The following is a 72,089-nucleotide window of genomic DNA, read 5'->3' as shown; positions in this document are numbered from 1 at the left end:
GTGAAGACACTCTTAAGGGTGTAGAGATACCCTTTCAAAAAGGTTATGACTATTGGGTTTAAACCCAATTAGTGTGACCCTTAGGTTTCAAAAGACATAACTTTTCAAAATAAAATTTGAAAGGATGCAACCTTTTAGACTTAAGTGAAAAGACACATTCGTAGGGGTCCATCTCAACAGATATTTTGAAACACTAAATTATTTTAAAACAATTTAAAATACAATAATTCCTCACATCTTTCAAAATTTTAGATATTTCGGGTTAAGATGGAAGAGTTGTACCATGGTGCTGGTGTCACTATAGACTTGAACCGACATTAGAATAAGCATGACAGGTCTACAGGAATCAGGTGACACCATAGTCTTGAACCTGATTCCTTTTGATGTAGATTGCAAATACATGCCACTCACACAACTTTTCCACTACAAGTGATTACGCAGTTCGGTATGCTTTGGCTATGCACCATTACTTGGATTTCATGAGTGCTCTAGAGAGTTCGCCTAGATTCTCATATGAAGCGGCCTCCACCTCCACACCCATATAGTGAATTCCATCAAGTGTACGAAACAATTGGGTACACCACCAAATATATGGTTATAGATTCATTAAGAGTTCAAAAACTCATTCTTCTTTATTACTACTCGCACTGTACATCATAGAAGAGGCTCATTTATATCAGTGCAATCGTGTACCTCGTGTCCTGTTGTTTATCCATTGAACCTATCTAATAGGATATCTACTCGTATAGGTTGGGTTACCAACATTGGTAGCTCATATTATTAGGCTCAGCCCCATTCCCTTCAATATATCATTGACTAATCTTTTAAATAGTCATTTGGTCAGAAGATTTATGACCCGTAGGCCTTTTACCCTACCGTCATTAATCCGTTAGGCTTTCGCTTATTATAGAAAATTAATCATTGTTACCTCCAATAAGAGTTTGGTCATGTCTTAGTCCCAATGTGGCTAATCATCCTTTAAGATCAGCTAAGGATCATCATATTAGCAAGCTATTGCCTCACCAACTAGCTACTCAGAAATGAGTCTTTGTTCATGTGGATTCTTCCTTTTGCTCTTTAGTCAAGCCTTTGGCAGTTAGTTGCAACCTCTTTTATCATTCATATCTTAAACCAAAGCATGTCAAACTCACTTCTAACCTCATAGAGTCAATAATTACGACTCCATGTAACTGATAATGAGCATCACTTTTATTATGATAGTTGTCTAAATACAACTAACTTTCTTAGCCTTAAATGTACTCTTATCATTCAAGTAACTTCATTAGCTCACCATTCAACTAACTGGTGGTAAAATTAATCAAACTTATTGTATCTGTAGTATAAAGAGGTTGGAGTAATCTGTTATGCATAGACATATGACAAATAAAATAAAGTATAACCTTCATATAATCATATTGCAACATTATTATGTTATCACATGTTAAAGGTTGACCAAATTATCAATTAGTGATTAAAATTTAATATAATCAATGAATATTTGGCAACTGAATACGGAGGAGAAATGTCCAAGTTCATCATCAAGTATCTTAATTGACGGATTGAATAATAGGTTTTATAGGTGTATAAATTTGGACATTAGATACATTTGTTGATGGTAAAACAATATATGAACTTATAGTCGCATATGAATACCAATCTCAAATGTCCAAATCTAGCATCCAATGAAAATAAAATATAACCTGAAAATCCCATTAATCTAACAATCATCTTTTGAATTCAAACCACTGATAATTTTCTTTCTAGTCATTTATTCAATGACTACCAATTAGATCATTAAAACATGTAATTAGTTTGATTCCAAATATCTTGTCTCCAAGACCTACATGATACCAATGTAACACGTGCATATTAATCCATAACATTCATCATATGCCTTTCTTGGTATAAAACTTTCATATCAACCTATTTATCAAATATCTATTGACTAAACTTATACTCCATGGGTTAAGTGGTTTATCTAAATACATTCAAATGTACCCCCACAATTTTAGATTTAGCCTAGATAGATATATCTATGGCTTATCTGATAAACTTATTACCCAAATTTTGAGTCGAGAATTTTATAGAAACTATTATATGAATTGACTAAATCTAACATGTGTCCTAAATTGGCATATGATCAGATGAAAATAATATTTCCTTAAAAAGTATTGGATCCTACCATAAAATGATGTTGATAATAGATGTGATTACAAGTAGATTTATTCGTACAAAAAAAATGTGAGCATTTATTTAAGAATAGTTATAACTGACCCATAATTTAATTGACTTAATTATTGATCTGATCAGATCCATTGAAGTCATTTCAATCTAGGCATGTGTATTCTAAAAAATAATCAATGATGAGCCACATCTAAAATGAATTGTAACTACAATCCAATTATCATCTAGCGGTGAATCCAGACCATGCATTTAGTGAGTTTTTCCAACCAATTCCCCTATCTTCAGTGTCATCATAGTATTAAACATATACTATTTTAGTCATATATACGTCTTTGAAAATCTCAACTCTCGTGATGCAACACGCTTCTTTAGGGAAGAAGTGTTTGGATCCTTATCGCCCCTTTATGATGTTCTAGCTGGTGTGATAAGTTGAGTGTAAACACTAACAACCGAGCTTTACCCTTGCCTCAATGATTAGGCGTAAACACTAACAACCAAACCTTATCCTTGCGTGCGTAATTACATCATTTGAATGAAAACATTGCCGCATTGAGTAGTTTATATTTTTCCGTCCCTTCTCTCAGCCACCATTTTGTCCGTCCATTTGCAGACCATGGCTGCCTATCCAAATAGTCATTGCGTGGCATGCACATTGAGCCATCTACGTTGGGCAGCTGAAGTGGGCCCATAACTATAGGGTCATCTGACATTGGCGACAAAGGTAAGATCATAGCCATCCGAGCATGTGGGGCCATGGGCCATGGCTCTTTGATACAGGCATTGATCTCATTGGGCCCCACTACGATGTACTCGGACACAAAATTAGAAGTCCGCTGCTTATTTTGCAGGGTACACTAGGACTGCCGGGGCCATGTGCAGTGCTCCATGCTGTCTATCCATCCGGTGGGCCCACCATCGGTAGGTTAATGCTTCGAAATCTCATAGTGTGGAAGATCCGTACCATTTAATACGTGGCTTCTGAATCGATGGTTAAGAATAAAATTAGACCGACGGTCCACAATGATAAAAAATACGCCAAAAATTGAAGGGTCTAAACTACTCAGATCCACATCGTCTTTGGCTCATATCCCATCCACGATGGGGAAAATCAGATCTACGGCCTGGATCATCGGTCCATGGGATCCACACGTACGATATCCTCCGCGGCAGCAAACTGCACGTGACACTCAGCAGGATATTACAATTCTGCCCCCCGTCTCTCCCCCTCTCTTTGCGCCTCGTCTCTCTCTTAATTCGTGTAGAGATTGAAAGAGCTCGAAAAGCAACAGCAGCGAAATAGAGAAAACCCTAGAAAGAAAGGGCGGCCATTTCCCTTCTTCTTCTTCTCTCCAAGAAGGAAGAGAAAAAAAACCCATTCCTCTCCCTCCCTCCCTCCCTCTCTCCATCCTTCTGCTTCTTTTGTTTTGTTTTGTTTTTTCTTTTTCTTTTTCAGGGAAGGAACGAAGACGAGCGCGAGATTTTTGGAGATCTCTATTGTTTGATTCGCTACAACGGGTGTTTTTCTTGGGCTTTCTTTGTTTTTTTTCTCATCTCTTTTCTTTTGATGGGTGTTTTTCTGTTCTGGAATTAGGGTTTTCTTTTTCCACCTCAATCTCGGAAGCAAATAATAGCAAGGTCAGCTCCCTCTCTCTTAAATCTGTGGGCTGTAGAGCATTTCTTATCATTTTTTCATTTTTCGGTTTCCTGATATATATTTTTTTTCTGTGTTAGTTGTGGTTTTTAGGATTCTCCCCCTCGTTTTGCGGATTTCTTTTTATCGAACCTTCGGCATTGATTGAACTTGTCTGTTGATTCCTTGCGAATTTTGGATATATATATATATTATAATAAATTTGATGCTATATTCATCATCTGTTTCAGCGTTTCTTCTTGCATTGTGCTGGGTTTCTTGCTTCCCCACCTTTTCTTGGTCTGGTGTTTTTGGTAGCCTTGCACTTGTTTGGATGAAACGACACAGAAATCTTGTTGAGTTCGCTACAACTCACAATGAGGATTTGGTCGTTGTATTGCACTGACACCCCTTTTCAAATCTAACTTCTAACTAACGTTATTGCAATTGGGAGTACGGACTCTCCATTTGGGTGTTGAGGAAGAAAACTGCTAGTTTGTTATTTTCACTTTATTAGAATAATAGTTGCAATTCAGTTTGTCAGCGGTTTTGGGTGCTGCCTAACATGCATTTGGAATTCAGGTTTCTTCTGTTTAGTTCCCAAGCTCTTTATTTCTGCATGTGTTATGAATTTTTCTTTCTTCTTTTTCTTACCCATCGATGTTATTTTGACTCATTTTCCCGCCTTTGGTCTCCATCTACTATTGGGGTTCAGAAGTCTTTTGATGTTTACCAGAATTTGGTTGTCGCCCATTTCATCGATTGTCTGGACTTCATTTGTTCTGTTTGTATGGCCTGTTTCTTATTTTATTTTAATTTTTTTTTAATGTTATATTTGATATATTGGGTTTCTCTGACATTCTTAATAGATTCCTGAATTCAGGCTGTTTTGATTTCCGAGCACTGCACTTGTGTATAATCTTGTGGGCTTTGTTTTTCTTTTGAATAGGGATGCAAATTTTACAAAAGAAAATTATTTGTGCTTTTTCTTATTGTTATGTTGGGTTCGGTGAATTTTGATCCCTTCTTTTTTTTTTTAAAAAACTTTAGCTTGTCTCTTTGTTTGGGCTCAGTTTGTAACAGCAGTTTCTTCACAAGGATTGGCTTATTATTTCATCCCAAGATAAATCTTTTTCATGTGATTTTTTATATTGTTCAGTTTTACATTTGGTTTGATTATAGATAATTTTGGTGCCTGGATTTTTTGTTCCATTTGGTTCCATTGTTTCCCATACTGAATTTTCTGTTGTGGTGCAATGAAGCTGCTTCTTTGGTTCAGGGAGAGTGATATTGTTTTGATTTTGTTATATTTTTCTTACTCTCTGTTTGGATATACTACTTCCAGCTGCTTGATTTATGTGGATTTTATTTGATCCTTAGGGCTGTGAAGACCATTCCGTTTTGGGTTTTAGGCAATTAGGAACATGTCATCGCAGTATTCTGTGCTTGACAACCGACCAATTGATCAATGGAAAGTTATGGAGTTGAGGGAGGAGCTTCGGAAGCGGAAACTTGCAACGAAGGGTTTGAAGGAGGAGTTGGTGAAACGATTGGATGAAGCAGTACGCTATGAGAGGGAATCTGCTAATGAATTGGGTAATGGTTTTGGTTCTGACTCTGATCCCCCTGTCGAGCAAGAAGATGTAGAGATGAAGCCGATTGACAGTCAAACGGCAGAAGATGCTACAGAAACCACTGTGAATGAAAGTGAGAAGGTGGATGATGATGCTGCCATGGTTGACATTGATGGTAGCACCGCTGGGACTGGTCAAACTATCAAGGCACAAGATGGGGAGTCTGATCAGGGGATCATGGCACAAGATGGGGAGTCTGATCAGGGGATCATGGCACAAGATGGGGAGTCTGATCGAGGGGGCAACACCCAAGATGAGGAATCCAATCAAGGAATCGATGCTCAAGATGGGGAGTCTGGTCAAGGAATCAAAGCTCAGGATGGGGAGTCTGATCAAGGGATCAAGGCGAATGATGTGGAGTCCAATCAAGGGGCTGAAGTTCATGTTAGCGAGTCCGATCAGGGGATCAGAGCTCAAGATGGAGAGTTAATGGGCAGTGTTGAAACTGACGAGGTGGTCGTGGAAACAGCCGTTCCCACAGTTACCACAGAAAACAGTGTCACTGACAGCCAGAGTGTGCCAACTCAGTTAGAATCCAGTGGGCAAGAGTCAAGGTGCGACGCAACTCAGGTAAAGAATGAGGATTCCAAGCCTCGTATCGAAGGTGCCGAGTCCAACGTATCCAATCCGAATAACCAGGTATCTGAGGTCAGCCACGTTTTAGGGTTTCAAGTAAAGTCTGAATCTATTTCTACTGATTCTGTGTCAATTAATGAAAAGAATGAACTAAAGGATAATTTGAATGCTGATAATTTCCATTTAGAAATAGAAGTTGTTAAGCCGGAGATGGTGGAACCATCATCCAGTGATGTTCCTACTATTGGCGGCGATATACGTTCATTGGATGATCAGGAGCCAGGTGAGAACCATGGCTCTGTAGAAGAGGTCGATGACACCATTGCTGCAAATGTGGACCTTAGCAAGAAAAATGATAGTGCAGATGTGGGGTCCTCAGAAAAATTAAATTTAGACCGAAGTTCGGGCGATGATTCTCTGGAGGAGGATGTGTTGGATAGTAAGCAAATTGATTCCAACCACAATTTCGACGAAGCCGTTGATAGGAGTGAGACCACTGAATTGCATGCTGCAAAAGAGGAAAGTTGCATTGATGCTATGGTGATTGGGTCCTCTCCTGACAAGAGGGATGGTCTTGCTGAAAAGAACAATATTGTGGAGATGTCGTCTGAGAAAAGAAAGCTCGAAGGTATGCAGTGCACTCTCTTCTTTCTCCCCTTTTAATGATCAAATGGTTAGTCCTTTCTTTTAATGATTCAGGTCAAGTGCTTGTTTCGTTTCTTTTCTTGTCTTTCTTTCTTTCTTTCTTTCTATATATATATATTGGATTGAGGATTTCCTTCCCAAGAGGATGAGAATGTATACTGACTTTGGAAGGATTGATAGTTGTTTTTACTTTTAAGACACTTTGGTTTCATTGGTTAATGGTTATACCAGTGAACACAGATTGTGATAAGAGTTTTCAATTCTGTGTCATGAAATATAATGATGATTCCATGAAACTTGCTCATCGTGCAATTCACTACTTCTGTCTTCATCAGTTCTTCCTTTCCGTCTTTTGGTGCCAAATGGTATTCTTTCCATCAACCATTTGTATTAATCTAGTGCTAGTTCCTAGAACTGCAGTTGCTGGCACTGGTTCCTCTGTATACTTGTACTTTTCAGCGGAAAAAAAGTCAGAACTGCTATTCCTGTTCATGTACCAAATTGTCATATATAATACAAGTAAGCAGATGGGATTCCATTTTGACAAATGAAAATCAAATATTTTTGCTATGATTATCTAAAGTCCACTCCTGTTTATATGCATGCATGAGTTTTGAAGCTGTGTTGGGCTTGTGAATGTCCTTGTGGTGCTAGTGTGTGAATAAAATAATAGACATGCATGCTTTGAATTTTAACCATCATGAATTGAGCTATAGATAGTTATCTTGCTATATGCACACTATTGTTGTTGTGAACAAATTTCAGTAGTTAGATTCCTGAATTTGTTCCCATGTGGTTGAGTGCTTTGAAAGTTTCAGTCAGAACTCAGAACACCTCTCCAGAAATAGTTTTTTGTTGTGTTTTGGATGAGTCAGATGTCTCTAAGTTTCTTGAACCTCACTCATTGGTGGAATTACACATCCCAAGGCCTACATCCTTAGACTTATTTGATTAGGTAATTGTTCAGAAACTATTTAATGCCTTCCATTTATTTAAGGATGCTTGATGTTAAGCAGCTCAAGATGTGTTATGTTGGTCAACATGGAAAAGTTAGCGGGATCTAGAGATTTGCCTTCGGCATGGTTTTGAGAAAAAAGAAAACATTTGCGACTATTACCATCACAGTTTTCTTTTACAAACTTGCTTTGTATTATACAAGAGGTGCTTACCATACTGTGATCTTTTGCTGCTGCTCTCGACATGTTTGGAATTCTTGGGATATCAGCTTCTCATGGGGCAACGGTGTTTGTGTGCTTTTTGCCCCCCCCCCCCCCCCCCAAAAAAAAAACCCCCCAGTTTGTATCGAATGTGAAGTTAAAAAACTACTGTCTTCGAGTGTTGGACTTTCTATATTTAGCTAAAATAAGGGTACTGAATGGAAATGAGGGACACGATTAACTGCCACTGGCCATGTCTACAGACTCTATGCAATGTAAATGTACACAAGCAGAAACGGCCTAAACACATGCAGCTGATTTCCTCAGCCAGGAGTAAAGAGGAAATGTGCATGGAGGTGTCTCTATCAGGAGATTTTGAACCATCCACTTGCCTGTAATTGTTGACAACAAGTTGAGAAACCTAGAGAGTAACCACTAGACCTATTTTCTCCATCAGATGCCCCTCAGTGGGTTTTCCATGTGAAGGCAACTTGGTAGTTTATTATTTGGCGCTTTCTGCAGTAATCTTTACTACTGTAAATGCATGGAATATAGGAATGAAGTACTTGGTTTTTTTCATTAAAAAAAGAAATTTCCCTGTTTTCTTTTTGGGGGGCACCTGAAGTGTATGTATAAGGAAAACACATCATGTCATTGACAATTAATGACTTATTACAATTATAGGTAGGAGATGATAATGCGTTAAAAATGTTTGACTAATGGATTGTTCTTAGCTACCTGATTGATTTCGCTAGCTAACTACCTAAATAGGAGGTTTGGGCCTCCTTGTTGATGGGCCAATAGTTGGGCTTGGGCTTAATGGGCCTGGCCCATGGATTGTGGGCCCGGATCAGCCTGCATCAACCAGGTTTGCTGCCATGACACATGTCCATATGATGTAAAATGCCACTAGTTTAAACAACCTAAAAGATTTCCTTAACCAAGAGTAAAGAGGGAAGGTGTGTGAGGGGGCCAGTGTCTATTAGGAGATCTCAAACCATCCTACTTGTCTGTAATGGTTGAGAACAGATAAAGAAACCTAAACATTCAACAGTAGATATTATTTTCTTCGCCAGAGGACTCTCAAAGCTGTTTTTCTCTATGAAAGAATTGAGTTAGACAGTTGATGGAGAAATACAGGGAGAGGAGGATCTCCACGCGGTCTCTATTGACTTACTGAAAGCATAGGGCCCCTAGTGAGTTGATCTGGTGGGTGTTGGGAAAGAATAGAGTTTTAAGAGGATATATCGACATGATTGAAGATATGTTTGAGGGAGCGGTTATAAATGTGACAACCACTAGTGAAGAGACAAATGAGTTCCCAATGACTATAGGCTTGCACTAGGGGTAAGCTTTGAGCCTGTACCCTTTGCCATTGGTTATGGATGAGGTAATGAGGGATTTGCTGGAAGAGATCCCGTGGTGTGAGTTGTTTATAGATGACATAGTTTTGATTGACAGGATGAAGGAGGCCATAAAGAAAGCTAGATTTATGGAATGCTTTAGATTCTAAATGATTTAAAATTGGTTGGATTAAAACAAAGTATATGGAGTGCACTTTTAGTAACAATAAGAGTGGAAACGAGGAATTAGATAAGATTGGTTGGACTAAAACAGGGTATATGGAGTGTAAACAAAGCTAGATTTATCGGATGCTTTAGACTCTAAATGATTTAAAACTGGTTGGACTAAAGCAGAGCATATGGTGTGCAATTTTAGTAACAATAGGAGTGGAAACGAGGAATTAGATAAGATTGCTGACCAAGAAATTTACCAAAATTCTTAAAAAAAAGAAGTTTCCCAAAATGACCACTTTCAATATCTTGGGTTGATAATTTATGAGAATGGGGAGATTGAGAGGGATGTTGCTCATGGAATTCAAGATAGCTAGGAGAAATGGAGAAGTGTTTCTCGAGTTTCATATGATTGTTCTATCATTCAAACTGAAAGGGAAATTTTATTTGATAGCTATAAGACCATCCCTCCTTTATGGGATAAAATGTTGGGCAATGAAGGAAAAACATGTTCATAGGATGAGTGTAGCTGAAATGAGGATGTTGAGATGGGTGAGTGCAAAAGACAAGGAAGGATGGTATTAGATATAAATACATTCAAGAGAACTTAGGAGTAACACCAATAGGTAATAAGAAAAGGGAAAATGGTCTTAGATGGTTTGGTCACGTGGAATGTATGCCAAGAATTGCTCTGGTTAGGAGTGAGTTGGTGCAAGTCAAAGACTCTAAAAGGGCAAGGGGAAGGCCCGAAGGGATGTGGATGGAGGTAGTAAGAAAAGACTCGAAGAGCTATGGTCCAATTGAAGTTATGGCCCTTGATAGAGTGCAAATGGTGGAAAAGGATACATGTAACCGATTCCAATTTGTTGAGATAAAGCTTAGATTATGATGGTGGTGACGACGATGAAGCTCAATAGTTGATTATTTGGGTCTTTCTGTAGTAGTCTTTACTACCGTAAATACATGGTATTGGACAAGTGAATTGTACTTTTGTTATCATCTGTAACCTACTTTCTTTTCCATAATAAAATTTGAATTTTCCTTGTTAAAAAAAAAAAGAAAAGAAGAAGAAAAGAAACAACTGGGGCCTGACTAACTTGTGATATTTAATTTGTTTAATTTGATTTGTCTGCAGCCTCTTCTCTTGCTTTTTTTTTTTTTTTTTTTCATTAAAAAAGTGGATCACCTCTCTCTCTCTCTCTGTTTGAAATAGCAGCGGGCTCTTGCTTTCTATTTTCATTGAATCCCCGTGTGGGCATGTATGCACGAGTGCTTAAATGAAACTAGTTGGTCTGCTTAGCTATGGTTCAACTAGCACCTTAGACCCTAAGTGGTCTGCTGATCTACAGTTCAGCTAGAACATTAATGCCATGGTGCGATGTCAATACAGCATCCAGCTTGTTCAAGCGGTTCACCCTGGCTTGAATCTCAATTGGCAAAGATCAGGTTCATCCACTCATCATGACTGCACACGTGAACACTCATACTTTATATCATGATGAATGGAATGGCTGGCTTTCTTCATGGCGGGGGCAATCTTTTTGCAGTTTGGATGTCATGCATTGCCACAAATGTCCTAGTTGGCCTGAATGTGTGTATGCATGCATGGAATACCATAGCCTTGTCCCAGCTAATTGGGGTACTCTGAGGCTCCGAGACACGCATAGATATATGCACACACATTTTCCACTTTGTCATGTATCATTTGACTTTTTTGTACCTTATAATAATTATTGCCACATGAGTTGCAATGAATGAGATTCATAAAGTTTTTGGAATCTTGTTCTCAAAAGACTTTTGTATCTAAGCTGTCTTCACAGATCATGAAGCAGTCCAGATCAATGAGCCTGCTAAGCGGCAGCATCGATGGAATCCGGAAACTGTGAAAGTTCCTGAGCCTCAAGCCACTAATCTTACACCTTTGACCACACCTAGGGATGCATCTCAATCTATTCAAAAACGTGCATTCACCAGGTCTGACTCGACCCTCAGTGGAGATGCCCCAAAGGAACGTGTCGGTAAGTGTTTGTTGGTTTTGGCATTCTGATTCCTGAATGCTCACTAAGCTTGTTTTAACTGATTTTTTTGCAAAATGTTTCTTTCTTCTTTCTTTCTTATTTTTATTTTTGCGTTGGAAGTTCCGCCATCACCAAAAACCCCAACGACTTCCCTGAGGATTGATCGTTTTCTGCGTCCATTTACTCTGAAGGCGGTGCAAGAGCTTCTGGCAAAAACAGGAAATGTCTGCAGTTTCTGGATGGACCACATCAAGACCCACTGTTATGTCACGGTATGTCTATATTTTCTTTGCACCCTTCTTGGATTAGCATAAGGTTCCTTTAGCTTATAGATGCAGTCAGGATTTTAACTCTGTTATGTCACTGGAATTTGGAAAACCCTCTCAAGCAAGGTTTAAAGATTAGTTTTGGTGTATCATATTGGGTGCTGCTGATACCCATACGTATGGGCCGATATCGGTTGGTTATCAATTCTGTAAAATGGGGCCTATAGCTGGATGATCCAGACCATCCAAATTGTTTGTCCTGTCGTGGATGGAGCATATTTCCAAAATTACACTGATCAAGCAATCCTAAACATCTAATTAATTCCTATCAAAGGGATAGTTAAAGGTAAATAGTGAGTGATTAAAATTCAAGAGTTACCATCATTCGTAATATGGTGTTAAACTAACATAATAGTACCAGAAATTTGATGGAATGATTCCAAATTTCCAATACAGGAGGAATTTGATACTCTGGCTCTCGATGATGCTCGATACATTACTCGCTTAGACATTGTACGTGCAGCATATATTAACACAATTAAATTGATTAAATTGTGAAGCCCACAGTCACTGAGTCACAGACTCAGTTCCAAAATCAGATTGGTTGAACAATCCTAACCTCTGATTTGAGGACACTCGTTTGTTGAAATAGGACCATTGGTTTTTCTTTTTTCATTTCAAACTCTCCAATAAACTTGTTGATTGCAAATATTTTTTGTTGATTGTAATTAGCCTATGTAATAGACTATTAAATATAGCTTGATTGTAATCAACCTATGTAATAGTCTATTACATTGCCTTTGTGGGAGTCTTGTGTGCTCGTTGCCGGTCCCCAGCCTGGATGAAGGAGGGCTGCGTCAAGTTGGCAGCTGGTGTCAAACTTATGTTGTAATTCCTACTCAGACAATTAATGGAGAAATATAGTGAGAGGAGGATCTCCACATGGTCTTTATTGAGTTAGGGAAAGCTTAGGATAGGGTCCATAGAGAGTTATTGGAAAAGAACGGAATTTTAAGAGCAGTGATTTAAATATCAGCATCGATGCATGCATTGCACTCTTGGGATACAAAAACATATTGGCGTCGCATGGGAAATATCACATGTATTGGCAAATATATCGTTATTTGAGGGAAACATTGAAAAATGATGAAATTTTCCGATAAAACTTATAGATATGTTGAAAGAGATATGATTACACTCTCAAAACTCAAAAGATCACAAAAAACAAGTATGCACAAGTTTCCTCAATGTAGAGTCCCGAACTATTCGGTACTTGACGGAAATGATGCAATTATATTAAAATGTGTTCATATAATTCATAATCATACAAGTATGAAAGTAAATTTCCCAAATAAATTTGGAAGTGGATTTTGGTGATTTTTTTCTTCCAAATTTCCAGTGGGGGAATGTATCACGATGTGATGCTGAAGCATATAGCAATGTATTGACGATATGGGGGATTTTATGAAGAGTTTTTGGAAAAATATCACAATGTATTGATATATCGCAATATATTGGTGATACATTGCAATAGCTTGTACATCATATTGACCATATGCAATATCGATAATATCAGCTGATATAGATTGGCTGATACTATCAATATATATATATATATATATATATATATATATACATTATTGAGAGAATGATACTATTGACATTTAAATTATTATTCAAGAGGATATGTTGACATGATTAAGGATATGCATGTGGGAGCGGTACTAAATGTGAGGACCACTAGTGGAGACTGGAGAGACAAGTGAGTTCCCAATTACTGTAGGCTTGCAATAGGGGTCAGTATTTAGCACGTACCTTTTTGCATGGTTTATAGGACGAGTTATCGAGGCATTTGCAAGAAGAGATCGTATGGTATATATTGTTTGCAGATGACATAGTTGTGATTGACAAGACAAGAGGGAGGGCGTAAACATGCAGCTAGGTTTATGGATGCTTTGGAATCTAAAGGATTTAAAATTAGTCAGAGTAAAACTGAGTATATGGAGTGCAGTTTTAGTAGCAATAGGGTGGGAATGAGGAATTAATTAAGATTGCTGACCAAGAAGTCTCTTATAATGACCACTTTCAATATTTTGTGTCGATAATTCATGAAAGTGGAGAGATTGGGAAGGATGCGCCCATAGAATTCAAGTGGTGAGGAAGAAATGGAGATGTGCTTTGGAGTTTCATGTGGTCTTTGTTTACCACTCAAACTGAGAAGGAATTTTTAGAGGATAGCTCTAAGACCATCTGTGCTTTATGAGATAGAACGTTGTGCAGTTAAGGAACAACATGTTCATAGGATGATTGTAACTGAAATGAGAATCTTGAGAAAGATTAGTGGCAAGACAAGGATAGAATTAGAAATGAATGTGTTTGAAGGAACTTAGGAGGAGCGTCAATAGTGTAATAAAATGAGGGAAAGTAGACTTTGATGGTTTGGTCATGTGCAATGGAGACCAAGAATTGCGCCAATTAGAATGAGTGAGTTGGTACGAGTTGGAGGTTCTAAAAGGGCAAGGGAAAGGCCCAAAAGGACGTGGACGGAGGTAGTAAGAAAAGATCTGAAGACTTAGGGTCTAACTGAAGTTTTGGCCCTTGATAGCGTGGGATGGTGGAGAAGGATTCATGTAGCTGAACCCAATTAGTTAGGCTAAGTCTTAGATGATGATGATGATTTCCAACTGTCCAATAAACGTCCTCCAAAAGGGCAAGGGAAAGGCCCAAAAGGATGTGGGTGGGGATAATAAGAAAAAGACCTGAAGGCCTATTGTCTAATTGAACTTATGGCCCTTGATAGAGTGGACTGGCGGAAAAGGATTCATGTAACTGACCCAATTAGTTGGGTTAAGGCTTAGATGATGATGATGATGATGATGATTTCTAATTGTCCAATGGACACCCATCAATCTGATTATCAGATAATCAAGCAATCGTAATTGTTAGTTCATGACACAACTAAACAGGGACCGATAATTTGGATGCTCAAACTTGAATTACCTGTATGCCCCATATGCAGTTTCCAAAAGTTTCTAATTACTTGCATATCATCCACCACACTGCCAGAGTATCAAAGTTTCTCTTCAAAGTACAGAAGAAACTCGATCTTAAGCTAACCTACGATGCTCTTGAGCTTATTGTGGGCCCAGCATGATTTGGATGTGGCATCCAAAATGTGTATAATATTTACACCAAAAATCAGGCTGGTTGAAAACTCAGGTTGGCCACACTGTAAGAAGCAATGTGTAAACACGCCTAAGATCTCCAATATCAAGTGGTGTGGCCCACCTAAATTTTGGATCAGCCTGCTTTTCAGTGAATCCCTTCATCCTGATAGGCCACAACTTATGGATGGTTTGGATTGGTAGATTGACATGACATTAGGCCACAAACATAATCGGATCTTTTTTGGTAGGTGTCCTCCCACATTGTTCCCTATGTTGTGACCCATCCATGTTTTGTTTTTGCCTGATTTTTTTTGGTGTAATGGCCAAGCATTGAGTGGTGCACATGATGGATGGCACAGATTTCGTACATGGCTCATGAGTGGACCCCACACAGCCATCACATAAGAAGTCCCCCGAGTCTTATGCGGGTGACTCGGAGCGACCTTTCCTGATTTGTCTGAGTCATCTTGATAAGGACCAGTCACGGATGATTCTACCAAGTCACCCCCTATAACTGTGGACAGGTGGGGTGTATGAGATTGCCTTGGGGCAACTGGTTTGTATTGGGCAATACATACCTACCGGTTTTGGCCGGCACTTTAAACCTTTCTCTCAATTGCTTGCTGTTAATCAATGAAAATAACAAGCTGTTTTTTTTATTTTTATTTTTATTATTTTTTAATATTTTAATTTATTAAGTCCTATTTTTTGTGCTGTGCTATTGCAAGTTGAGGAAAAAGGTTATTTCATAGATTGATGAAACTGTTGAACATCCAAGAAGGGAAAAAAAAATGCTATTGGTGGCCAATCACAAAAGACCAGACGAAAATAGTTTTCAGATCTTTCTTTTTTTCAGCATGTGCTCCATAAAGCTCATGCGACGTATACCCCACCTCATGATACTTTGTATTGTCATATCCATGCCGATATGTTATAATGAAGGAAACATGTTATATAAAAACCACCACCACCATGTCTTAGTGTTTTGTATATGTTCTTATTATATTTGAAATTGCCAATTCCAAGTAATGGTATACCAAGGTTATTACCGATATTTAAATGCTTATTACACATTATTAGTAACTATAATAGCCTGTTTGAATAGTGAGAAGAAAAGAAAAGAAAATGAAGCACTTTACCTTGTTTAGGGCATTTCACTATATTTGGATAGCAAAGGAAATAGTGGATTCCGTGAAGAAATCATTTATACAAACACCACAATCAATTTCTCAGGCACAAGATACGAGGTTTTTTGTGAGAGGAAATTTTTTTTTTTTCACTTGCTGCCAAACAAGACACATGAAAATGGAATCCATGGGAATCCATCATTGGATAATCATTGCACTTTTCTTTCCCTCCCACTATCCAAAGAGGCCCCAAGTGTTCATGGTGCATCACTACTTTCAAAGAAGTGACAAGAAATATGTCATGTTTGGCATATTGCATTCTTGGCAACTATGCTACTTTAATCTATTCTTATTACAATCTCATGAAGTGGGGACCTGCTGACCCCACAAATCCCACCTCCACTCGTGGTGCATGCCAACCTTAAAACCATGTAGGACATCTATCTAAACAATGTATAGTTTTACATGGAAAATCAGGCTGGTAAGTCATGACTTGGGTCTGCCTCTGTATGAAAAGAATGGGCAGTTTAAAAAGACCTGTCAGCAGTCCGCATTCAGCATTAGATGTGCATCCCTCCTGATTATTAGACTGGCCTGATTTAGAGTTTGGTTATCTTTGTAGTTAGGGCCACCTTAAGCTCCCGCATACTCCCCATGCACTTGCTGAGTCAGCATGTCACATGTGCTGACCTGCATCAACCATGCACCAAAATGCCCGAAGATTCGAATAATCTATCCAACCATCCTCTAGCCCCAAGATTTTTTGTGGTGTACATGCAGCTGCTGTTTTTTTTTCCTTCCTGAAAATTGATCCTGAATAATAATCAACTCTAAAAACATGTCTTTTCTGTTTTTTAAATATGGTAAGTGCTCCAGTGCTCTCAGAGCAGTAGAAGTTATAGTGCTCCTAGTTGCATCAGTTCACTTGGGGAATAAATTGAAGCCTAGAACACTTTTCATGGGCTATGATGCCAAAATTGCTTTGATTAGATAATCAAATCTATCCTTGATTTGGCCTTATTTTTATTGCCATCCATTTTCCAAGCCATGGATGGGATGGTGCAATTGCCTAACAAAAGTTCTTTAGAATAATGAGGACTCCATGATGAGTTCTATCGAATAGATGGATTGAATTGGTTAGTTGATTTTTTATTTTTATTTTTTGTGATTGATCTTGACTGTCCATATTAAAGGCTACGGATCAAATGGTTATATTTGTCGGATCAGTGTGGTATTTGCATGGCAAACCATGAAATGTGCGCTGAACCTAATGAACAGTCTGGATCAATGAATTTAAATAAGTGATTAGAAAAAAAATAAAATGTTTTCAGGTACCCAACCTGACCTGATGCGTAATCAGCTCCACATCTGTGGACCTGAAGGCGACACTATTATTTAATTGGCATGAAATATGGATCCAGATTTAACATGGATCCAGATTTAACGTGTTTGATACTTAGGGCATTAATGCATCTGGTTATCCATTGGCAGCCTTGTGTATATAGGCTGCCTTGCGCACAACACTTTCCTAATATAAAAAAGGATACTGCCTGATGAACTGGAAACAAAAGGAAAGTAATTGCAGTGACCATGCGTGAACATTGCATGCACGTATAGTCCATGGATTAACTTTACACTTGCGAACAGTGGTAAAGCATGAACTGTGAACACGTGTGGGGTCCGTAATCTAACTGGAGAACTTGTGAGGACAATCTACGTGGTCTGATTGCCCGTGGGTTCACCAATTTGATCTGGTTGTGTCTGAGGCCCACCCCTTTTTATCAGAGATGATGGTGGAGCTGATTACATAAATGGCCGGTCCACAACAGGAGTCACATGGTCAATGGCCTTGATCACCGAATGACCAGTGCCACACTGCCACTTGTGCAGTCTCAGTGCCTGAGGACTGTGCATCCTTGGGGCAAGGATCATGGGATACTTTTAAATCATCTGACCAGGAAGAAAAATCAGTCAAGCTTCTCTTCAATCTCCTCTCAGCTGTAAATAGAATCTCCATCAATGTCTTGCAGGGAGTTGGGAAGGTCTTGTAACAAAGTAGAATGTAGGCATTGAAGTGGTTTTTATGTTGACAACTTATATCTGATGTATAATCTTGATTTGTGTAGTATTCATCAGTGGATGAAGCGGTAGAGACTCGAAATGCTTTGTACAATCTGCAGTGGCCTCCAAATGGAGGACGCCTTCTAACAGCTGAGTTTGTCGACCCCCAAGAGGTGAAGACGCGTGCCGAAGCTCCTCCGCAGTCTCCAGCGCCCATCAGCCCCAGTCCAACTGCTGCACCTTCAGCCCCTCCTGTTCAACCTTCGCCCCGCCAACATGCCCTCAGGCAGCAGCTACCGCCACCACCTCCCCTTCCACCACCCCCGCCGCTATCTGATCCACCCCCAGCAAGGGAACGCCTTCCCCTTCCGCCGCCGCCCCCGAAGAAGCCCGACCCGCCTATTGTCACGCTCGATGATCTCTTCCGTAAAACGAAGGCCACCCCAAGGATTTATTACTTACCGTTGTCTGAAGAGCAGGTTGCGGCTAAACTTGCAAGCCAGGGCAAAAGCAGCAAGGAATAGTAATGGAACTGTTATAGTTTGTCGTAGTGGGTTCTCGGATTAATCTGTTAAGGTTGCAAGCTATTTATAGTGGCAACGCTACTTCTATTCATCGCATCATTGCAGGTTCAGGGTTGGTGTATCTTGAAGTGACCCGGGCGAGTTTGTGCGGAACGGATCTGGATCGTTGGTTGGTTTGGTTTGTCTGTACAGCCTTTTAGGGCAGTTGAGATTGTGTAGCATGTCCGGGGCACTGTTGACCTTTTGGCAGTAAAAGAAGTTGGGACGTTTTCTTTTTTCACTGCTTGAGAATCCCGCTTATAAACTATCAAAATCTTCACAGATGATCTGATCCTTCTTGATGAATTTGGGTGCATTAGCTGTTTCGGGATGGCCTCATCCTTGATTTCTTGCTGACGGCAGCAGCGAAACGGGTATTGCTACATTTCTGAGGCCAGAGTGTTAGGTCCACTTGCCACCTTTGGGCACAGCGATTGGTCCGCTGAGTGTGAATTTGGTATGACCAGAGTACTCCCAGCTGCACCACTTAGTCAGCCTGCGATTTGTTGTGCCAATAGGTGCAGTCACCTTTGCCTTCCTCTTTTGAAGGCCGATGCTTGTTTGTGCAATAAAGAAGACATTGTAGGGTTTGAGCACCTGTTTCGTTGAAATCCCACTGGTGTGCGCGCGCGCGTGCAGTGTTAAAAAAGAAAAAAAGAAAAATGCATAGGATGCTTGCTGAAGCTGAAAATCTATTTTAGATGACATAACGTGGATCCACTGAGAGTTCTTTGCGCTCAAGGTCAATGCAATTTTTTATGTGCAGCTGGCTTGGGCCCACCTATAGCTCAGTTAACAATTGGACTGAGGCTGCCACTGGACTGCATATGGTCTGATGGCATCATGGTCATTCAAATGGTGTGAGAAGGGAGGTTAGGACAATTTTTGTTATCAATTTTGAAAGAGAAGTTGTTTGGGTACCATCATGTCCTAATTTCTAGTGGCTTCTCATCCAAAATAGGTAAGTTGGATTCGGACCTGCAACTCAAAACTGTTGCACTTGTCCAAATTTGATTAACCTAAACTGTTGGTTCTTTCAGATTCCACGCCATTTGTTACTGCCTGCTCTGGCTGCCTCTGGGAGGATCCCATAACATTTCTGCTGGGACTGTGCCATACCAATGACACTGAGATTCATTCCATCAAATCATTAGCGGGCATACCGTAATAACAGACGTTTGTTTGAATGTTTCCAAACTGGCGCTGGTAACCACATCAAATGCTCGTTTGAATGTTTCCAAATTGGCAGTGGTCAAGAATCCCGGTTGAGACAGATAGGTGGAACCACCGGCTTTCTTTTTCCACACTTGTATGTGAAATCAATACTTAAGGTGATGCAACTCCTACCTGAGAGGGAATTAAAGTCGGGAAGTCAGGTTAGGATGTAAAGCATTCGGCTTGCCCACCCCCTTATGTGGCATCCTAACATGCCCTTTTAAGGTGGTGACACCCGAAGATCATTCCAATGCATTACTCGTCAACAAGCTCGATTTGGTGTCCAAGACCATTGGAATTTCCACCAACGGCTTGGCTTGTGCCCATTAATGGCCTACTTATCCTATGGGCTTAATATTTTCAGTAGAGACCCCTTTCAATGGTGCTTTGAGCAGACAGTTTTGCTTGTGCACAGGGTGCGCATGGGACGCCTCAGGATTTCTGGCATTATTGTGCAGGTAAAATGGAGCAAGCCCATTCTTTGGACATTCCTTACTTTTGGAGCATTCCACCATGGACACACCATATGAACAATGCAATCACCAAAAAGTGGGTCCCACAAGCATGATTGCTGGGTTGAGGTGATGATCAATCAAACCCTACATCAGCTACAGGATCACCACCATTTAGATTTTAAAATACACATTTCGCAGAGACCTAACCAAGAATCCAGATTGTTTTTTCTCGATCATAGACTGATGGAATTCAAATAAACACGAGAAGAGAAAATCTCAACGGGTCCACATCCAAATCCACCAATCAAAAACCAGGGTCATCCATTCGGCCTATGCTTTCTGAAATCTGGATCAACATTTCAGATCGCTTGACCAACTCTACATGTGGACCCCATCTGGTGATGACCTCACCATCTCAGGAATAAAAATTTGGGCTAAGGCAGAGCTGCTAGATCAGAATGATGAATAAATCTCTCTTACGCAATACAGATAACAAATACCGAGGGCACAGATTTCTTTTTGATCTTCAATCTGAATCAGAATCTTGTGTTTCTGAGGATCTAACCGTCCTGCATTTGCTATTATCTCCATCATCGTCGTTGTCATCTTCTTCACTGTCTTTCTGTTCTTTGATTATACCTGAAATATGGGGGTTTTGGGACTCACTAAAAAGCCTTGTCACCCTAAAATCGAAGGAAAGAAGCAAACCACAAACATACCTTTCTTGATGAGTATATTCTCTAGAGCCGCTGTAGTGAAATCGTCTTTGCCTCCCAGATCTTGAAACCCAACCAGCCTGTCTATGGCAACTCCATTTCTGGAAGAGAAAATTGTGATTGAATTTACTGTTTCTTTTTTCTTTTTTAATGCATGTAAGCCTGATTCCACCATCTAGAACATGGAAAGAGCATGTCTAGTCCAACATCCAAAATATGGCAGTTACAGATATCTGATTGATCAATGAAACAAAGAGGAATTATATATGATTCATGGTCTGATGAATGCGGTCCATTCTTCATTAATCAAGGCTGTTGATCTCATTGGCCCACTGTCTATGAACTATGGAGCTTGTACCAAATCTCGAGATTGGATATCCCAAGTTCCCAATCCTTAAATTGGTGGCATCCACGTCTGTAGCAGGGGCCACCAAATCAACAGTTTGGATCATTGAAACATGGCCCTAGTCAAGCTGATGATCTTATGCATATCTTCAAGCTGTGGATCATATGATTCCTATAAGAAGTGCCTTGAATGAAAACCAAACTTCAAAAAAGATGAAGAAGAAGGACAATGGGCTGGAATGCTGGCCATACCTGAACAATATAACACAAGGCAACGTCTTGATTGCTAGTTTGGAAACAAAGAAGGGTGCATTCTGCATTTCACACATAAGATGATTTTTATGTCATTTATTTATTGTTCAAACTAAAAAAGAAGAACTTCTCACTTTAAGTGAAACAGGAACAGGAATATTTGAACAAACCTCAGCATCCATCTTGATGAACTTGGTCTCCAAATGCCTTGGTGCCAATGCCTTCAAATGCTTATCGACGATCCTACAGAGGCCATCAATACAAACCCATTACATTCAGAAACAAAGCCTCTCGTCTTTAAGGCTGGTGATAGGAGAGGTTGGTCTGTCGGGTTTAGGGTTCCCAGCATGATATGGGATGGGCTCTGGCCTGTAATAGAAGCCTGTGGGTTGAGGCTGGATTTGAGGCCTAACTGATGAATGGATTGGGCCTAGGCACAAGTTTTGCAGAAATTTTATATTAAGGCCCAGCCCGATCAATGAAACAGGCCCATTTTTTACTTTAATGGGCAGGCTTGGGCGTTCAATTGAAGGCTTTACTACTAAATGGGCTAGCTGTGGGCTGATTTCAGGCCCATTGTCACCCCTAACATTCTTCTGTGCATTGTAATAAAAGGTCATGATTTTTACTTGCACCGGTAGAATTCACGGTGGTAGAAATGGCATACTACTTGCTCGCTTCCAGTAACTTCACCCAAGAACTCCCCTTCGGATATCTCGCGGTATTCACCATGACCCTGTCTTTTCAAGGCTTGTCGCTTCTCCGCTTCTTTCTGTTAGAAGAAGACAATTCTGTAAAATCTTCTTTATGCATTTGCTAACACGATTAATTGAGGTTTTCTAATCCTCCACGTGTGCATATAGTCCAGCCCACACGAACACCTCCACATATCAACATGATACACATCTGAGAGATCCAAACCATCCATCTGGTGGGCCACAATGTGATTCCCTGAATCAAGAATCTGGCCAGGCAGCCACTTTTTTTTTTTTTTTTTTCAGCTGTATATTGTTTCATACATTCCAGCCCAGCTGATGAGGGGACTGACCTGATTCTTGGGCAAAGTATCTAGACTGGTTCCCACCTAATGGACACCTTGGATTTCACACGCATGTGACACGTTTACGAGTGCAGGGGTGTGCATGGGATCTGACAATTCAAACATGCAGGACTAGCAAACCTCAGTGATGGATGGACATAAAACTGCCAAGGAGAAGTTCAATATAGAAACTTTACCTTGAGAGCTGCGATCCTGTCTGCATGTAATTTTTCCAGCTCTGGATCCTGAAATTTAAACAATAGGCAAAATCCATGTGGGCGAATAATTAGACTGGAACATCGCCTATTAGATGTAAAGTAGATGACAATGTTCACTTACATCCATCAATTCATCAAGATCCACTTCCTGATTGGTTGCTGAGGATGCCGGGGCATTTTCTTGAGCTAGCATTTCCTGTAAGATCAGTGGGCGGGTATATTATATGCTATTTTTATTTGCAGTAACTGCAGATAGATAGTGCTTGTGAAAAGATCCACATGACATTAACCCTTCCTTTGGTAGGGAATAAGCAAAATCCCTGGCCTCCCTCCCTCTTAACAGCTGAAGTCGTCCAATAATATCGCCAATGCCCAGAAATAGGGACCTCAATGAGAAGAGGAAATTCTCAAACCTTCTCGAAGTGCCCAAGCTTCTACCTAGTTTGAATCTTCCCACCCTGCCTGCCCCCAATTCACCAATTTAATCTCCTTCATTATCTCAGATTACACCTCCAGTTTTAGACAGCCTCAGGTTTCAGTTAGAGTTTCAAACCAAAGTTTAGCTTTTGATATCAAATTGCAAGTTTTATCCATGTGACCGGTTCAATGTTACCTAATTGTCAAACCTTCCAAATCACATGAACTGAATTATGGGTCATTTGTGATCTGGATCACTGTTTTTATTGACTTGAAAATATGGTTTTATACTCCTAGTGTTGGCGAAGTAATATAAATTTTTATTGACATGAAAATAACTTTGATTTATGTATATCATGCATAATATCACTATTTCTTTTTGCCAGACCCCAAATAACCTCATACCTTTCCACTTATTCCCAAACAACACTCTTCCCAGGACTTCCTCGCTTGTTTCGGAGTGGTCGGTTGCGTGCCTGCGTCCGCCTCATCTTTTCTTGCCTATTGGCACGGCTTTAAGCTGGGTAAAATCACTTCCAAGGTTTGGAAAATGGCTAGTATGGCTATCTGGTGGGGAGTTTGGATGGAGAGGAATGATAGGTGCTTTAACAACGTGCAAGCTTCAACGGACGAAGTGGGTTCGAGAGCTAAACGTCTCCTCATCGAATGGGGCTCTAATGTTCCTCTCCTTAATCATTTTAATTTTCTTTCCCTAGGCTTGTAATCTCCTTTTCTCCGGTGCTTTGGCTCTGCTATCTCAGCAGGCCCTTTGTATCCCTTCCGCTTTTTTAATATCACTATTTCTTTTTGCCAGACCCCAAATAACCTCATACCTTTCCACTTATTCCCAAACAACACTCTTCCTTTTTTGCCGTTAGTTGAAAAACACCCAACTATTACTTTTCGGATGGAAAAAGTAATCACGGTTAGGTTAGTTTAACATTTTTTTAAGATGCTCATTTTACCCCTTCTTTTACCTTTACCTCCATCTACCCCCTCTCCCTCCCTTTCTATGACTGCTGGCTACACCTCTCGTGGCAATGACGAGCAACAACCAAACCAACCCCCCCCCTCTCTCTGTATCGCTTCCCCGCCTCTCACTTTCTCAATCCTATACCTATTTTGAGTGCGATTTTTGAGGTACTCTGCAGTGGGTATACGAATAGCTTGCAGATGGGCACCATGGATAACCATGTATGCCACACAAGGTTTGACATATCATCTGATGATGATAGATATCGCCTAATATTGTCCTTGAATGATATGACTTTATCAGCACAACAAATCCTGATAAAAGAGTGATACGATCTTGTATTGGTGATGAAAGATTCAATATACAAAAACTGATTTTTGGACCACAATGCCACCTCTGACATATATATGGGCTGTGTGGCTGCATGTAGATGGGCATAACTCATCCATGCATATTAATTAGCCTTATTAACAATTGATTTCACAGCTGTGTGTGTGTGTGTGCGCGCGCGCGCGCGCGTGCGTGTTTCACAGCTTTCTTTCCCTGGATAACGCATGCCAAAAATTCCCTATTGTGTAGTGTGATAGAGGTATGGCCACATCTACAGCAGGTCACACTATACGAACAACTTGTAGATGTGCACTATGGACAATCGGGTTTCTACATGTACATGGGCTATGTGGCTGTATGTAAATTAACATCATTTACAATTTTGATTATGAGCCATCACTTCCAGAATATGAGCCTCATATATATATATATATATATATATATATAATGTCTTTATTTATGATGGATTATGAGCCGCTGCTTCCATATCATGCCACATGTGACATCTATATGTGCTGTGTAGCTGCATGTAGAGTCGGGTATAACTCATTCATGTATATTAGCTTCTTCTTCGTTTATTTTATTTTACAGTTGATTATGGGACATTTTTTCTTATATACGGGCATAACTCATCCATGTATATTAGCATTTTCATAGAATTATTTGTTTGCTTTCTAAAGTCTGGTTAACTGTTATTTTCCGTTTGATATACACGGATGGATTGGCATGGATGTACAAGGGATGGATATAAATTGGTGTGTACGTACATGGACTGATACAAATTGGTGTGGATGGATGTAACAATGGATGATTTGCTATATATGATATCCTGATTTAGTAAACATGATTTTCTGCTTAAATGGAAGCCACTATTGTATGTCACTCACCAATTATTTGTTGAATGGAAACTCAGTCTAACCTGTTAATTTTGCTTGTTTATTTTGAAAGAATGATGGCTTATTGATTCACTGCTTAACTCAAATGTGATTTACCTATTCATTGCTGGCATACCTTGTTTAACTCTCTTAAACTTGTTCATTTAACCCTTTTTATGTATATGCTCATATGATGTACACAAAGAAGACTCTAAAGGATCCAATGGATTCTATGATCTTTAACCTTGCCCTACTTGCTGGCTTTAGGGTCTTTCAGCCAATGGACACGATCACCTTACTTGGTAATACCATTTTCTTTTATAAATCAAATAATGATGCATGCATGTCATGAAAGCAAGAAAATCCACAAAATATATAAATCCGCAACAAAAAACCTAATTTAAATATAAATAAAATGAATTCATGATTTAAAAAATAATATTACAAAATTTATAGTGTTGTAAGAATTTAGTTCATAGAATTTCTATAAATTCGAACTGTTTTTAGTAATAGTTTATAAAATATGATTTCCTATAAGTTCGGGCTGTATTTTGTAACAGTCTGGAAATTAATACAAAACCCTATGACTATGCTAGAAATTCTCTTCGACTCTCGAAATTTTGATTTTTAATTAATTTAATTATATATTGTAATAAACTAATTAACTTATAATAGATTTCAATTCTCTTCGATCAGTTATAAGTATATATCCATATGGATTTAATAATTAAATTAATTAAAATTAAAATTTATTTTGAACTAAATTTTTTTATTTGAAATAAGAATAATGTATTTTATTAAAATTCTAAACTAATAAATTTAAATAATACCTAAGTAATTGCTAAATTTCAAAATCTAGAAAATTAATTCATTTAGTTTTAGTTTAAAAAAATATATCAGAAAGTCCTAGACTTGAATACTTAATTTAACTAAGTACCTACCTAGAATTAACTTTAGATCTTAACCTAATTTAAAATAAATCTAACTCCATAATTACTAAAATTTAAAATTTATTTATATTATCATATACACTTTATCTTTTTCTTAACTAAAAATAAATCTAAATATAACTAGATAATATAATCTCAACAAGACTTGATTTCATCTTAAGTTTAACGAATTTGATTCTAAATCTAATAAAATTTGAAGTCTAGATTTTGAATTAGGTTCCACTCCAAATTTAACAAAATTACTTAAAATTAGATATCCAAATTTAACAAAATTACTTAAAATTAGATACTTCCAAAATTTAGGAATAATCTCATATTAAAATTAAATCTTAACAAAATTAATTCTATAACTTACAAGTTAAAATATGAACTTACCGTAATAAATTCAATTCAACTGATTAAAAAACAAATAATTATTAGAATTTTAGGAATATTCCGAATTGAAACTAATCCTAAATTTGAACTTAGTAACTTTTGTTTAAACTAACAATATTTAAAGTTCATATATAAATTTGTATTAATTAAATGATGCATGAATTTTATATATATATATATAATTTCTTTTTAATAAGTGCGTTATGAGCCCACCGTATATTAGTTATGTTTAGATTTATGTTTAGATAAGAAAAATGTAAAGTATATACGATAATATAAATAAATTTTATATTTTAGTAATTATGGAGTTAGATTTATTTTAAATTAGGTTAACATCTGAACTTAATTCTCGGTAATTAATTAAATTAAGTATTCGAGTCTAGGACAATTTTTGATATATATATATATATATTAAAACTAAAAGTAAATAAATTAATTTGCTAGATTTTAGAATTTAGCAATTACCTTAGGTTCTAATTTAAACGACTAATTAAATTATTAATTTAGAAATATAATAAAATATATTATTATGTTAGTTCTTATTCCAAAATAAAAATTTGAGTTTAAAATAAAAATTTTAATTTAATTAATTTAATTATCAAGTCTGGATGGAAATACACTTATAACTAATTGAAGAAAATTGAAATTTATTGTAAGTTAATTAATTTATTACAATATGTAATTAAATTAATAAAAAAATGAAATTTCAGGACTCAAAAAGAAATTTCTAGCAAAATCAGGGGTTTTTGTATTATTCTTCAGACCATTATAGAGAACATAGCCCGAACTTACAAGAAGTTTTAATTTACAGACTATTACTGAAAACAGCTTGAATTTATAGAAATTTCAAGGATTGCACTCTAGTAGCACTATAAATTCTGTAATATTATTCCTTAAATCATGAATTCCTTTTATTTCTATTTAAATGTGATGCTTTTGTGTAAATTTATATATTGTGTGGATTTTATTATTTTCATGACATGCATACATCACTATTTGATATATAGTAAAAGAATGAAAAGGAAAATAGTATGAGCAAGTAGGGCGATCGTGTCGCTTGGGTAAAAGACTTTAAAGCGAACAAATAAGGCAATCGTGACCCTTAAGTGAAAGACCTTAAAGCGAACAAATAGGGCAATCGTGACCCTTGGGCGGAAAATCCTAAAACTTGTTGGATCATTCGAAATCTCTTTTATGTATGACATATAAGTACAATTGCGTGCGCGAATATACATCAGATGTACAACTAGAGTAGTAGTCTGACTAGCTAACGTATGACTGGGTCCTTCACCACAATGAACCGGTGCATTGACGGTAATGCAACGTGGCCATCCGCTGTGTACAGTGTTGTATGAAATGATAGATATTTGTTATTTATGTGAACCATGGATAACAATGCATTTATAACATCTTTACAATTCCATTATTTGATTCATAATTACATATATTTTATATATTTATTTCAAAATCATGTCACTGTTTATGAAATAAATTTAAATATAGAAACTTCAAATGTGTAAGAAATGATTCCACTAAGTTGCTATACTCATCCTATTTTGTATAATATTATAAGTACTGAGTTGGATTACTTTGAGCAAGTGGGTCTCTATTATTAGTTCCATTTTTTGTTATTAAGTTTTAATTTGAAAATTTTGAGTTTTGATGTAATAGGTCAAGTAATCTAAATGACGTAGTAGTCAAGTAGTAGATAGTATGATACGATGATTCCTTTATTTACGTTTAAAATTAATGGTTATCATCTTTAATTGTATGTGTATGGTTATGTGAGACTGAATGTCTACACTTGTAGAAATGGAAATTAAAAGATTTAGATTATGTGCTTGAGTTTAGGTCTTGAGTACTCTTACTCGGGTACCTGGTTTTCGGGGTGCGACACTAACAATCTTTAGTAGACTCATAAAAATGACATCATGTTTGTAAAAAAATATTGTTGCTCTATATGAATTCCAAAATGAGGAGACAACTTAAAACAACACCTACTATGACCGATTCAGAAAAATATCAAGCTTAAACATGTTAACAAGCAATGAAGACTTTGTATAAAATGAGTAAAAACATATACACAAATAAGGTCAAACAAACAACTTTAAGAGAGTCAAACATGTTTAATGAGCAATGAATCAATAAACATGCCAACCACATTGAGTTAACGAGCAATAAATTAATAAGCCATCATCCATTCAATAAGTAGTGAATTAATGAAGTAACACGTTAAACCGAGTGTCTACTCAACAAATCACCTATTGTCATCATATGTATAGTCATTTACACGAATTTGTATCTATCCATCCATGTATACCAAATAAGAAGTAATAGTTAGCTAGATGAAACAATAGTAAATGATAATCCTATGAAAAGACTAATATACATGGATAAGTCATGCCCATAAAAAAGGGCTCACAACCAACATGGATAAATTATGCTCATCTACATGCAGGCTGCAGCTGCTTTACACATATACATGTCCCATGTAGCATACTTCAGAAGCAATGGCTCCTAATCAATTGTAAAAGAGGCTAATAATATATATAGAGAGGGCCCATAATCTAGAAGCAATGACTCACAATCAACTGCACATAAGGCTAATATACATGGATGAGTTATGCCCACCCAAATGCAACCATGTAGCTCATATGCCTGTTGCATGTGGCATATGCGGTTGTCCATGGTGCCCATGTACAAGTTGTTTATATAGCGCGACCTGTTGTAGATGAGCCATAGCTCAAAAATTGCACTCAACAATTGGGAATTTTTTTTGCATGTATTTTCCATGGAGAGAGGTCTCCTAGCTCCATGGGGGAGAAGGGCTAACCATCGGCAGTTTTCAAGCAAGAGAGAGATATTGCCACTTGTCCTCATAAAGAGAGGGGCAAGTCATTTGTCATCACTGAGAGAGGGTGAGTTTTTGAAAGCGCAGGAGGGAGAGGTAGTATTTAGGAGAACGAGAAGGTAAATGAGGGTAAATAGTTTAGGTAGCATTAGGTAAAAGAAGTAGAGTAATCAACTAAAAAATGTTAAATTAACCCAACCGTACTTACTTTTTTCATTAAAAAAGTAATGAATGGGTGCCTTTCAACTAATGGCAAAAAAAAGAAAGGTGTTATATGAGAATAATGAAAAGGCAGTGGGTTATTTGGCATAGAGCTAAAAGGGTAGGTTATTAATTTTTTTTAAAGGTGTAAAAACTCTACTATGCCTGTGGGCTCTATATAATAATAGCATTCATAATTTCATATGTAGGTTACAGGATAAATTCGTATGTAAAGCTATACTATATAGTGTATGAATTGGAGTGACCCACGTGATCTTATCCTAATGCATACTGAAGTAGAGGAACACGTATCCATTCCTGCATCATGAATCATAGCAACCCATGATTTACATAACCTTGGACCAGCTTATCCATCCTTTCCCCACTTCCGACCACCAACAATCTCCCAACAAGTCCAACCACTAACATGCCTCAAAATTTCTTTGTTACTAGATTTGAGAGAGGCTAGTAAATTGTTATCGCCAAAACAGGGAAGCATCTTCCATATTATCTGACATCTAACTTTTAAAAGCCCCCATTGACCATCTTCCCTCCATCATAACTACCTTTTGGATGACATCAGTCTCAGCAACCAATCCATAAATCTTCCCAAAACATAACTATATCCCTCATTCGACCCAATGATACCCACATACAGATACTAATACAGACGTGAAGAAAGCTGCATACAATTCTCCATTTCTCAACATCTAGGACGAAAGTATGGATACGGCATCCCGTTTGTAGCATGCTATTCATGTCCATACTAATTTTTACTTAAAACATTTGACCCACTCTATCCTGTCTATTTTTTAAATTTTCAAACAAAGCATTGTTTTCTAGTATTTCTAGCATGCTAAAATTATTGAAACTATGAGATTGTGTTTTTAGAAATGCAAACGAGAATGATTTAATTGTGAGAATTCAGTCTCAACAAGAGGAAATGCCAAATTACAATGAAGCTCCCTAGCGCACATAATGCGGCAGGACCTCAAATTGCAACAGTTCCTTTTAAATCCACCTTGAAAATAACGTAATTGCAACCTCTAGCCCGATCTCTCAAAATCAATGCTGAGGAAATAAATTTCAATTTCTTCACTTGCACTTTACCAAACTAATTCTACGATGCATCCAAATGCACCCCCTTTCCCTCAATCTTTATAGAGTATCTACAATAACACTTCATTTTAGCATTCCTTTCATGTGGATTCGATAAAAATACAAGAAAGTTGATAGGATTTAACATCTACGAGTATCTTAGGGGGATCCAGTACCAGCATTGGTACCCCCATCGTGTCCAATATGATAAGAAAGCATATGCAAGTATCTGGTATCTACAATCCCAGCCCTATATCCAATACTGACTGCAAATGCCTTACTGCCAAGTTGGAACACTTGATATCCTACTTACAAAGACTGGCAGTAGGTTATGCACTCCATTGGCCTGTGGCGTTTTGAATCCTAGCCTGATATAGGTCAAGCCCAGGCTTGGCCTGTTGGGTTTTGAATCCCAGCCTGATATGGGTCAAGCTCAGGCCTGAAAAATAGCCTGTGGGCTGTGCCCAGCCTTATTTGGAGGTCCAATTGTAAATGGGCCATGCATGGACTAGGTTTTGCAAAATTCTCCATAAAGGCCAAGCTCAAGCACTGGAACATACCCATTTCTGGCTTTAATAGTCAGGATCAAGCCTGAAATTGAAGGCCTGATTATTAAACGGGCTGGGGCTTAGTGCAATTAACGAAATTGGGCTAATAAAAGCCCAGACCAAATCTGCCTTGCCACATTGCCGTCCCTACTGCTCACCATCGACTCCCAAATCCCAAAACCAATTCTCCCCTAGAACGATTACCGAATACTGATAGGGGACTTATGTGTATGTGGCAATTAAAGATGTAACGTAACAGTTAAAAGTCTTTGAATGAGTTTGTAAGTAGTGGATTTTTGGGTCAATTACCATGGATCATGGGTCTGGATTAGTTGGTCAGTTATGAGTCTAGATTAGTGGGTCAATTGGATCATGAGTTAGTATTTTCTGATGTCTGCAGATGAAAAACTAATGAAGGAGAAAAGCATACTTTACTCTTCAAATTTTTCTCTTATGTGGAGAAATAGGAGATCCCGCTCGAAGAGGATCACCATCAGTGTTTACTGTTATTTTTTAATTTTATTTAGTGTTATTTTTTGATCCCCTTTGAAGGGGATCTCCTCTTATTTCTCCAAATAACAGAAGAATTTGAAGAGTAAAGTTTGCTTTTCTAATTCATTAGTTCTTCATTTGCATACATCAGAAAATACCAACACATAATCTATGATAACTGACCCGATAATCTCTCATAACTAACCTACCAATCCAGACCATGATCTATAGTAACTGACTCACTAATCCATTATTTACAAACACATTAAAAAATTCTTAACTGTTACATTTCATCATTAATTGCTACATGCACATAAGTTCCCTATCAAATACTGTACACCCCCACGAACCCAATGCTTAATTTCTATTGCGATCCTCAGCAACAAATTAGATTCTTCTCCGGATCTTCACCACCATTTCCTTTACAACACCTAATTCCTACATCCGATCCATCTCTTTGAAAATCTTATCCAGCTTGTTCAAGCCCACGCATACAAGATTTTTGAAAGGAAGTGAGGAAACAAACGGAAAAATCAGACAAAAAAGAGAATTTTTTTATATAAAATGATGGACAAAACCCCAAATTTTAGATTGAATAACACACCAACCTTTCAAATAGGAAGGGAAAAAACCCCAATTTAAAAAAGAAGTTGGGATCTGAAAATGGAATAGGACATGGGATTCTTTGACATGGACCGTTGAATCTTGAAAATGGGTTTAGATGATCGAAGGAAAGCAACAGAGATACCTTTTGATAATCACGAGCAGCTGCTGCCATTACATTTCCGAATGCAAGGCCAGAAAAGGTCGATCGAAATGCGTCTGGATCCATCTCTGTCTGTCTGTCTGTCTCTGTCTCTGTCTCCGAGCTGAGCTGAGAATGAAGGAGCGACTGCTGCTGGTTCTATTTCTTCATGAGAAGACCTTTGCCCGAGGAGAGAGAAGAGGTGAACCGCGCACACGTGCTAATTTGATACACGTGTGAAAGTGGACCGTGTAGAAGTTCACTGCGAACATCCAGATGTGCTACATGGACGTCGACCATGTGGCGCTTGGTACTCTCCATCTTTCTCGCACGAGTGGGGCCCACGTGTGGAGTAGATTAGCCTTATGATACAGAGGTTACACAGAGCTATTGGCCCGGAGTTGCACTTGTATGTCACGTTGGCCAGCGATGGAAATTGAATGTCGGACAACCTAATTATTGGCGGTGATGTGCTACGCGTGTGCCAAATAAACACCTGTGACCAGATTCACCTTCTCAATCTCTCCTTAACGCCCATCGCATGTCTTTTGGCACCAACGATTCGAGGGTATTTCAAATCCACCAGTGGTTTGGTACTGTGGATTAAAAACTAGGAGTTTTAGAATCACATGTGTATCATATGTGTTGCTAGGCTACTAATTTATTAATTTACTGGACATGCAACCTGATGATATTTCAAAACAATTAAATTATCAACTGTATTACTAAAATTATTTTAACTGAATAATTAGAGCAGTCCAAACATTATTTATTTAAATCAATAGCTAAAAATCATTGGTTAGTTGCTCTATTGTAATTCTATACTTGTGGCTCATCTAAGATTTAAAATTTCTTCATTTTCAGCCAAAGTAAATATTACAATGGATTTATTATAATCATTGTGTCAAGCAATATATAAGAATATTAATTAAGGATATTAAAATTAATTTAATAATTAAATTCAAACTCATGTAACATATGTTATATAATTTAAGTACATAGTTTTGGATTGCAAGGATTGTAAATCCAAGGTGCCAAATACAATGGAAAGATTCTAAATCCAAGGTATTTTAAATTCAGAGGATTTTCAATCCAGGTATTCTAAATCTACCGTGCCAAACGAGGCCAATGTTTTCCCTTTCTCAAGTGAGCGGTGACGTGGCCAACGCTAGTTTCTAGCAATGCAATACAAAGCCCTGTGGGTCCCACCATGATGTCATTATGAAATTCATTAACTTCATCAGTTTCGCTGGCTCATGTTAGGATGAAGATTAAAAAGTTAGATAGATACAAGAGCTAAGTTGGCCACACCACGGGAAACAGCGGAAATGGAAACTCCCACCGTTGCAGCCCTCCCACATGCTGTTGGTAAAAGCTACTGTTGGTCCGGACCAAAAGTGAAAAGAAAAGAAGAAAAAAAAAAAGCGTTAGAGCAAAAGTCTTTAACGTACTCGTGGTTCACTTGATAAGTTTACAATCATTTTTGGTAGATGGTGTTTTAACAGAAGGCACTACCTGATGAATGGCCCGGATTTCTGACACGTGCTCCGTACACACGGATCTCTGATCTGTATTCTGTCATCTGAGGAGGTGGATTGCGTGGTGACCATGCGACCACCGACCTCCGTGGTGGCAGGACTCTGTGGGGCCGAACTTCGACGTGCATCAGCTAGCATGCCCAGCCTATTTGCCAGCTGGACACTAATTTATTTATTTATTTATCATGCTCCGTGCAATGATGAAGCCATGGTTCGGTGATCAAGACAGATGGATTGATGACCACTATTGTAGGTGGACAATGCTCCTAAATTATCCCGGACTGGAAGGTCATGCCCGTCAAATTATGTTTGCAATTTTCACTTGAATGTTCTGTTCTGCTTTTCTTCACCCATCTATTTGCGGTGACCGAAGGATATAACTATACATGGTACATTGTCATTGAGCCCATTAGAACTATGGTCTGGATCACCGAACAGTCGCCCTACGTGCACAAAAAGGACTTTAAAAAAATCAGGTGGGTCCATATATCAGGTTGACTACACATATACATTGAACATAGATCATTGGTAACTGCAGGGGGTTTTTTTTTTTTTTTTAAAATTTCCCACAAAGGTGATCCACGTTATCAGTCGAACAACTTGATTTGTCACCCTCATGATGCGGTAAACCTGATGGACAGCTAAGATATCCCACAAACATGCCAGGTCTGCATGTACGGCTGCGGCCAGTGAATAAGTGCACATGGGCCCCACACATCTCCTCAATGAAAATCCTCAACTTTTTATACAACTTGTTATAATTATTTATAACAAGTTTCTCATGTTTTCATTAATTCATGCATTTATAAGGATAAATGCTAGAGTACAAGTTATAGTGTTCCTAGTTGCGTAAGTTCACTTGGACAGTCCAAGCAATTGATCCGAACCCTCTATTAACTACAAAACACATCTCATGGACTAGCATGCAAAATTGCACTGATCAGATGGTCCAATCCATCCATCATTTGGCCTTATCTTCTCTTGCCATCCCTTTCCCAAGCTGTGGGTGGGATGGTTCTGATTTCCTAACAAAAGTAATTCTCTAGAATCATGGTAATCAGTGATGAGCCCTAACAAATGGAAGGATCAAAATGTTGATTAGACCTATTTTGACCATCCATGTTAAAGGTCATTGATCAAATGGTTAATATTCTTCAGATATGTGTAAGGCTGACGAGAAATGGATGCTGAATGCTAACATAAAATCCTAAATTTCAAGAGTCAAGCACAGCTCCTCCAAATGTACATGAACAAACACATAAAAACATGCATGCATAAACCCGTGTGTTTATGCACGTGAATGAATGGCCATGTATGGAGAAGCCTTCAGCATTTCATCACTATCCTTAGGATGCGATCTCTAAGGAAGAGTGGTAGGTGATAGAGGATGGCTGAACCCGTTGAGAACTTGCCATAGGTGAACCATGCAGGCGGGTTTTCCTTCAGCACAGCCGCCACTGTCTTCTTTGCAAGCTCGTCTGCTGGAGTAGAATTGAGGTTCTGAGAGAACTTCGCCCGTGCACGAATGGCATCCTCGAATGGCTTGTATAGCTTCCACTCGGGCATCTTGCTGTAATTAGCAACCGAGGTGTTTCCGATGTTCGATTGGATTGCGCCAGGAACCACATTCATAACGTCAATGCCGAATGTCCCAAGTTCCAACCTGTTCATAATAGTTTAAAATTGAATTTGAAAGATCACCACACGAAAAAATTGATGTTAGTGAATCGTATAAGCCTCGTATTGGCTGATGCTTCTAATTCTCACATGCAGGGTCATCACTCAAGAGTCTAGGCCATTGATCTAATGGGGCCCACCATAAATGGTGGATGCCCAAAAATTCTGTGACTGAAATGTCTGAAGGTTTTGAAGGGTGGCTGAAAACCAAAAAGAAGAAAGAAAAAAGAAAAATAAAGAAATAAAGCTTGCAGAGTTAGGATCTTTTAATCTAGGAGATTTTGAGGTATCCCCCATCCTTGGTAGGGCCCATCTGATCCATTGTCTAGATAAACAAATCATGGGTCTTACATGTAGGGAACTGAAAGCACTGGCTAGCACAAAATAAATTCACTAACTATTCTACAATGCAATGCAAGAGGGTGAACTAAATATATAAATACAGCAAACATCATGAGCCTTGCATCATAACTACACATTTGTATCTGCCTACTCATATTAAATGATGCCCAAGGGCACTGTCATTTTTAGTTTGTGGACTGATCGTCTGCTGTAGGTCCACTTCACCTACGGTCTACAAGCATTTCCCCTTGAAAATAATGATATTTCCAAGCACAAAAATTTAAAAAAAAAAAAAAAAAAAAAAAAACTCTGAAAGTGCAAAAGGGTCTGTGCTTCTGTTTGTAGGTGCTCAGTTCTCTTTTGGTCATGGGTGGGATGTGCTCTGTCCAAATTGGCGGCGACATAAGAATGGCCCTGAGCTGTTCTTGGGAATTTGGCTGGAAAAAGTGGTAAAATGGGAACCTTTGCTAATGAAATTTCTATTTCTTGAGGTACCCCAAAAACAGAGTCCCACCGAAAAATGGCACTGATCCTAGTTTGTGGGGGCTTCCAAATGGATGCTAATGCATTGCAACACGTATATGCTTGTTTGGGATGACATGTTTGACCACTCCAAACAAGCATTGCATTGGTTGGGAAATATATGGAATTTGTAATTCCAATTAAGGGGTGTTTGGATCATAAGTTACTTTCGATAAGCTACTTATGCCACAAGTAGCTTATCTTGGTTTCTACTTATTCAACAGATAAGTATGTTTGATAAACAATATACTTATTGACCAAAAAATAGAAAAATCATATTTGGTTTTCCAACATCTTAATTCTTAAGTATTTATCTCTCAAGTCTGTTTGGTACCCCTCACATCCACCATCCATCATGTGGGGCCAACCTTTGATGTGGACCGTTCATTGTGTGGGCCCCACCTTTGATGTGGGTTGTCCATCATGCGGGGCCCACCTTGGATGTGGGCCATTCATCATTAGGGGCTGACCTTTAATATGCACCGTCTATTATGCAATGCTCACCTTTGATGTTGGTCATCCATCATGTGGGGCCCACCTTCAATATCCACCGCCCGTCATGTGGGCTCCAGTTCCGATGTGGGCCACACATCAGTAGGGTTGACCTTTGATGTGGACCGTCCATTATGTGTGGCGCACCTTGATGTGGATCATCCATCATGTGGGGCCCACCATTATTAATTGGCCATCATGTGGGCCCCATCTTCAATGTAGGTTGCCCATCATGCGGAGCTTGCTTTGGATGTGGCTCATTCATCATCAGGGGCCGACCTTTGATGCGGGCCATCCATCATGCAGGGCCCAACTTCAATGTCAATTGCCCATCATGTGGAGCTCACCTTTGCTGCGGACCACCCATCACGTGGGCCCCAACTTTGATGTGGACTGCTCCACATGTGGAGCCCACCTTTGATATGGACTGTCCATTATGTGGGTCGTCCACCATGCGGGGCCGCTTTGGATGTGGACCATTTATCATTAGCAGCCTTGGAATGAGTTATCCGACGTAAAATATATGATTTTGGGGTAGAGCAGCTACTTTAGCCAACCAACCCGTTACGCCGGGTTGCGCGCCCGAAATTGCAAAAACCCCTGGATCGACGGTCGTTTCCTTGCTTTAATTTCGTTTTTACTATAAATAGTAAGTTTTAGTTTGATTATAACTCTTCATCCGTCGGGCTTTAGGAGTTGCGCCAACGTGAAAAGAGCTTAGAATAATTAGGAGAACGGTTTGGTGAAGCCAAATAGGACACTTACTATTTTTGGCCGAAAACTTTGACGACTAGTAGACATCACGACCATCTATAAATAGTAAGTTTACTATTTATAGTAAGTCGCGAATTCTAGGAGTTTTAGTTGTAGTTTGATTCGATTTCTTTCCCATTGCTTGGTACCCCTATTTAAAGGGTTGTGAACTCATTTTTACGAATTCATTAATCAATTTCGAATTTATTATAATTTATTTCTATTTTTGCTTTCTTTCTTCGTGGATTCGAGAAGTCTCGGTGAGGAGTCCACAGAAGTTCCGTGGATTCGAATAGTTATCCTCTTGAGGAAGACGGTGCTCGACCTCACGTCCTCCCCTGCGTCGTTTGGTATCAAAGCGAGGTTTCTTCTCGGATTGATGACTTCTAACGACGGAGCAACAATCCCATGGCGGTGCTCTAGAAATTTACCTTTAACGGCGGCCTTTCAAGTAACAAGAACGAGGGAATCAAGAATCCATGCAAGGGCCGCAAAGCTTCCATCAACCGCATAGCGGATCTCTTAGCGAAAAATCTAAGGCAACTCCGTTGTAACATCCCGTCCAATCGGTACAATGTCCTGAGGCGTCCACGTAGGATTTTACCGCAGGACCGAACGTTTGAAACATTCGTGGCAGGGATGCCATGAGCTAATTAATCTAGGATTAGCTCATTTGTTTGTACCGGACAGGCCATGGCAAGACCAAGTGCGGGCCGCCAAGCTGGATGACCATTTGCACTGAGCTACAGCCCGTACGGGCTATACCGCGACGCCGAAAGGTCAGAAAAATCTAATAATTTAGGGTAGCATAGAGCTCACTGGACTTGTAGTCCATTGCGGACCGCTGACCCGACAGACTCCTAGAAGTGGGATCTGGCCTTGACTTAATGCACCTCAACCACACCAGGACCAAAATCTGGCGCTTGCAAATGGAACCAAGATTCCAGGTTATCTGACCATTGGATCCCTTCCATATTTACCGTGGAGGCCTAATGAATTTCCCTACACCTGCCAACCAACTCTGGGACCCGATCGTGGGCCGGTCACCGTCGATCACAAACCGGACCCATGCGATCAAACCCCTGGTCCGATCGTCCCCAAATTTTGCGTGGCCCTTCATCGGGCCATGAAGCACCCATCCTAGAAATTTCATAGCCTGAGGACCACCAGATTTACTTAAATCACTAAAATGGACCCCGCATGGCCGTTTAAAGATCAAAGCCTTTGACTCAAACCCCACTTTCGTCTATCCGTTCATTCCCAATTTTTACACGGGTCCTAGACGGGCCATGAGGCGCCTACCCACCGAATTTGGTGGCCAAAGGAGCATTAGGACCACGCCAACCCCGAAAATGTCCCTTGTAGGCTATTTTGGGAATATGAGGGAACTTAAGGCCAAAGGGGCCTAGTCTAGGAAATAAACCCATTCCCTCATAACTCCCTCTCCCATTTGCTACAACCACCAAGGGAGAAAGAGAGTAAAGGGGAGTAAAGAGGAAGAGAGAAAGAGAGGGTGGAGATCCTAGGTAGACCCTAGATCGAGGTGGGCCCCAAGAAAGCCAAACCCTTCATCTCTTTGCCGCTCTTGCAAGGAGAAGACTCCTTCCCTTAACCTCAAGGACCCTCCGTGGGTTGCCTAGGTGAGTGTTCCTCCACCCTTCTTGAAATTCGAAGTAGTATTGTGGATTTGGGTTGGACATCTAACATGCAATAGCTTGCTTTAGGGATTCCGGCCGTTCATCCCGAAAGCCCTCTTTCCTAGGGCGTTTCCCGAGCCTCCAACGAGCCATAGGTGCGGACTATTACTCCTAGGTGGCCTAGCACCAATTTTCATATGAGTTTAATGATTATGATTGTTGGTTGATGCATTTAGAGAGTGTAGAGAAAACCTAGGGATGCATGCCTACTTTAATCGTATGAAATCGTGTGTTTGTTTGGTTTTCTCACAAGATGTTATTTGTGTTTCTCATAGGACTTGTTGGAATTTAATGACTGCTTGTTGATGACTTGTTTGATCGCTCATAAGATCCCTATTGCATGCATGTCCTATTTACCACATGTGAAATTTTTCCATGAGTTGTAGGAAGTGCGCAACTTCCCCACCAACACACCCAACACACTTGCACCATTGCTTATGAATTGTTAGCTTGTTTATTGTTGTATCTGGATTATATGATTGATGTATGAGAACATGATGATCTTGCCTGTCGAAATCTCTGTCAGTTGACATGTTGTGGACCGCCACTCAAACTCTGCGGTTGGCCAAGGAAACAAAGAAGGCTAAGGTGGTCTCGTCGGTAGGACCGCCTTGAGGCTATACTCTCGGATTTGGGCGAGCGTGTGTGGGCGGCTGTAGTTAGACTACGTGGGTTACTTGCACCCGATGTCGTTCCGCCACACGTTTGCCTGGGACTCATGCGGTCTAGCCTACCGTCTGGCCAACCATGATTGTTAACCTTGTTTGCTCACATTTGTATGGAACCCGGGACTCCCCACAACCATCTGTAGCCCAACGACAAACCACTTGAATTCGGCCCACAGCCTCGTGAGCCGGCATGGTGGAATGGGACACCGTGTTCGAACTGTCGGCCTACGCTGGGTACCGCGCCTCCCCGTGTGACCGCGAGCGATCCCTTTTCTCATGGCACTCCTCATGTGCTTGAAGTCGGGGATGAGGAACCCGACGGGATCACGGACCGCGGGGCCTCGGCCTCACGCATTTGGGGGTCTTGGCCTCGCAACCAGCTTAGGGCATTAATTAGATGGGGTGTTCCAGATTCCCAAATCTGCTGGATGAATGAACCTAATAAATAACTCGGCTAACACGACCGCATCGCATCGCATTAGTTAGGTTGGCGACTCGGCAGTCGAGGTCGCATTGAGGGAGTGTTGTCATTGGCGATCGTTAGATGGCGTCGCACGAGGGAGTGTTGGGCGAGGGCATACATCATATCATCTTGCATGCATGCGCATTAATAAGACTAGATAGATGTTGATGATTGATCGCTTTTCATTAAATTCTTATTACAATTGATGCTTGTTGCAACTTATGGCTAATAGCACCCACTGAGTTGATCACTCACTCTCACTCTGGGACGGTGTTTTAAAACACCAACCAGACCCTTTGATAGATGCAGGTGACTCAGGACTGGAGGAGCCTAGCGAGGTGAGCCTGGACGAGGAGCTGGAGCTGTCTTACTTCCAGCTGATGGAGGGTTCGCCACCTGCATGAGATGCGGGATTGGATGGCTGGGTTTCGGGCTCGGTCCCATTCTTTTGGACATCATTTTCTTTTGTTATTTTGGCTAGGCAACGCCATGCGCTACCCACTTACATTTATTTTTGGATTTGTATATTTTTATGTGAGGCCTCTTCATTTCAGCAGACTTGTGCGTTCATGTTTCATGTTCAGGGAACTTCAGACTGCGCAACTCAAACAGATTAAATGCGCATTTATGATCATCTCCTAATGGTGACTCTTGGGAACTCGGGAGTCGAGCGGATGCGCGACCCCCGATTTCCAGGGCGTTACAAGTTGTTATCAAAGCATGGTTGGGAAATTCATTGGACCGTGGATCATGAACCCGCTAACGCATCTGCTGACTTGAGAGGAAGGGAGCTCCAGTGAGGAGGAAATCGACGATATAATCTTCCAACACCCCAGACATGGCGGCGATCAAGTAGATCGAACGGATTGAGAATTCAAGATGCGGGTTGATATTCCTATCTTCAATGGCCAACTACATATTGAGGATTTCCTCAATTGGCTTTCTGAAGTTGAGCAATTTTTTAACTATATGGACATCCCTGAAGCAAAGAAGGTCAAGCTTGTGGCTTACAAGTTGAAAGGAGGAGCTTCAGCTTGGTGGGAACAACTACAACTCGCGCGAACCAGGCAAAGGAAAGCACCAATCCGCACCTGCCCCGGATAAAGTAGCTACTACGTGCCCGATCCTCCCTAGCGATTATGATCAGGTATTATTCCAACAAGACCAAAATTGTCGATAGGGAGTCGGTCGGTGAGAGAATACGCAGAAGAATTTTACCGCCTGACAACGCGTAACGATTTGGTCGAGACTAAATTGCAGCAGGTCGCCCGATTCAATGGTGGATTGCGTATGGCTATCCAGGATCGGGTCTAGATGTAGTCCGTTTGGATGATGAATGATGCGATCAAGTTGGCTACTCAGGCAGAAGCACAACTTGAACGTCCTAACACATAGACTTATCCTACCACCAAGGCCACTGCGACGGATCCGTCCCAGGGAGCTTCATAGCCCATAGGGAAACCTGTAGGAGCATGCACTCAACCCCCTACACCACCAAACCGAGATCAGAGAAGTTGCAAGTTAGGCCCCAAAGGGGTGTAATGACTGCTGCTGGTCCAAGCAGGATCCCGAACCCATATGGTCGGCAAACCTCGCCATCAATGATGGTAGTGCTAATAACGCTTATGAAGATTCAGATGTTGAAGAATAGGAGAATACCACTGAGGACGAGACAGATGATTCAAGTTGGGTTCAACAAGATCACGGTGAGTCACTTGTCGTGAGGCGGCTATTATATGCACCAAGAAAAGAAGTGCATTCATAATGGCATAATATCTTCCTCACTAAGTGTACGGTGAATCAAAAGGTTTGTGACATGATCATTGACAGTGGAAGTAGCGAGAACATCGTCTCCAGGGTCATGGTGGAAAAATTGCAATTGAAAACGGAGCATCATCTCTCCCCATATATAATCAGTTGGATCAAGAAGATCAGTGAAACAAAGGTAACTGAACGGTGTACCATATCCTTTTCAATTGACAAACATTATAAGGATGAAGTAGTATGCGATGTGGTTGACATGGAAGCATGTCACATACTACTCGGTCAACCCTGGCAATCTGACCGTGACGCCACTCATAAAGGGCAAGATAACATCTATATCTTCATTAAGGATGACCAGAAGACCATATTGGCCCCTATGGATCCAGAGGGACCACCTGAAACTTCTAAAGTGGAGGGCCATTTTTTTTTAACCATACGGGGCTTTGTGGAAGAATCAAAAGAAACAGGACAGGCTTATGCATTAATTGTAAAAGGGGAAGAACTCCCGCCTACCATCATCCCTAAAAGACTAAGGCCCTTATTACATGAATTCAAAGAAATCTGGCCCGATGACCTTCCCGATGGGTTACCCCCATACGGGATATCCAACACCATATCGACTTTATCCCCGGGTCTAGTTTACCCAATCGTCCTTATTATCGAATGAGTCCGAATGAGTGCAAGATTCTGCAGGGGCAAGTGGAGGAGTTGATCCGTAAGGGTCTTATTCGAGAAAGCATGAGCTCATGTGTCATATCATCTCTATTAACTCCAAAGAAAGATGGGAGTTGGCGCATGTGTGTCGACAGCCAGTCTATCAATAAAATCATCATAAAATACAGGTTTCCGATACCACGGTTGGACGATATGCTGGACATGCTAGAGGATGCAAAAATATTCTCTAAATTGGACCTAAGGAGCGGCTACTATCAGATTCGAATACGGCCGAGTGATGAGTGGAAAACGGCCTTTAAGACCAAGGAAGGATTATACAAAAGGATGGTCATGCCCTTCGGTCTTTCGAATGCATCTAGCACATTTATGAGATTGATGAACCAAGTTCTAAAACCTTTCATTGGGCAGTTCGTTGTGGTTTATTTCAATGATATTTTAATATACAGTCAAGACAAAACCACCCATATAGAACACCTCAAGAAGGTCCTTCAAGTGCTCACTAAAAATAAACTGTATCTCAATTTTAAAAAGTGCAGCTTCATGACTGATAGCCTATTGTTTCTGGGTTTTGTCGTAACATCCACGGGCATTTGGGTGGATGAGGAAAAGGTGAAAGCAATCAGAGAATAGCTGGTTCTCACAAATATTCACGAAGTGTGAAGTTTTCATGAACTGGCGACATTCTATCGTCGGTTCATGAAAAATTTCAGTACCATTGTGTCACCAATCATATATTGCATGAAGAAAGGGCAGTTTTAGTTGACTGATGAAGCTGACTTGAGATTTGTCAAAATTAAGCGTAGGTTATCCATGACCCCGATTTTTGTACTTCCCAACTTCGACAAACTATTTGAAGTCGAATGTGAGGCCTCATATATCAGGATTGGGGGAGTTTTGTCTCAAGAAGATAGATCGATAGCCTTCTACAGTGAGAAACTTAGCGATGCATGCAAGAAATGGTCTACATATGAGATCGACTTGTACATAGTAGTCCAGGCACTATGGCACTGGTGACATTATTTGATTCAAAGAGAATTCATACTTTTCACAGACCATCAAGCTCTTGAATTCAATAATAGCCAAGCTAACATTAACCGCGTGCATGCTAGATGGATCTCGTTTTTGCAGGAATCCACGTTTGTGCTAAAACATAAGTTTGAGCAACAGAACAAAGTAGCCGATGTACTGAGTCGTTGTGTAACTTTGTTAGTCACTATGAGCAATGAGATTGTAGGGTTCAAGCGCTTCAAGGACATATATGCCGACGACAACGACTTCGAAGACTCATAAGTTAGATGCCAAGAAGGTCACCCCGATCACTTACATATGCAAGATGGGTTCCTTTTCAAGGGGAATCGATTGTGCATCCCCAAAAGTTTGTTAAGGGAACAGATCATCCAAGAGGTATATGGAGGTAACCTTAGTGGACACATTGAGTGAGATAAGACACAAGCTCTTATGGAAGAGCGATATTACTGGCCACAATTGGTATATGATGTGGGAAAAACAGTTCAACGTTGTTATATTTGTCAGACCTCTAGGGGGCAATCTTAGAATATGGGCCTCTACACCCCTTTACCCGTGCCTGACGGGCCTTAGGAGGATTTATCTATGGACTTCGTACTTAGTCTCCTATGAACACAGCATGGCATGGATTCGGTGTTCATGGTAATAGATTGTTTTTCCAAGATGACGTACTTTATTTCATGTAAGAAGACTCTCGATGCAACACACGTAGCAAATCTATTCTTCTGAGAAATTGTACGACTACACGGGGTTCCCAAGACTATTACTTTTGACCGTGACATAAAATTCATAAACCACTTTTGGCAGACTTTATGGACTCGATTCGATACACGACTTCAGTTCAGCAGCGCCTACCACCCACAGACTGACGGGCAAATCGAGGTTGTGAATCGTACGTTAGAAAACCTCCTTCGATGTATTTCTGGAGAAAAACCGAAGCAGTGGGATTTGACCTTATCTCAAGCGGAGTTTGCATTCAACAACATGGTGAACCGCTCAACAGGAAAAACCGCGTTCCAGGTTATTTACGAACGAGTACCTTGCCACACACTATACTTGGTCCCTCTACCCAAGCTCCCAAGCATGAGTATTGTAGCAGAACATATGGCAGACAAGATCATGGGCATTCATGCGGAGGTACAGACCAAACTACATGCTTCGAATGAAAAGTATAAGGAGCAAGCGGACAAGCATTGGCAACAAAAAGTGTTCGAGGTGGGAGACCAAGTTATAGTCCATCTGCGCAAAGAAAGATTTCCGACTGGAACGTACAACAAGTTGAAGAATAAAAAGATTAGACTGATACCAATCATCTGAAAGATCAATGAAAATGCTTATGTTATTGATTTTTCAGATGACATGGCGATCTCACGAACTTTCAACGTCGCGGACCTGACCGAATATCATGAACCAGCGCAGGATGAAAACTCGAGGACGAGTTCTTTTGAAGTGGAGGGAACTGATGTAGAGCGGGTCGCGGACAATTTCATGGCCAAGATGGATCAGAAAAGGCCCGGTCGACGACAGAAGTGATCTGGACCGTCAGACCTTAGATCGGGAGTATCTCACAATTCGGAATGAGTTATCAGACATAAAATATATGATTTTCGGGTAAAACGAGCTACTTTAGCCAACCAACCAGGCTATACCGGGTTGAGCAGCCCGGAATTGTGAAAAACCCCTTAATCGATGGTCGTTTCCCTGTTTTAATTTCATTTTTACTATAAATAGTAAGTTTTAGTTTGATTATAACTCTTCATCCGTCGGGCTTTAGGAGTTGCGCCCAACGTGAAAAGAGCTTAGAATAATTAGGAGAACGGTTTGGTGAAGCCAAATAGGACACTTACTATTTTTGGCCGAAAACCTTGCGCACTAGTAGACATCACGACCGTCTATAAATAGTAAGTTTACTATTTATAGTAAGTCGCAAATTCTAGGAGTTTTAGTTGTAGTTTGATTCTGATTTCTTTCCCATTGCTTGGTACCCCTATTTAAAGGGTTGTGAACTCGTTTTTATGAATTCATTAATCAATTTCGAATTTATTAGAATTTATTTCTATTTTCTACTTTCTTTCCTCGTGGATTCGAGAAGTCTCTGTGAGGAGTTCAGAGAAGTTCCGTGGATTCGGAATAGTTATCCTCTTGAGGAAGACGGTGCTCGACCTCACGTCCTCCCATGCGTCAGTTTGGTATCAAAGCGAGGTTTCTCCTTGGATTGATGGCTTCTAACGACGGGTCGGGGCCGCTTTGGATGTGGACCATTTATCATTAGCAGCCTACCTTTGATGTGGACAATCCATTATGTGGGCTCACCTTGATGTGGGTCATCCACATGTGGGGCCCACCTTTGATGTGGACCACCCATCATGTGTGTGCGAATATAACTTTGATCACACAAGTTACTTTTACAATGGTGCTTACCAAACTAATTTATGTTAAAAAGTAACTTAGTTAACTTGCATAAGTTAAATAAGTTACTTATCAAGAGGTATCCAAACGGGCCCTAAATATCCCAAGTCTTAGTGGGTTAGCTTTTGTTTATGTGAATATTTGGAGCTGTGTTTGTATTCTTAGTAAGATGCAACACCAACCCATTACCTCATTTTTTTTGTATTATAATGTGCCAATGCGTCCATATGAGTTCCATGTCTGACCTCATATCATTACGACATTCAAAAAACCTCCTCTGCATCCTCATCCCCCGACCCCAACCCTAACGGCTACCATCACCAACTCCCTGGAGGTTGCCGACTTGGCAGTGAGTTCTGATGCTGCTGCTTATTGTTCTTAATCAATTCTTGATTCACATGGGTGGAGCCCATGATTCTGTGATGAAGACGGTATGATGGGCATGGATCTCAGTTTGTATGTGTAGTTCATGATTGTGTCATGCAAGATGTTGGTCTGATGGGCCCCACCATGGAAGGATCTCAGTTTGTATGAATAGAACCCATGGTTCTGTGATGCAAACCATTGATCCTAAGACCTATGTACCCAACAGGTATCTGAATCGGATCAGGTTCGGATCCAGTACCTCACATATGGTAACCATACCCAAAGCCGACAACACATGAATCCAGTTTCCTTAGTCGGCTCCATATACAGAACCCAACATGTTGACAGCCATACAAGTGGGTAACAACACATTTTTTGCAATGGAAATAATCTAATGCAAGCAATGACTTGGTGTAACTTTAATTGAAACAAAAACAGGCACGACAGCATACGCACCTCAAGCTATCAGTCAAAGCATGAAGAGCGGCTTTAGATGCAGAGTAAGCACCTGCCCATGGTCCTGGGGCCAAAGCAGATACACTTCCAACATTTACTATCTTGCCCTTTCGCCTAGTTGCCATGTGAGGGACAACAGCTTGAATCAACCTCATTGGACCTGTACAAAATAGCAAATGGAACCACCAAGGAAATTTCTAATAATTAAGATTTAGCTGCACAGTAATCACTAAGGGAGTGTTTGGATGCTCAACTGAAACAATTTGCAAAGGTCCGATCTAATATTGAAGAAATTAGCAAAGTGGTGGTGTTACTATTTTAATTCATAATGATGACCAATAATTGCAATTTCAAGCATTTTGAAGGGGACCTGAAACGCTTATAGATTCAATTTGGAGGACAGTCTCTTACTCGTATGGTATGGGAATAGCCCCAGTTATGGTTGTTTCCAACTGAATTACTGCAATTCAGTTCAATTCGGCACCCAAATACACCCTAAAAGATTAGGTATGAAGTGGTTGCTCTTCACAATAAAACATTCCCTCAAGCCATACAAAGAGCATAATCTGTGACTATCAAGTGAGGGAGGCAAGCTGCTGCAGTCTCCACCAAGCATTGGGTCTCTAAATCATGGTTTGACAACTTGTCCAAGTTAACTCAGACTCCGTCGAGACTGGTACGAGTCAGTAACACAAGTCTTTATCTTGGGGTTGACTCAAGTGAGTCAGGACGAGTTGAACCGTGTGACTGCTCCAGTCAAAACAATCAGTTGCCCATGCGTCTGCCATGCAGACACCATGTTGTATCCCACCCAGAGAGTTGTAGTTTTGCAAGTGGGCCCCGCAGTTGGGCAATCCAGACAGTTGATATGTTATGGATCACTGTAGATGGATCACACTTCAAATAATTTACGGACTGGTGGCCTATAGATGCTCAGATAAACAGTTGAGAAAAACAATGCACAATCAAGTGAAAATAGCATTGCTAAATTGTTCCAAGCTGAAAGTTTTTTGGGGCATGCTCCATCCAAGACAAGAATTAGTAGAATCATAAGAACTGAGAAAATGGGGCTGACTCGTCCCCCACTCATCCGGTATGATTTGATTCGAGACTGGATGAGTCTGTCTGAGTCACTGATTCTCAAAACCATGCTCTAAATATGTTTACTAACTAAAAGGAGTGCATTAAAAACATGGAAGAGAGGCAACAATAAACAAGAACAAGAAGCAACTTGTACAGTAATGTATGTCTCGGCTCTGGATCTTTTCACTATGAGAAACTAATAAGACCATCTATAATAAGGGTCCTTACTGTAAATGGTAACACTAGAAAGGTAAACAAACAATAATAGATTAACATTGCATTAGGAGGTCGATCCCAATCCAATCTTATCCAATCAGGAAATTCTACTAGACACTGTATGGTATCAACCTGATTAGCAATCCAACTCCAATTAATAGACAAAAATAATGAAATGTGTGTATCCTGGAGAAGTAAAAGCAAAATCATGAAGATAGAACAATAAACCTCCTTATTCAAGTATATCTTAACAATCTACAAACAAAATTATGTTATAAAAATGGTGTTTCTGTCACTTTTCATGGTTATTTCAGTGCATCCTTGTTATGGTTCTTTATCTGCATACACATACAGAAAGCCAGAACAAACTAACCAGCTAAGTATGAAATGAAAGTCAGAAATGTGACATCATAGGCACATGGTATTTGAGAAAGGAGGTTGTGAAGAAGAAACATATGAGAAACAAATCAAGAACGCAATAAACATTTGTGAAACACATTGGAAAGGAAACATAAAGCGGATGAGAAATGCATGTGTTTTAAGCTAATAAGAAAAGCGATTAGATGATACTGGGAATTTTCATAGACAACTAAGAGAACTAATAAGAAACTTTTATTTTTTTAAAGTTTCACTTACATTTCACAAATTCAACACGTTGCAGATTACATTTCAAAAATGTTTGATTGAGTTTCTGAATTGCATCTCAGAAATTTTGAAAAGTGAATAGCTTCCATTTTGGAAATGCATTCCCCCAGGAGCATGTTTCCCATGCCTGTACGGCATTTCTGGCTACTACAACATATAGACATGGCATAACTAAGAGGTAATTTGGGAAGAAAGAAAATCAGTTCCAGAATTTCAGAGTTTCCAAACTTGGTGTGGTCGAAGAATCAACTCAACAAAATTGATTCAGGGAAAAAAAAAAACCCTCTGCAAATGAGTTTTTTTTTTGGGTATTCTCCCTAGAAAAACAAGCTTGTAATTTTCATAAAAAGTGGAACTGAAAAGTATTTTGTTCTGCAGGGGAAACCCACAAAACGACAACTTATTTACTGAGTCTTTGCTGTGGGTATCGCTGAGTTCAGAAAAATCAAAATTCAGGAATTGAAGACTACTCATATCCAAGCAAAGCCTACAAGAACAGTCAGTAATTAAATTAGAATAAAAAAAACTAGCTACTACTCAGTATCCAAGCTCAGATGTCAGAAATTGTTTCCTGGTATAGATAAATTGAGAAGTTTGTGGAATAATATGATTCCCTAACAACTAAAAAACACTCAAACGCCAGGAATCAGAGTGTTCTAAAATTTACACAATTTACAAGCAAAAGATTAATACACGGAACTACAACAACAAAAATCCACAGTAACATAACAGGAAAAGGAATTAGAGAGTCCTGATGCAGCCATGTCATAAAATTTTGGCCGATGGTTTGTTGATCCAGACAGTTGATTTCTTGGGAGCAACTGCAGATGGAGGATGATCCAAAACAATCTTCCAGATTGGGAGATCATAGCCATCAAATCTCTAGCCTTTTCCTGGACTGTTGTTGCACTTTTCTCTTATCCGCCTTTTTGTAAGCCCTGATCAAAACATTAGGAACTTCTAATTTGAGAAATTTTCCGTGCATCTCACATACCAAGTGGGGCCTGAAAGATCAACACTCTGACTCGCTGAAGCATCATAGATAGGTGTATCAGGACACTCTTTATGTTCTGATGGATCAAGAAAGGAGATCAATCCAAATTAACAGACTGCCTTGCCATGATAAACACCAACATGCAAAACAACAAAATAAAATATGGGCAATTCAAATAAAGGAGACCATCAAAACACGAAAGAGTCTGTCATGGTGTGAAACATAAAGAGTACCACTGGTTTTAAGAGATTGTCTTTTAAATTATTGGCCAAATCCCCACATTGTATGGTAAATTGACCTATGTGTTCTATGGTCAATTGATCCGTATCACCTGTAAACAACGTAAAGTCAGGTCGATAGTTCCTCAGCAAGGATATTGCCAGTCGATCCAATCAGGATATGGCTTATGATAAATTGGAGTAATAGTTCGGCCAAGAACTTGGCTTGCTATTTCCTGAACCAGTTGAACAATTTGGTTATGCTCCTAGTATTGTTGTGCAACAACTAGACGTGAATTACCATTTTAATTAGGAATTTTAGGAGTAGTATTTTTTAAATCCAATGTTGGTAGAATCACAAACACGGTTACTCCATATTAATCTTCCGCACAGTAATGGAACCGGGACATGAAATCAATCCCCACTGAAAAACTGACTTCCAATTGGTGCGCCATTGTTGGTTGAAACGATTCAGGCAAATGGCAGAACCAAAAACAAGAAAACAATTGAAACTACTCACTCAACACATTAAGTTTGAAAACCCAATTTGAATTGTATGTACCGCCGGGTCAGGTCGACCCGACAAGCCTTCAAAATACTCACAGTAAGATGAATGATTAGTTATTTCACTAATCACAAACAATCGCTGATGCATTTGAGAACTAGATGAGGATGCTATTACAACACACATGCATTGTGTACTTCCATGACGCACGCATCAAAACATCTATATAGTACATGTGGCACTTGCATAGTGACTAGGCTGTTGATTTCTTGGGCCCCCCCTTGGCTGGGCCACATCTCCAGAATCGTAGGGATTATACTGCAGGAGGGGAACGGATTGGCTACTCCCCCTGACACCAGCTAATGGCTGGTGGTCGGTGCTCTATGGGCTCTACCATGATGTATGTGTTTCATCCATGCTGTCCATCTATTTTTACAGATCACTTTAAAGTATGAGACCAAAAATGAGGTATATCCCAATCTCAAGTGGACTACATTACAGGAAACATTGTTGAATGAGCGTCGACCATTAAAAACGTTTTGGGGGCCATAAAAGCTTTGGATCACGCTGATTTTTGTTTTTTCCCTTCATCTGGGCCTGTATGACCTAGTCAACTGATTGGATATCAAATAAAAATTACAGTAGGCCTTAGGAGGATTTTAATGGTAGATATCCAATCACTATTGTTTTCATGTGGTGTGGACCACCTGAGATGTATATGCCTCCAATTTTCTGAAGAAAGACCTAAAATAATCTTTAAAAATGGATGAACTGAATGGATGAAACATATACATCACGGTAGGGCCCACAGAGCACCGACCACCAGCCACGGGGATGGTGGCAGGGGGAGTAGCCAATCCGTTTCCCTGCAGGAGACATCCAGTCAGCACCTGATAAGAGACGTCCACTCAAAAACAATGCAAGGATCCACATTCAATTGTTAGGATGCTAGACCTAGCTGCACTATCCTAACATCAATAGGGCAAAGTTCACAATCACTGTGGTTTTTATTCCACAGCCTGATCACGTGGTGGCCCACAAGATCAACGGTCCCGATTAGTCAAACTAGATAAATACAAAAATCTCCTAAAGTAAGTTTGGATTAGCGTATTTTCCCATCTAAAACCTTCCAAGAGAGGACTGCCCACAACCATTTTGATATTTTTAAGAGTAAATTTGGAAAAGTAAATTTCTGAATGTGAAAAACAAGAAAGAGAGGGTTAGTGCAAAACCAGTTGTAGGTAATCATTCCTCAGAAAATAATATCAGTTGCGACTTCAGTCCAAGTTAGACCGAGTCAAGTCGATTCGACCCAGCAGTGTTTGATTCGATTCAGCGAGTTCTAGAACTAAGCGCATGACAATCAAAATATAGGCCTTATAATGCAACAAATTACGATCTTGTGTGCCCCAAAATTTCAATCCAATCTATGAAATTAACCCACAAAAATTCAATAAAAATTTGAATTGAAACGTCGTCTGAGATTACCGTAGACATTGGTATCGAAGGTATTCTTGACGGCAGACAAGGGAATTTCTGCAAGCGGGCCCACGCAGTGGACCCCCGCATTGTTGACGAGGACATCGATCCGTCCGAACTTGTCATAGACGTTCGCCAGAGCTCTTCCAATGCTTTCTTCGGATTGGACATCGAGTTCCTGGAGAAAGACCCGAGAATCGTTCTCAAGGCTTTTCATGGTATTCACGGATCTGCTGGTTGCGACAACAGGGCATTTCTCGGAAGCGAAGGCGCGGGCGAGGGCGTTTCCGATACCTCCATCGGAGCAGCCCGTGATCAAAACCACTGGTTTGTCTGAAACAGCCATTGAAAGCTGGTTTGAGAAAGGGTGGGGGATTGTTTAGTACTTCTTCGGATGTCTTTTGGAGAATTACTAAAATATACCCATCTTTGGATACTGAGAAGTTTTCACATTTGCCCGTGTCCGTTCCGTACTCTCAAGAATCACGAGCAATAAAAAATGAAATCGGATTGCCTACTCAATAGCTCTTATCGTACCAAGTAAACTTTGCTGGGTCCACACGGAAAAACACTTACATGATGCCCCACAGATCCCCGGACGGATTAAGGGGCAGGACGCAATACGCGTCCCCCAGCAAAATGTCCCCGTGAACGCCGATTGCGTTCTACCCCGCCGGGACGGTAATCCGTCCAGTCAGGGCTCTGTGGGGCCCACTGTGATGTAAGTGTCTTATCCACTCCGTTCACCGCTTTTCTCGTATCATTTTAAAATATTATCCTAAAAATGAAGTAGTCCACACCTCCAGTGGACTACACTAAAGGAAGCTCCATTGATAATGACACCTACCATTGAAACCTTACTCAGAGTTACTGTAATGTTTTTTTACCATCCAACCTATTCATAAGGTCATGTAGACGTGGATGAAGTGAAAAAAACAAATATCATCTTGATCCAGCTCCCGATAATTTTTTAACGGTGAAAGTTCAATCCCTACCTTGTGGTCCACTTAAGCCCGGTAACTACCTCATTTTTTTTGTTCATACCTTAAAATAATACGAGAAAAACTATGAACAGCGTGGATAAAACACTTACATCACAGTGGGTCCCACGGATCCCTGCCCGGACGAGGGTAGGACGCAATCCGCTTGGTACAAAGCTCATGTACGTGTAATGCTGGCACTCATGCCACAACTCACCTCATCAAAACTCAACCTCTATGGATTTTCAAATGTGGTAAGATGTTAGTCAAAACTTAAGAAGCCATGTACAAAAATTAAAGTTGGTTCAGCAGTCAGGTGGTTGCACTTGTATATGTAATAATGAGAGTGGGTGATTTTCTTTCGGGCCATAAATGTTGCTAGCCCCACATTCTGATAAGGTAGGCCATTGTTAGGTGATCCAGAGCATTGGTATGTTGCGTCTATCTGGATGAACCGTGTAAATGTTCCTAGCACCCATTCTGATAAGGTGGGCCATTGTTAGGTGATCCAGAGCATTGGTACGTTGAGTCTATCTGGATTATTTTTTTTTGGGTTAGCTTGTCAGTACACACCCATGTCAGTACACACACTCCATGTTAGCCACCCTCACTAGGGATCGATACAAGACCTCAAGTGCTGAAACGAGGTATCTCCGCTCAGTCTGCCAGTTGAGCTAAGGATCTGGGTGTTAGTCTATTGGATGAACCATGTCTTAAAATTTTTAACCTTTTTGATTTATGCTCCAAAGATAATGAGAAAAGAGATACAACAACAATCCACGTTAACCGGACATGTCTTAGAAATGGTCGTTGGCTATGAGAATTTTGCGTAGATATCCATCCATGGTGGGACGGAAAGGATCAATGGTCTAGATCACTGAGCCATGTGTTCCACTTGTAAGTGTCTGTGTACTCTGCAAAGATGCAGGTCAGATATCATATGATTCCTCTCATAGTTTTTTACGCCACGCGAATGGAAGTGGATTGCGTCCTACCCTCGCCCGGACAATAATCCGTCCGGGCAGGTCTCTGTAGGGCCAACTTGATGTAAGTATTTTATCCACACCTTACATACATATTTTCAGAACATTTTAGGATTTCAACCCAAAAATGAGGCGGAACCAAGGCTTAGGTGGATCACAAAGTTTGAATTGAACGCCCACCAATAAAAACTTCTTTGGAGCTGCAGAAGTTTTGGATCAAGCTTATATTTGTGTTTTCACTTCATCCAGGTCTACATGACTTTATGAATAGTTTGGATTGCAAAAAAACATCACGGTGGCCCTTAGAAAGGTATCAACGGTGGGTGTCATTATCACTGCTGCTTCCTTTAGTGTGGTCCACTGGAAATTTGGACCTCCTCATTTTTATGATCATGCTGTAAAATGATCTGAGAAAAAGGATGAACGGCGTGGATAAAATCCTTACATCACAAGTCGGACGCAATCCGCTTCCCACGCGAATTAGATCCCCACTCCCTGCCCCATTTACACACAGGCACATTTGGTCAAGATCTGATTCCATCAGGCAGTCAGCCCGTCACTATTCTAGCCTGAAAATCAGAGGCTGTAGTACAGCGTAAAAAACGAAATGGACGGCTAATAAAAGTTTGTTTTATTTGTACTTTTTGAGACATAAGATGTAATCAGTGAGGCCCACCTTGGAAAGTTTCTCTCTCCGTCAATTTTGAATTTCCTAGAGTGAATGGACCATTATCCAAATCCAACGATGGAAATGAGATCAGTGTAAATTAAGGGCTATGCTTCATTGACAATGATGCCCATGTTTTTCACGATACGGATTCAGGTACACGTATGCCATGTGTACTTCACAATTCACATGACACCCACAGCGATTGAAAATGGTGGTGAACTCTCACGATAGCTAGCTCCAAAAGAGGTACTATGAAACCCTAGCTAGACCGTTGATATGAAGGGGCCCACTGAGGATGGCCAATGCACCAAGCATCTCTCAATAGAAATTTTCTTCCCCTTAATATCCATCAAGCTGGCGGTTAGAAAAAAAAGAAAAACGCAGCAACAGTCCATATTCGATAAAAGAAGGCTGCAGTTTCAACGGATAAGTCATACGGATCTGGTAAGATTTCTGTTACGAGGGCATCACAGTGGGGTTGTTGATGCAGAAATCTGGCTCATCCTTAACACGTGTCATCCTGCTACTCGCCTGGAAGCGAACTGCCCACCACAAGGAGGGCGATGCCTCGGTAATAAAGCTTGTCATTATGGAACTGCTCCCGGTGCAAAACCTATCTACAGTACTTAATACTTAGATTTTTAGCCTGACTATGGCATTTGATTTGAGGTCACCTCTTCTATTCAGGGGCTCCTTTGTTTTCCTCCTGTGTAGGCTTATTGGGTCAGCGCTAGTGCTCGATGCTCAGCAAGAGTAAACTAGATTTCTGCATCAATCGGGCCCATTATATCAGGGCCAGTTTGTCAATGGTTGGGATCACTGAACAATACGACCATCGTTCACAAACTGAAAATACGACTAAACAAATGCGGTCTATACCCGTCCGCCTGCCTTGTTTTGGAGAAGAGAGAGACTTTGATATTCTGGTAATATGATGGATGATACACGAGCACTGCATACGTGGTGTACAATTAAGTCAAATTAAGTTTTCCAAATTACGGCTCCCTGTTTAGGCAAAAAGCTTGTGTGACTTTGTATATAGGAGGGCCACTGATGTGAACGGAATGACTTCACATGGATGAGATCCACCGTCCATGTGCGTTCCCTCACGCCTTGGACTGAGGTCAAAAAATCAGGCTGATTGGGGATTGATAGGCACTAGACCATGTCAAACAGTTGAGATGGAAAGTCCTACCATTCAAATTGTGTGTGCGGTTGTAATAATTTATGCGGAATTTACAAAAGGACTTTGCTGTGCATTGTCTATGAAGATCATATGAATGAAATACGGTGTGCCTGATTGAAACAGGATGCTGCGGTCTTCCATTCCTTACACCCTTAGAAAAGTTGTGATGGGGCTGAAACTTCTCCTTATTGATCCACGTGAATTTGACGATCCTAGTTCCTCTCAAACACTATCACAGTTGTAGCACTCCACTACTTACATGAATTTTTAAATGTATCACAATTTAGTGAGGCCTACTAGTATACCCGATCATATTATCCAACCCTTAGGGCAATCTAAACCGTTGATCAATGATGTCCACCTTATAAAACTCTTACATGGTCCACCATCATGTTTATATGTCACCCAAAGCACTCATCTGATGCACCAGCTAGGATCACTGGATTCCTAAAAGACCAGGACATTCTTAAACTAATGTGGACCACACCATGGGAATTAGGAGGTTTTTTACATGATTTTACGCCGTCGTTATGGTTTGGCCCACCTAAGGCTTGAATAGGACTGATTTTTAGGATCTACAGTGAAAATGTGACAGTGCATCTCATGGACAAGTTGTATCTGATGCACATTTGTCCCACAGAGTGCTCGAAGCAAGTTAAGTCATCCGTGTGATAGGCTAGTGCCATCCCCGTTTAAATGTACCATAGTGAAAACCTATATTTATTTGATGATGTCTATCAAATTAGTGGATATTTATTGGACGGTTAAAAATGAAAAATATCCAATGATCCAATTTCAATAAACAAGCGTCCTCGAATCAGAGGTTAGGATTGTACAATCAATCTTATTTAGGGACTGTTAATTAGAGTTGGATTCGACAATTTAATATGCTTAATTTGAATTAGGGTAAGTCAAGTGTATAATCTTGTAGTACCTACATATCAATTGCCTGAGTTTATCATATAGCTCTCCTTCAAAGAAAAGTATTAGAATAACCATGCTTTGAAGTGAGAAGGCTGATTATCTCTTTGTGATGAACAATACACTTCCCAGTTGTGCACAAAGTTTGCATAATCGAAGCCATTGTTGGTTTATTTAAGTTTATCTTATGGATCCATCATGATTAAACATTCCCAAAAGACCTTCCCAATATGAAGATCTTAATGGTCGAATCTTTCATCTCTCTCTCTCTCTCTCTCTCTCTCTCATAGAGTGGAGACTATTGGTGCATTTCTTCTTAACCATATATATTAGAAATTGCTACGGTAAAGGGCTATTTGGGACATGATTCAACCATGCAAAATACATGTAAGGGTTATGGGTGTACTAGAACTGATTAGGTCCGATTTAAATCGTGATCACTGACCCCTGACGTTAAGAAAGAGCGAGGCTCAATCGTGGCTCGACTGTTTGTCTATTCAGCCAACTTTCATGCACCTGTTACTTTAATGATTAACAACAGTAGGGGCTCTTCCTCCAAATGGATTATTTTTTTACTTTGAATATTCAAAAACTTACAAAAGTATAACAGTAATATAGTTAGAGCAAAAAGGAAAAAATTTAAATAGAATGAGAATGTGTGAATAAATTAGTACTAAGAAATGATTGCCCACCTAACATAGTAGAAGAGTTCTTTGGAGGGTAGTGTGCTAATAAGTGTGGTAAAAGCAATACCAAAATTACAATTATAGTCTGCCGAACATGAGAGCATAAGCAGACGGGCTTGGATTCGGCTTGCAATTTTTTCGAACTAAAAAAATCAGCTCAACCCAGCTTGATCCTAGTTTCAAGCCAAGTCAAGTTGAGCTTTTCCGAGTTGAGTTGACTGGGTTAATTGAGCTAACTCAGTTCGTATACAGCTCTAATTCTGTCATACAATCCATCTATTGTCTTTAAATTTCACGTTTGGCCGGTCGGATTGGAAGGGATTGGATGGTATTGGAAGGGATTGGAAGTCAAATCCTGGGATTGGCCTAGCGTGCCAAACAGAGCCGGTGATCTGATCCCAATCCCAAGTATCTCAAGACAATCCGCTGACATCACCATCATTACATTTAAATCCCATCAAATCCACCCTAATCCTTCAAATTTGCCTGGGACATGTTTGGTTTGAGGGATTAGAAGGGATGAGAAAGTTTAAAACCGGGATTGGCCGGGCGCGCCAAACAGACTGGATATAGCAATCCAGGGATATATCAATCCCATGGATCTCCAGACAATCCACTGACAACACCATTATTGCCTAGAAATCCATGCCATCCACCCTAATACCGTTCAAACCCTTCCAATCCACCCGGCCAAACGGGCCCTTAATGTAACATGATATGGTGCAATTGATAAACGGAGTGGATGTCACATGCTATCACGTTGGGCCCACAGAGCCTTTTGCTTTCGGTCTCCCAGGTGAATCCTTTCGTTTCCCAAGTGGGTCCCACCGTTTCCACAGATGCAGTCCTGGCGACCACCTAAATTGGTGGTCTCGCGGACCAGGGTAGAGTGGGTCTATGGTATCATTAGCCGGGCGTGCCAAACAGACCGGATTTAGCAATCCAGGGATATAGCAATCCCAGACAATCCACTGACAACGCCATAATTACCTAGAAATCCATGCCATCCACCCTAATACATTCAATCCCTTCCCATCCGCCCGGCCTGTCTTTAAATTTCACTTGAATGACGGGTCATACCAAATTTAAAGCCACTGCAAAACTCAAGCGAGACCACCAGATGCTTTTAGATATTTTAGGGCCGGTCTCTTATGGCACACATGTCCCATATAAAAAATCAGGGCAGTGCATCGTGAAAATGCACATGTACATCAAACTTGGACCGTCGGATTTCTTTTCTTCTAATTGCACATTTTTCTAATAAGCTCCACCTTCTTGACCATGGGCTGATGTTATTTTAGGCCCATGACATGTTCAGTACCTGACGAATGTTCTAAATCGCTGACATGTGCATCATACTGCCATCTGTCCGGATGATGACACGTGTTCCACACCCTCACATGAGGGGCCATCGTTGAAAGCCTCCATCCCCAGACGTTGAAGCCTCAGGTGGTCAAACCCGAATCAATCTTGTTTTACACGTGACTGATCAGATGATGGTCAAACGAATGTGTACATTATTGAATCTGTTTCTCACAGACGAACAGGAACCATGGCAAAGCTCGGACCCGATTCCGTTGCAACACCTTTTTTTTTTTTTTTTTAATGCAGCGCGTAAAACGTCCAAGTCTGTGGGGCCCACCATGTCCTATGTTAAAATCCACTCCGTCCAGCAGGTTCTATCCTCTAATTCTAAGACATAGAGTAAATAACCAGCAAGATTTCACTACCCAGGTGGGTCACACCACAGCAAACAATGAGGATGGGATACCAACCATAGGTTTGTATTTGGGACCACCATGGTATTTATATTTCATCAAACCCGTTGATCAGGTGTAGCACACCAGGATGAAGTGAAAATACAAATTTCATCTGATCCAAATATCAGCCAGGACAGCTTTATATTGTTCCCATTGGCGTGTCCTATCTGATTTTATTTATCTGCTGACATTTTGCATGTACAATTCAAATAGTCGTTCTCACCCGATGGACTGAGTAGATTTACATGTAAACAAGGTGGACCCCACAGAACTTGGGTGCTTTTCGGCAGCTGTGTTCAACAGGTTTCATAGAAGTTTGGTCCCTCGTTTAGCGCCTGAACAATCCCTTCGAAAACAATGCAATGGAAATCTGAAAGGGATTGAATGGTATTAGGGTGGATGGCATGGATTTCGAGGTAATGATGGTGTTGTCAGTGGATTGTCTTGAGATACATGGGATTGCTACTGCCCTGGATTGCTATATCTAGTCTGTTTGGCACGCCTGGCCAATCCCGGGATTAAACCTTCTCATCCCATTGAATCCCTCAAACCAAACACGTTTCAAGCAAATTTATATGGATTAAGGTGGATTGGATGGGATTTAAAGGTAATGATGCTGTCGTCAGTGGATTGTCTCAAGACCTGTGGGATTGGGATCAGATCACCGACTCTGTTGGCACGCCGGGCCAATCCCGGGATTCGACTTCCAATCCCTTCCAATACCCTCCAATACCTTCCAATCCAACCGGCCAAACGGGCCCTAAAGTTTTCTAGGTTGTAAAGGGATTACAGGTGACTTGATTATATGGGCAGGTAATTTGATTATATGGGCTGTTTGGATGCATGTAATTATTAGTAAGACTTTACATGCTATAAACAAAATAACCGGTAAGAAGTCATGCTTTATAAAGTCTTTCTAGGTAAAAAGGCATTATACATATTAGAGCACAATGGTTAATATACACCCATGATATGTGGGGCCCATTGAAATGTGTATGGTACATTCAGTCTATCTATCATGTATTTCCTTTGATGCTCTTATGTGGCCTTAAAATTACAGGGCGTCCATGATCAAATGATCCACATGAGGGAAGGATGGGACGTCCACCATTAAAAACTTTTAAATTGCATTTATGGCTTACTATGATGGGTGGCAAACATTCAATTTATTTAGTGTGTGCATGCTTTAATGCCCTCTTAAAGCTTAAAAAAAAAATCTAATATTTTTTATGTGATTTTTATAATTTTTGGAAGGTTCACTGCCCAAGCTCTCTAGTATGAATGCCTATTCTATTCATTGTAACCATTTTATAGGCTAGCCAAACACACAATTTGATTACTTATAAACTAATTACCACTTAAAAGCAAGATAGAATGGCTTGTAAACCGATTGCATCTGAAAATTTTTTCCAGGATCATGTGTTTACAGCTAAAAAAAATGATTGGCATCCAAATGACCTAAGAGTTTTCTTGGACCGTTCATTGTGCTACTTAATTTGTTAACATTGTGGCTGTTGGATCATTCGTGGAATCGGCATAGTTTTAACCACAAGTTTTAGGATCAACGATTAAGGGACTTTGAGATTAGATCATGCAATATTGACCATTAGATCATCAACATGTGATTGGGATTAGATCATTCAGTCAGCAAGGGCTATTGACCATTAGATAATCAACATGTGATTTGGATTAGATCATTCAGTCAGCAAGGGCCATTAATCCTCTACAATGCGCTAAAGGACATCAAATACACCTATATCCATCAAAATGGCCAACATTCAATGGTTAGGATCATCAGAATAGACTTGCCAATTTGATAGGAAATTGTGGAGGCATATTTGCTACTCGGGTGTTCGAACACCTTCCTTTATGATGGTATATCATATAACCATTTGTTCTAAAACCTCAAGCTTTTAGAGGATGGTGTATCAATGTATATCAAGTGACGTTAACAATAATCAAATTTCATATTTTAGTTTAAAGGTTTGGAAATATTTCTAATGAGTTATTTGGATTCAAGTAAAATTGTATCATTAATAAGTAGTTGGGCTAAAAGCAGTTGCCTATCATTTCTTAATCTCATTGATGCATGTTATCTTAGGCGATTTATGGCAAGATATGTAATTATCAAAGTATGGATTGGTTGTCTATTAAAGAGGTAAAACTATCTTTTATTTTTCTTTTTTAAGTGCACTAATATGAAAACTCCCATCCATGTGTGCGATTGTCTAAATTCAAGTGCCCTATTTGTACACGCATGCCACCATCATCTTTAAATACAAAAACATGAGGTACATGTGTCAATGTACCATGTACCACCATCTATACTAAACTCCTCACATGTGTAACAATTCATTCTCATTATTTATTCCAAGGTTCTTGACAAGTAAAAAATAAAGCAATTGCTTGGGACATAATTTACATGAATAATTAATCTTGATTGGGTTCGAGTCCTTACCTCAGTAGTTGACTCCGAAGAGATTAAACACGAGGTCTTGGGTTCGATACCCATAGGTGGTGAAATCCCACGCGTGTGTAAAAATAATACAAATAATAATAATAATAATCTTCTTGATTGCAATTTGTTGATGGGGGCCCCGATGCACCGTTCCGTGGTGGGCCATGAGCCTAAAAGCAAGGTCAATCGATGGCTTAGGTGGCCTTCACCATAGACATAATGTGAGAGTAGAAATCTACCCATTAAAAATTTCACAATCATTTTAGGGTCCACTGAGATGTAGTTTAGACATCCAACACATCCATTGTGTGTCCTACTTAGATGAGGGTCACACTAAGTTTCATCCATATCAAAAGCTTAGGTGGCCCCCACCTACTAGTTTTAGACACAATTTCACATCGTATGGCCTACTTGAGTTCTGGATGTCTGATTTTTGGAATATCCTATAACCTAAAGGGGACCCACTAAATGCATGGGGTGGATGTCCAACATAGATCCTGGTAAGGCCCATAGAGCTAGACTCATGGGAAGCTCCCATGAGGTCCACTAGAGAGAGAGAGGTGATCCAAATCCAATGCCCTCAGGGAAATATAAGTAATAGTGCTTTTAGTTGTATTAGGACACTGGAAAATCCAATCAGTCAAGCTAGACTGGCCATTAAACCCAAAACATAGTCATCATATGGTACAGATAATCCAATCAAAAACCTATGATTGGACAATTCTTTTTCTTTCTTTCTTTTTTCTTTTTTAATGAATAATGTGAGCCATCTAATTGGAGTGTATCATATATCATTCATTGTTAAAATAATCATGTTTATCAGACAATCCTAAACACATCTCATTCATGGTTTGTATAATAGACTACTATAAATGAAAAAGCCAACCTAGAAATGGATCAGATCATTCTATCATTGTGATTTTCATATGGTAGCCCGGGAAATGTGATGCACCTAATGGGCAAAGCAGATAGATTGGATAGACTGCCAAAGTATCCGGATGCAATTACGAGCAGTATATCTTTAAAAATGGTTTTGATCAGTCTCTCAAAACTGTGCCTTTGGTTCATATATGCAATTATTGTTAACATGAACTGTTATTACATTTTAGAGATGATTGGCAGAAGTAAAAGATTAAGGTCTTGAGGTAGGTTTAGGTTTCACTTTCATTTCTAATGTTATAAATTATTTACAAAATGCCTTTAAGCACTTGAGTCCTTTACGGCTTTACCACATTGATGTGTTTATTAGAGGTCGAGTTCCCTATTTCTAAGAATGGGGAACTTACTATTGCGCACTGAGTTTTTACATGCAGTGCTAGTTATTAGTTTATCCAAGCCAACAATCTGATGGCCCCCATCATGTTTCAGGGATGGACCATGCTAGAAAATCTCCTCAATTAGTCAACTCTAACATTTCCATTGTTGGCATGCAAACACAATGTTAAGAAGGAATGAAATAGCAATCCATATTCAATTGAGAAAAACCTAAGATACAATGGTTAAGACATCCAATTTGCGAGTTCTTTTAGCATAGTCCATCCATGATGGGTCCATTAGATCATTGGGTTGGATAAACCATTCATTGGCTCTACATGCACAAACTCAATTCACAAGAGTGAAATTCGCCCTTCAGTATGAACATGAAACTTGGCCTCTCTCTCTATCTCTTTCTATATATATATTATTTGTGTGTATGTGTGTGCACCCCACTGATCCATGGAGCCACTTGACCTCCTGTCTCTCTCTCACACCCACCTACACTATATGGACACTTGATCCCATGATCTCAATGTTAAAACAAAATCTATCTACCATTGAACTACGGAGCCAAGCAAGACCCTTGAGCTAAATAGATAACCTGCCAGTGCATTAAATGCCTTGCTGGTAAGAAAATCCTTCTAAAAGTCATCAAAGCTACTAATTACAGGAGACTATTGGCATAATTGACTTGAGGCTGAGATGATTAACCATTATAAATTTTTTATTTAATAAAATCTATATTCTACAAGTCAATTGCGGGTTGGTTTTTTGCTAACACGGGTTTAGCTTATGATGTGTTTGGAAGCGCTCGGCCATTTGGCATAAAAAACCTTCAATGATCGAATACTGCCAATTACCAAAGATTAATGTCACGTTGACGCAATTCAATTAAACTCCGAAAGGATCGCAACTTTTCTTTATGACATTTGTAACATTTTGCTTGGTTTCTCACAACCAACCAACTAATTCGGCCACTCGACAAATCCAACTCACACAACGAATTACTTAGAGATGCACACGCGCCAATGCTTTACGAGGGGAGTCCATCATTCAATCAACAAAATTGATGTTATTGGGATATTGATGTCGTATTAACACACTTTAATTAAATTTATAGAAAACTAAAAACCATACTTTGGCCTTAATTTTCAAAGCCAACAATAAAAAAGGTGCACTCACAAAATAAGATAACATTACCTCATTAAAGCAAAATTTCGCAAAATTCCTGAAACTTGTTACAGCCAAACGCCCCTTAGACTTTCAAAATTATCAAATAATTCTTCTAGAAGATTCCTTCCGTTGGTTCTTCCCTTCTTATTTTTCTTCTCCTTCTTTTCTTGGTTGCATACAAATGCATAGATAATCAAATCAATGAGTTGGATTTTGCAAAATGCCCAACCCACAATTCATGGCAACCATGTCCACATGAAAATCAGCCTTCTTTTTATTGCCATCCCTTCTCCAAGTCATTGATCAGACGGCTAGGATCATATTTTCTAATCACTTCTTTTGAACTATAATAACCAAGCCTCACCCAGTGGAGGGTACAAAATTCAAAAATCATTGACAGGACTTAATTTTCCACACACAATCTTAACCATCCAAATTACAAACTACTGATGGGATAGAGTCACCCATTTCTTATGATTTTTGGGCCATTAAGTTGACAGTCTAGGTCGATTGGTTGGACTGTCCACATTTTTTATGCAGCTAGCATCACTGTATCCAACCGTTTTTCTTTGAAAATTGTTTTTTGATGGTGAGACTGTTGTGTAATATTTAACATGCAAAATCTAATATCCAATAGATGGCCCACTAAACAGACGGTCAGGATCGATTCTTATATCCACCGACGAGAGTCTCTATCCTTCCAAAATCTCTCAACTGTAACCTTTTCTCATCCGTGCCACCAATCGACACATTGTTGTTGAAGTTTAACCTCTCAGATGAATCCGTAACCTCCTCCTTTTCAAAATAACGAAAACACCACTGTACTCTCCGTTGCCATAAATGCCCCTCGTCTTTTACAACACGTGCCCCCACGCGTCCGACTAATTAGCATCAGTCAACACTCTCATTTCCTCTGTTGAGTGGAAAATCTCGTCCTCAGCAATTTATCGGCACGGGTATTTCTCGGGATAATTTAAATTAAAAAACATGGGTAAAATGAATTAAACTATTTATTCGTTGGAATTACGATAATTTCGTGATAAAATCTCCGAATATTTAAAACAATCAATTTTGAAAATATCAAAATTTCTCGTGATAATATACTTTGATGATTTTCCTACGAAAATATCGTGATATTTTCAAAATGTCGGATATTTTCATCAAAGCTCTCTAGCAGGCTCGAAGCGCGAAGAAATAGTTGAATTTGGAAACAAAAGAACGGAAATGCCCTCGATGTTTCCGAAACAACCCCTGGCGTCGTAGAACACGTGCCCACGAGTCGCGACGATTTAATTAGCGTTAATTCCATTTCTTAATCACTTTTCCTTGTAATTTCGCACTAATGATGCCTTTGGAAATCGATAAATAGGGGAAAAGAAGAGTCATTTCAAGAAGGAAGAGAGACAAAGACAGAGACAGAGATAGAATTTTCGAATCTTTTTCTGCAATTCCTAGAAAATGAGATTATTACTATTATATCATAAATAAATACTCTTTCCTTGTTCTCTCTCTGCCTCGATTGGGAAGTAAAAGATGGATGACGGAAATGCCCCTTCGCTTTCGCTTCTGTAAGGTGAGAATTTATATTTTCTTTTTATTCTCTGTATGTTCGAGCCATTTTCGTAAATTCTCTGAGACGGAGTATTTTTAATCGTCGAATCCTGACTTCTGTTTGATCTGCTATCTTACCTTCGCTTGCCAGTTATTTTTATTATATTTTAATTTTCTTTACGTTCAAGTCAAATCAGAGAGATTCTGATATTCCGGTATTTCTTATTATAAAAAATAATATATTAATATATCTCTAGCCAGAAGTCTGCCCGCAATTTGGGATTTTTTGACCAATTTAAAGTTATGACTGTTTTGAAGATTTTTTTTTTTTTTTTTTCCTGATTGAAATGCCCATGAAATATATTATTTTGTAGTGTGGGACCGGGGATCTTGTCTCAGAAACGCGTATTCTCTTCTTTTCTTTTATTTATTTATTATTTATTTTTTTATTTTATTGTATTGAAGTGTCTGGTCCACCATGCATGGAGGGTACATGCACAGAATCTTGTCCGTCCAAATGGTCAGTTTGAGCTGGGTCCCGTTGGGATAGACAGCCCTGAAGCCATGATAGCAGTCTGATCAATTTTGGGTTTATTTTCCGTCTTGATTTTGATGGTCCACAATTGGATGGCTAGGGACGTCAAACTGGTGTGTGGTCCAGTAGTATGCTCTGAATGCGCTGGTAAACGTGAGTTGCTCTAGGCTTAATGGATCTTGGAATATTTTTTTAGATGCCGTTTAAATGTTTTTTTAGTTAGTGCTGCAAGTGATGTCAGGGCCGGATGGGAACTGCATGCTACAAAAAATATATATATATATATATATATATATAAAATGGCCCAAGTATTTATTCAATGAGCTTGATTTTTTAAGACAATCTTTCTCCTGATTATGCGCTTTGTGATAGTTTGAAATTTACATAATTTTTAAACATTTACTCCCGTGAGAGGGCCGTGCACGCTGACCCTCATAATAAGTGTTCGGTAAATCTCGAGAGAGTATTATATTTTTAAAGGAAAGTGTTTTTATTTTTAATTTTTTTTTTTTTTAATTTTAAACCCAAGCACTCACACCTCTCTCACACACACACACACCATAGTGGGATTTCCCACAATAGGTACTCAAACCCATGACCTTGTGTTGAAACTAGAGCTCGGCATCGAGTTGAGTCGGACCGAGTTAAGGCTAACTCGACTCAATTTGTTTTTGAAATAGACCTTACTTGAACTCGATCCTACTCAGGACCAACTCCAGCATGCCTAACTCGATCCGAGTTTAGGTTTGGCCTAAACTAATCCGAACCATGTCTGACTCGGTCACAAGTACTGAGTCGACGTCGAGTTGAGTCGGGTGTTGTAGGTATCCACATGCTGAAATCACAAATCAAAACCTAAGTACATCTACAAGAATTGCAACCATATATATACTATGAGGTTAAGCTATGTGGGCCCCATTGTGATCTGTGTCAAACATCTCTACCCCATCAACTAGATGCACTATTCCATGGTGGGCAATGGGTTTAAAAATTACGTTAATTCATGACTTGGGTGAGCCACACCACATCTAACAATTGAGAGTAGTGGTGCACATAGAACCAGTAAAACTGATAAACTGGATTGAAACTGACCAAACTGCATGATTTGGTTTGGTTCTGAAGTGCACCAGTTCTGGTTCTGGTTTCGAAAATCAAAGAACCGATTAGGTCGGCTCGATTTTTGATTTGAGGTTATGTAGAACTAAACCAAACTTGGAACCAGACCATCCCAAGCAAATAAATATTTTTTAAAAAATACCATAATCTCTCTCTCTCTCTCTCTCTCTCTCTCTCTCTCATTGGATTATAAAAAGCCCAGAACTGTATAACCAATCTGAAATCGAACCGGTTTTTATGGTTCAATTCTAGGGTGCAAACGGTCCGGTTCCAGTTCTAATTTTCCTGGAATCGTCAGGAACAGTTTAGTTTTGGTTTTGCCCCAGAACTGGACCAAATAGACCTGTGTGCACTCCTAGTTGAGAGGGGTTACCCTCCCATTAAAACATTCATAATCATTTATTGGGCCCATAGAGATGTGGTTCACAAATCCAACCCATCCATTGTACGTGTCTTAGATGAGGGGTCAGACCAAGTTTCAGTTGCATTCAAAACTTAGGTGGGCCCCACCAAGTGCTTTTATATATTTTAAGCATGTATTCACATAGTTTTAGCGATGGTATGGCCCACCTGAGTCCTATATATGACTGATTTTTGGTATATCCCATAACTTAAAGGGGATCCATCAAATGCACGGTGTTGATGTTTAACACACATCATAGTGGGGCCAACACGGCTCGACCTCATGGGGAGGTCAACCTTGTAGTACCATTTTCACACACACATATGTATGTGTATGTAGGAATTGAGTTTCAAATCGAGTCAAGTCAATACCAAGTTGGATTTTGGGTTGAGTCAAGTCGACTTACTGGGTGACCTGAACTCAACTCGATTTGGGTTTGGATTGGATGAAGTCTACTTAGTTTAGATCAACTCACCCACCCAATTCAAATTGAGTTAGGTTTGAATGAGTCCGATAAATTAAGTCATCTCATGGCCAGCTCTAGTTGAAACTCTTATGAGTCTATGCCACTAAGGCATGAGTTAGGACCTAAAGAAAAATGCCTGTGTAGCTCATTAAATCACCTAAGGTTGATGAAATTAATTAAAATGTATGAAATCCCATGTCCTTCTCTAGGTTTATCACTTTTTTTTAGCATTTGATTTTAAAAATCATGCTAATTCAACACTCAAGTGAGTAACTCTATGAAATTATACTTAAAAACTTTTAAATTCACATGATATGGTCCACCTGAGCTTTTGGAGTACTGTTAACCGTGCTGGCAGAAATTAATAGAGCTTCTCTTTTCTTAGTATGTTAACCCTGCTGGCAGAAATTATTCTACTCCATTTTTGGTGGCACCCATACACTTTAAAACGTCGGTGACCCTCCAAATGCCAAATGTAACAACAGAGCCCAAAATTTGAATTCCCGCCCATTGGAACTCATCATTAGGGTAAAACAAACTCGTCATTCTAGATTCTCATGGGTCTGGTTTGTGGGTGGGGCATGAAAATCATCCCATCTGAACATCCTTAAGCTAAAATAGTGAAATTGGGGTTGGTGAAAAAGATCATGATAACTCGATCAAATCCAACGGGCAAAATAAAAATGCTTAACATTTTCAACTATTTTCATATCCATCATTCAAGTGATGTTCAGCGGTGTGCCTAACCCGAATAAATCAATCCGTCTCCGCTGTATGCAACATAAGTAGCATTTTGCTATTTTTAACCATGCAATTAGTAGGTAGATAGAAGGGGTGATTTTAAAAGGAAAATAGTAGTACATGATGTTTCAACTGAGGGCATTGTTGTGATTTATATTTATGGATGATGAATAGACTGCTATTACTCCTTGCATGTGCAACAAAGCCTTTGTGGGACCATTGTCATCATGACTTTGTGTCATCCACCACTACGTGTTAAGATGTTGAGATGGATCACATGTTAGAACATCCATAAAAAATGGAGTCTATTTAAAACTAGAGTGGGCTATGGTACAAAAAAGTAAGTATTGATTAAAATTTTCCCCGCATGTTAGATGTATCATTTTTCTTCATTTAAAAAAAAAAAAAAAAAAAAAAAAAAACAGACATGTGATACTTTGGCTGAGTGTGATGGATAATAAGCTTACATACCTGCCATGCAAGTAAGTCAAGCTAAATTATCCACATTATGGTCCTAGTCTAATGTTTTAAACTATAAATTATATAATCATATAATTATCTGATTATAAAATTAGTGGACATTCATAGGACTAATTAAAAATGTAAAATATTTAATGACTCTCTTTCAAAACACAAGCGTCTAAAAATCAAACGCAAAGGACATAAAAAGGGAAAAAAAAGAAGTTCCAAACAAAGCCGTGTGCTACACAAAGCTAACCCCCTTGATGGACCCTTCCTTTTACAGCAGCAGGTCTCCTCGCCCGGCCCTCCCTCATGTCTTGAGAACGATTTCTCTCTCTTGGCTGCATGACGCATGCTATAATTATTGGTAATGTCTTTAATCGCTTTTCTATGGATTCAAGCCCTCTCATTGCCGCAAATAAGGGCCTTTTCTGATTATTTATTAAATCTATTTGTATTTTATTTTATTCCTAGATATCACTTGTAATCTATTTCATTTTGTATTTGATCTCTACTACTTGATGAAAATCCCCTTACATAAGCTTCAAAAACCGAAGAGATTTTAGCAGACACCTAAAATTAAGTTTATTTTATTTGTATTAATCATAATTATTTAGATCATGATTGCTAGTTATCAAGATAATTTTTAATCCTTACCAAAAAGAAATATATATGATCTCCAATCTATAATTAAAAATAATCCTATGAGTCATGTATATGAAAACCTTGCCATGCACATAATTGCATTTGATCTCATCTTCTTTTATTTTATTGCAAAAGCCACAGCATCAGATGGCCCTAAACATATGCGACTCGATCTATCTTTATAAACAATCTTGTCCATGATTTTTCGCAAGCCACAAAATGGACGGCTTGAATCATCCAATTAGGACTTTAAAGAACGGACTGGACCCGATGGATGGTCCAGATAGGTGATGTAGATGCAAACTAGTACAAATGCAACTATGTGCATGATAAGGTTCTGATACAGTCAGCCCATTGTAAAATAAAATATATTTTGTTGATTAATTGATTATATTTTGTTGGGATTTAGTCTTTTATTTTATTAAAATAAAATAAAATACATGCTTATTTTGCATGAAGAAAACTTTGGAATTTTTAATTATTTAAAAAAATATATTAGGAGCAAAATCCGGTAGCAGATGTACGTGTTTCCCTAAGATTAGGGAAGTGTGATACACGGCCCGGCAAAAGCCAGCCTACCAAAGTCATCTCAACCTCCTTCTAAATTGACAGAATTACCTTTCTTAGTGTAAAAAAAACGTGGAGAGATCATCATCGTTGGTTGAATGGGGTATTCAGTAAATATATCACAATATCATCTTCTTTGTGTTACACGTGGCAAAATCACACCGTCAGTGCATGCGGAATCGACTGCATGCAAATGGACGGTTAAAAACCAAAATCAGACAGCTGGACCGTCTGATTGGTGCAAAACTTGCCAGGTGGATCATCTGCTATGAGGAATACGCCTTGGATGGTCCAACTGTCTAAAAGTTGTTGCCACGTGTAGGTTAGGCAATCTACAAGTGTTTCCCTTCAAAAGTAGTAGGCGGATTTCCTGTGAAAGACTTTCGCAGAAAGTTACTGCGCAAGGATTCTGGATGGGGCTATAGCGGCCATAGCGATGTTTGTGTGAAAGCCACTCCGCCCATCCGTTTTTCGAGCTTATTTTAGTATATGCGACCAAACATAAGGTGTATCCAAAACTCAAGTGGGCAACACAAAAGGGAATAGTAGGGATTTAGGAGCACCGTTAAAACATTTATATAGCTATGAAAGTTTCGGATCGTTCTAAGGTTTTTATGTTTTCACTTCACCCCTGTGAAAATGACCTTATAAACGGTTTGGATGGAATATAAACATAAGAGTAAGGTTTCAACGGTAGGCATTCCTTCCCCTGATGTTTCATCTCGTATGGCCCACTTGAGTTTTGTAACCTCCTCATTTGGTTGTATGCCCTAAAATGAGCTCGAAAAACGGATAGACGGATTGGATTTCTCATAAACATCATCGTGGACCCCACCTTGCATCCCAGGCAGGAACTTCCTGCGAAAGCCGCAGGAAATCCGCGTCCACCAAGATGGACACCATG

At 39.6% G+C, this 72,089-nt stretch overlaps 4 protein-coding genes across 5 annotated transcripts in view; 2 read left to right on the top strand and 2 right to left on the bottom strand.

Moving 5' to 3' along the window:
* The first annotated feature begins 3,427 nt into the window (after positions 1–3,427).
* LOC131232618 (uncharacterized) lies at positions 3,428–18,783 on the top strand. Of its 2 annotated transcripts, none has more exons than XM_058228981.1 (5): positions 3,428–3,819; positions 5,195–6,652; positions 11,149–11,358; positions 11,479–11,630; positions 18,045–18,783. In XM_058228981.1, the coding sequence occupies exons 2-5, from the start codon at positions 5,239–5,241 to the stop codon at positions 18,501–18,503; spliced, it is 2,235 nt and encodes a 744-aa protein (XP_058084964.1). In that variant the 5' UTR covers positions 3,428–3,819; positions 5,195–5,238; the 3' UTR covers positions 18,504–18,783. The 2 variants fall into 2 exon arrangements, with proteins under 2 accessions (XP_058084964.1, XP_058084971.1); XM_058228988.1 differs by having other exon boundaries at positions 3,429–3,819; positions 11,161–11,358.
* Positions 18,784–20,415: 1,632 nt separating this feature from the next.
* LOC131232612 (thioredoxin domain-containing protein PLP3A-like) lies at positions 20,416–32,813 on the bottom strand. Its single transcript, XM_058228968.1, has 8 exons — positions 32,641–32,813; positions 22,904–22,978; positions 22,762–22,809; positions 22,155–22,297; positions 21,696–21,768; positions 21,526–21,587; positions 20,932–21,029; positions 20,416–20,851 (listed from the first exon to the last, which is right to left on the bottom strand). Exons 1-8 carry the CDS (start codon positions 32,722–32,724, stop codon positions 20,739–20,741), a joined length of 696 nt encoding a protein of 231 aa, XP_058084951.1. The 5' UTR covers positions 32,725–32,813; the 3' UTR covers positions 20,416–20,738.
* Positions 32,814–35,346: 2,533 nt separating this feature from the next.
* On the bottom strand, positions 35,347–53,108 carry LOC131232605 (short-chain dehydrogenase PC-15-like). Its single transcript, XM_058228954.1, has 3 exons — positions 52,635–53,108; positions 47,486–47,645; positions 35,347–35,838 (listed from the first exon to the last, which is right to left on the bottom strand). The coding sequence occupies exons 1-3, from the start codon at positions 52,969–52,971 to the stop codon at positions 35,502–35,504; spliced, it is 834 nt and encodes a 277-aa protein (XP_058084937.1). The 5' UTR covers positions 52,972–53,108; the 3' UTR covers positions 35,347–35,501.
* A 12,996-nt stretch (positions 53,109–66,104) lies between these two features.
* The window catches only part of LOC131238022 (uncharacterized), a 7,706-nt gene continuing 1,721 nt past the window's right edge, over positions 66,105–72,089 (top strand). Inside the window, exon 1 of the mRNA XM_058236150.1 lies at positions 66,105–66,272. The gene's annotated coding sequence lies outside the window, so the exon portion shown is untranslated. The remainder of the gene's footprint in view (positions 66,273–72,089) is intronic.

Source organism: Magnolia sinica, chromosome 2, assembly GCF_029962835.1.
Source record: "Magnolia sinica isolate HGM2019 chromosome 2, MsV1, whole genome shotgun sequence".
NCBI lineage: Eukaryota > Viridiplantae > Streptophyta > Magnoliopsida > Magnoliales > Magnoliaceae > Magnolia > Magnolia sinica.
The sequence above is the reverse complement of the archived record's forward strand: the minus strand, read 5'-3'. Positions and strand labels throughout refer to the sequence as shown.

Bases quoted from the DNA above. Each gene is read 5' to 3' on its own strand.
- LOC131232605 (XM_058228954.1), bottom strand. From the start codon at position 52,971: ATGGCTGTTTCAGACAAACCAGTGGTTTTGATCACGGGCTGCTCCGAT. The intron at 47,646-52,634 runs GTAATCTCAGAC...TATTTTGTACAG, and splicing joins CTTCGATACCAATGTCTACG to GTCCAATGAGGTTGATTCAA. The intron at 35,839-47,485 runs GTGCGTATGCTG...TATTATGAACAG, and splicing joins GCTTTGACTGATAGCTTGAG to GTTGGAACTTGGGACATTCG.
- LOC131232618 (XM_058228981.1), top strand. From the start codon at position 5,239: ATGTCATCGCAGTATTCTGTGCTTGACAACCGACCAATTGATCAATGG. The intron at 6,653-11,148 runs GTATGCAGTGCA...TTTGTATCTAAG, and splicing joins TGAGAAAAGAAAGCTCGAAG to CTGTCTTCACAGATCATGAA. The intron at 11,631-18,044 runs GTATGTCTATAT...TGATTTGTGTAG, and splicing joins AGACCCACTGTTATGTCACG to TATTCATCAGTGGATGAAGC.
- LOC131232612 (XM_058228968.1), bottom strand. From the start codon at position 32,724: ATGGATCCAGACGCATTTCGATCGACCTTTTCTGGCCTTGCATTCGGA. The intron at 22,810-22,903 runs GTAAGTGAACAT...TTTAAATTTCAG, and splicing joins ATCTTGATGAATTGATGGAT to GATCCAGAGCTGGAAAAATT. The intron at 21,030-21,525 runs GTATGGCCAGCA...TTTCTCTTCCAG, and splicing joins CCTTGTGTTATATTGTTCAG to AAATGGAGTTGCCATAGACA.